Source organism: Gossypium raimondii, chromosome 2, assembly GCF_025698545.1.
Source record: "Gossypium raimondii isolate GPD5lz chromosome 2, ASM2569854v1, whole genome shotgun sequence".
Taxonomy (NCBI): domain Eukaryota; kingdom Viridiplantae; phylum Streptophyta; class Magnoliopsida; order Malvales; family Malvaceae; genus Gossypium; species Gossypium raimondii.
In genome coordinates this window covers 41,269,000-41,341,088 of record NC_068566.1, presented here as the reverse complement: position 1 = coordinate 41,341,088, position 72,089 = coordinate 41,269,000, and the positions used below count along the sequence as shown (strand labels likewise).

Below are 72,089 nucleotides of genomic sequence, written 5' to 3'. Positions count from 1 at the left end.
ACTAAAACCCTTCCTTGATCATCATCATCTACATTGAAAATAATTAATAATTCCCAAGAAACTTCTATCATGAATAATGACTAATTCATTAAATCTGCATTTTTTATGAAAACTTTAAACAGTTCCAGAAGAAATATAGTGGCCTGATTCATTGATTCATCAAGCTGGAGATTACACAAATATATTATTTTTATATATGTGTAGTTTGGGGTGCCTAAAATTTTGACTTTTAAGTATATATAATTAATAAATTAGGGTATTAAGAAGGAAGCATCATTTCATTTTTAGTCTTTAATTTAATTCAATTCAATCTCGTATTGGAGCTTTGTCATGAGTGGGTCTTTCTTTTATTACCATCGTGGACTTTGTTTTAAAACACTCATCATTTTATATAAGTAAACACGAAACAACAATCATGATTTACTTAAATATCTTTGACACAATAATATAAGTTTGATCTCTATTAACTCAATTAACACATTGCTATTTTATTTTTTTAAATTATAGGTTTTATAGTAGAATTGATCATGGGTAGAGTCGGGTCAGGCCGATACTAAAATTTAGGCTCGTTTTGTAGATTTTAGGTTCAGTCCAACCCGAAAAATGAGCTTAAAATTTTGCACAAGTCCGACTTAAATAAAAAATGTTAAATTCGAACCTGACCCGGCCCGCTCGTATTAATTTTTATACCATTTTTATATAAAAATAAATTTTAAAATATCATACATTAAATACACTAAAAACATTCAAATAAATGTTTCCCAACAAATAGAGAATACATTAAAATATATATTTATACTTAAATAACACTAAGAATTGCAACTTCACAAACAAATGCCTCTAAAATAATAGCAAAATTAACAATAAAATAAAAGTTATACAATATCTAAAAAATAACAACAAAATAGTAATAATATAATAGTAAAATAACAGCAAAACAACAACAAAATTGTAGCAAAAAAGCATCAGGGGAAAAAATTTAATCAGATTTGGGCTAGGTTGGGCCCGAGCTAAAAATCGTACCCAAGGCCTAGGTCTAATATTTTTTTATCCAAACCCATTTTTTAAGCTTATATTTTTCTCAAACCCTCCTATTTTTCGGGCAGGTCTTTGGACTTAGACGGGTAGCCCGACCCATAATTAGGTCTAGTTTAAGTGATGTGGTATTTTTTTCTTCATTTAATTAAAAATTAGGGGTTATAAATACTTTAAGAAAAAAGTATATTATATATAGATAAATAGTAATATACAAATTGATAGATGCGTTGCTGACTCATACTACAACCGTCTATTTCATTGTCTTCTCTTCTTTCTATTTGGCATAATTTATCTAATCCACAATTTTATTTAGGGTTGGAGAGATTCATGTTGTTTATGTTTATCTAAACCCAAATTTTGAAATAATTTTTTAGGTATACTTATTGCATGGGCAATCAAGATATAGCACTATTAATAAAATTTAGAAGATTTTGTGTCTCTTATTATGCCAACTTCACGTGATTCATACATATATAGATATATATATATATATATATATATTTACAATTTAATTTACGTAAATCAAAGTAATAGCTAAACAGTTAATTAAAATATTTTAAAAATTGAAACAGATGTAATTAACCCATTTTTAGGAAGAAAAAGCACTTAATATTGAGGAATAAACATTCTATAAATCACAATTCTTGGAACAAAGGAATATATGCACTCTTTGGGTGTTAGATACCTAACACCAACATCTGAAAATACCTAATTTAACCTGTCTTATCTGAATCCTGTGTTTTTTTTTTTAATCTTATCAATGCTTTCACAACCAAATTAAAAACCCATTTTTTGTTCTTTGCATAGTTTACAGTGGAAATATGGAATCATCAGATGAAGTTGGTAAAATTTGTTTATAAAAAAGAATGTTACCCTCCCTTTTTGACTTCTAAAAATTCTAGCTTTCTGCTTGTGGTTTCAAACTGGACAAGCAAAAAGGGAATTCAAACACGTTCATGATAACTTAGTTCAAACTTTATATGAAGGTAAGGTTTTTCCAATATTTTTCATTTAAAATATTAAGTTTTTTTTCATCATCCTAACTCCACGTAAGAGTTGTAGCTTAATTTGCAAGGACTTGGTGAAGGTTTTAAGAAATAAAAAAAGAGAATGCTAGCCATTGAGTGAACACACTATCTAGAGAGAGTTTGACTGGAAATTAAAATCTATTAATGACAAATTGGGGGGAGGCATGAGCCACCATGGTCATTGTCGTCAGCCATCAAGATCACCACCATCAATCCCCACTAATTAACATATTCTCACTATCTTTCACATATTACTAATATTTCAGATTAAATTGAAATTTGATCTAATTTATTCCATGAATCTAGATATGATTTTAAAGCGATAAATTCAAAATCGAAACTTTCTCAATATCCCCTCTCTTTCCATCTCTTTGTCTAAACCTATTTACAATATATAATGATAAGAATTTCAATTAAAAAATTCATTAAGATACTCGAATATATTTGATTCAAATTGTCCAAATGAGCACTTCACTTATAGTGAACGACAAAATAAAAAAAGATTGAGATTGATTATAAATATTGAGATTTGAATATCAAACTGAAATGAAAGAATAGAATTAAACTCTAAGTTTGATTTTGTTTTATCCAATTTTTATGTGATATATATATTGGGTTGGTTAAATTCCTCTAATCGGATACATGTTGAATTGCAATTGACTTAACAATTAAAAAAAGTAAAATTAAAGATGGTAGCAAGTTTTGCATGGCAATGGCTTGTAATGAAACATAGGTAGGCTCAACCTCCGAAGTTTTAAAATCTTGTCCACCAGGCCAACTGGATCAGACTTTATATGTAAGTTGGGAAGCCAGATGATCATGATCTGCAATAAACTTATCATCATCTCATCTTCACCATTCTTGTCTATAATGGAATATCAAAGATGGAATAGAATTCTTCACATAAGTTTTGGCATAGGATTCAGAAAGCATGAGATCGTTTTGCTCCAGAAAATGTGAATACCATTCTCTATAAACCCATCTTTTTGGATATTTCTTTCATTGATAAAACTTTTCTCATCCATAATCTTCATCTCTCTTTTTTTTTTTTTTGCACATGAGTGTGAGTAAGAAATTGAGGTGTCCTCTATTTAAGATTAGGCTTAGTAACTTCAATAGCTTCTTTCAAAATTATTTTGGATGAGCGGTGCGTTTATCTATGTATATCTTGACTGTTTTGCTACGAATTGGCTAATGACATATTACCCTCATCATTAAGATCTTCAATGACAAGGTTTTTTTTCTTCACAATGAATAAATAAATACTTTCACTCCCATATAAATAATAAAATAAACAAGCATTCGTTAAATATTGCCGTTAATGTGAACTTCAATCTTTTTCACAAAAAATCAAATATGAAAAATTGTACGTGAACATACTTCTTTCGGAAAAAAGTCTTCAAAAGATTCTTAATTTAATTTGCTTTCTTCGTAATCCAAAACTGTTAAATTGTTGAAAATTATTGTGAAAGAATGTGAAACATATATGGCAAAGTAGACGGCAACCTAAGTGAAAAGGGAATCACAACAAACGTTGCATCCAAAACGTGCCATTGACACAACCAATATCCTTTATATTTCTTAAAGCCAACAAAACAAAATTCAAATTCAGATTAAAAAATCTTTACAAAAAGTAAAAAAGAAAGGGTACAATTTTTTAAAGGGAAGCACGCGACCACTCAAGTGACATCTTGTCCCTGTCTGCCTAATCTAATCTTAGCCTTAGCTCTCTCAAACTCCAACCACATGCGCCCATGGGGTAGCATCTTGTCTTATGTTATGTGTCTCACCACTATTATTCTTATTATTATTAAACTTTCCATATTCCACACATTGATTAAACTTTCAATAAATTCGAAATTAAATTACATCGAATCTTGTCAATATTATTCTTTTCTTTCTAAATGTAGGTTAAAGTTAAAAAATCGACATTAAATTATATATTTAATAACTTATACATTTATAATTTTTAAAAGATTAAATTAATTTTTACCATTTTAAGAAGCCAAAGTACAATTTTATATTTACTAATTTAAAATTTTAAAAATCAAAATTGAAATAATAAAAAAAGACAATTAAACTGATTTCATAATTTTTATTAAAAAATAATTGACTATCAAAATGAATTTATAATTTAACCACTTGGATCACCTAGTCAATCTTTAAAATATGACTTGCCATTCAATCCAAAAGCCATATATAGGTCTTGACTTACTATTTTGAAATCAAATGGAGAAAGTTTATTTTTGCAATGAGTGTAATGTTATGGGTGTTTTGAAGTTGTCAACATTGCTGAATTTCAACAATAACTCAATTGCTTTGACATCTTGGTTATCTCTAATGTTTCACTTTGATTCAACTTTCTTCTGTTCTATTCTAGAAAACAGTATATATGCCATACTCGTTAAATACCATCATCTTGGAATTTTTTTTTATAAAAAATTTGACCCAAAATTTTGTTCTTTCCTTATGACCAATTCATTTCACTCATAAATTCAAATTGAATTGACCATGGGAACAAGTTATCTCCTTGTTTTAGGGTTTTCTTGGTGACCTATGATTATATTTCTTGAAGGGATAAAGTATGGTATTGACTTGAAATGAATGTTCAAAGTTGACACAACCCAAATGAAGGCCCATTGAGTTGTAATTGTATTAAAATGGGTAATCATAATTGGACCATCGAAAGAGAACAAAAGATTTGAGTTGTAATTCTAATATGGGTAATCATTGTTGGACCATCAAAAAGGAATCCATCAATACAGATTCTACAGAGGTAATGAGAGAATCCATGTTTCTTAAGATCAATTAAAAATATTGACTGCAAAATATAAATCTCAAAATTAAATTTCAGCTTTCATTTAATGTAAAATGTAATATGTGATTGTGGATTGAGTCTTAATGGGCATTGTTGTTAATGTATGAGGGCGTGGGTTCGAAAGCGCTGAAGTATATTATTCTCTTATTTATGGGTTGAGGAGGAACTATGAGTAATTCTAGGCATTAGGATAAAAAGAGTAGATATAATCAGAATCTATAATGAAATTATTCAAAAAAATTGTAATATGTGATTTTAATAAAATTATTTTAGTAGTTCAAAAGCACTTTTGACTAGTTAAAACAATTTTAATCACAATGATGCTTTTATAATTAAAAAACTTAATTTTAATGGGAATAATGGTAAAAGAAAAAAACTTATTTATTAAAATTAATATTTGTTATACTAACAGTGTATCTTTTTATTCCACAAGCAATGTTAAAAAATTGTTATGTATCTCTTTTTAAAACATTTATTTTCTTTAATATTTTACTATACTCTATAAGACCCCTCACTTTACTTGTGGAATCTTAAAACTCCACTAACATTGTACCAAATATTATTTCTATTTATTAATCTATTTTTATATACATTAATGTATTTATTTAAAATTATAAATATCAAATATTTATTTTTGTAATATTTATGTTGGATGTACAATTCTTTTTCTTTTTGAAATTTATTTTAAATATATAGCATTATATATTCGAAGTTGTAAGATTTATAATTTGTATGTATTTTTTTTACAATGAAGATTCAAATCTAGGTTATTCTTGAGGAAGGTGAACATCCGACTAATGGGCCACAACTTAAGCTTCAATTTGTATGTGATTTTAATATCTAAAATATGGTATGTATATTCAAATTAAAATTTTAAAAAATTTTATTTTAATTACTTTTTCTATACAATGTCTAGAACTACCCATAACTCTTTCCCAAAACTTCAATATGAGGATACAACATACTTAAACACGCTCAAACTTGCATCCTCCTACATTGGCAATAATATCAATGTCAACCAAGCTAAAACTTATTGAATATTAATTAAATTTACTTATTATTTACTATATAACATCATGTCTAAAATAAATTTTAAACTTTTAAAAGTAATTTTAACATTAGCTCGACATTTGAAATAAAAAAGTAAAAACTACACTTTTCACAACAATTTAAAAAAATCATTTTTTCTAAACTAAATTTTACAAAAGCATTTTTCAACAACAACAACGATAATACTAAACTAGTCCACATTTAATTATTACATATACAAACAATTTCACTGATCAAACATAAAAATAATTAAATTTATTTATTTTTAAATGTGTGATTAAATCAAAATTAAACTTTATTTTATCAAATGTTTCTTTTCATAAATACAGAGGGTATTACATCAAACAATAACCAACATCTAATACAAACAAAGACCACTAAAGTTGCATATCCAACTACATAGCACGAGAAAAGTAGTTGAGGACCTCGAACCCATACAAATCAAAGCCCCAAAAAGGCACATAAAACCTCTATCATTTTTTGAAGGACAATGGGCCTCCATTGCTCAAATCAAGTCTCCTACTGATGATTTGGAGCAAAGAAGGACTTTGGCACACTTAACCATTATTAAATGAACAACAAATCAAGATAAAATGCTTAAATATGAAAGAGTTTAAAAAAGAAGAAAATAAAGAAATTGTAAAAATGATGAAACTACATAATTGATAAGCATTGCTAGCCTCTATGTCTACCATGTTGAGTTACATCAACAACGTTGATGAAATCCACCATTGAACATCAAAAAATAAATAAAAATATAGGCTCTGATACCATATAACATGAATTACAAAACAAAATTAAAGGTTGAAATATGAAAGTGTTTAAAGAAAAAAAAACAAAGGAAAAAAATGAATGAACAATAAAAATGATGAAACTGCAAAATTGATACATTGATCTGAAATAATGAGTACAAAGTCAACTAACTAACCACCTTTGGCAACAGACTGAAAACGATTCGTGACTAATTTCATGTAACACCCATAACCCATAACCGTTGCCGGAACAGGGCTACGGAGCATTACCGAAGTTTACAGATCAAGTACAAACATTTCATATCATTTCTCATTCATATCAGAAATCAATCATATTGTCCCTTACATGGGCCCTTAAGGCCCAAAATATGCAAAAGAAATAAATTAGGACTAATCCGGGTACTCAGAGAATTTTTCGTAAAATTTTAAAATTTATTTTCTAGGTGCAGGGGACACACGCCTGTGTGGCCATGCCGTGTGTCACACACGATCAAGAGACACACCCGTGTTTCATGTAACACCCCTTACCCGTATTCGACACCAAAATAGGGTACGAGGCATTACCGGAGTTTACTAATTAACTTTCAGACATTTCATTTTTATCTAGCATTCATATTTATAACCAATCAAAATCAATACATTAATGAGCTAACGTTAACCAATTTAACTTATACATGCCATTATAACCAGAATCAAATCATCCAAAATTACCGATAGAACCAATGGATACTGTGATATATCTCCAACAAGCTTCCAACTCAATTTAGCTTCTGATAATCAGCTAAATGTATCAAATAATTATACATATTACCAATAATAATTTAATTCCAATAATAATACACACATACATATATAATTTTCATTACCAAATAGCATTCACTTCAATTAAAATTATTACGAATATAGCTCATTCGAGCTTACCCGACTAAATTGCATAAATACCAAAATTGTGGATATTTTGGAAGTTTTCTATTTTCTCAAATTTTCACCCAATCTTGATCTAAATTAATATTTCATTCCATTTACTAATTTAAATAATAAAACAATTCATTTCATGCAATTTGGTCACTTTTTGACATTTTACAAATTTACCCTTAAAGTTTTACTTTTATTCAATTTAGTCCCTGAGTCTAAAACGTGCAAGTTATCCATGCTAACTGAATATTAATAAATATATATATTTCATCCTCCTCCTCTTCATTCCACATCCTTAATTTATAATACATGCTTATAAGTAACATTATCTATGATTTCACAATTTACTTGTAAATTTATTCAAAGCTGTCCATTTGAGTCATAGCCACTAAATTATTTTTATCTTGAGATACAGAACTCCAAATTAGGATCCGCTAATTTTACCTGAAACTAGACTCACATACCTTCTTGCCATAAAATTTTCAGAATTTTTGGTTCAGCCAATAAGTACAGTTTATTCTTTAAAGTCACCTTTGTTCTGTTGTCTGACAATTCCGACCCTTCTTCACTAAAAATTAATTATCTCTTTGTTCAGAATTTGGATGATGTCCCCATTTGTTTATATTAAAAATAGACCCATTGAGGATTTTAAACATATAAATTTTAACCCATAACTTTTTTTTTTACAATTTTTAATGATTTTTCCAAGTCAGAACAGGGGAACCCGAATCCATTCTGACCTTGTCTCACAAAATTTATTATATCTCATAATTTACAATTCCATTACTTACACCGTTTCTTTTATGAGAAACTAGACTCAATAAGATTTAATTCCATATTAATTCATACTCTAATTCGATTTTCATAATTTATGGTGATTTTTCAAAGTGAGCCCACTGTTACTGTCCAAAATGTTTATTACCATGTTTATAACACCCTTATTTTCTTTCTCTACACTATTTCTCATCACTTTCTCTTATTTTCTCTTCACTAACATATCAAGAACATAGGACCATATATACAAAAACTTTACATTAACGTCATTTCCATGCTTTTTCAATAATATCAAACTTAAAAATATATTAAAATCTTGATGTACTTACCTTGTCATATTGATTTCAATCTTTAACTTGATTTTCTCTCTCCTCCAGCTTCTATTTCTTGAATCTAACTTGATATTCTAGCTCCCCATAGTCTCCTTGTTATCTTTCTCTCTTGATGGATATGGAAATTCTTTTGATTTCTAGATAAAAATGATGAATTTTTGGTGGAAGGACTAAATTGTAAAGAAAGTAAAACTTTCTTTCTTCTCTTCTCTTCTAATGTGAATTGCATGGAAAAGATGGTGGGTTGGATCCTTCTCATCTTTCTTTCCACACACACATATATATATATACTAAATATTAAAATAATAAAATAATAACATATCATTTAAAAATCAAATCAAAATATTAATAAACTAATATTTATTTATTTAATTAATCTAAAATATCTCCAACATCATCATTATCTTCTAGATTTCTCTCTCTTCTAATTGACCATTTTGCCCTTCATGATCTTTTAAAATTCTATCTTGAGTCATCACTTAATTTGGTAAAATTGTGATTTAGTCCCTCAAACTTCTTCACCTTTTTCAATTTGGTCCTAATCCATCCATTTTTCTTAGTTTCTAGATCATTCCACCCTTAAAATATTTACACCATTGGTCCTTCAACTTTTCATATTTACACTTTAACCCCTTAATTTTTGAGTATTTATTCTTTGGCAACAAAACTTTTCTCACTTTTACGATTTAATCCTTTCTTGAACTAATATGTCATAATATACGACCCAATGTCGACATAACTCCAAAATTTCCCCTTTTTGACGCTTTATTTTCTTATTTTATTATATAAAAATAATATCTTACTGTAAAGATTTTCGGGGTATTACATCTCAGGCCGTATGGGTATTAGAAATAAGGACACAGCCGTGTTCCAATCCGTGTTTATACCCATGTAACTCTCTGATTTGGGTCACACGGCCAAGTCACACACCCATGTGCTAGGCTGTGTGGATAATTTTGAGCATTCTGTTTCTCAATTTTAAGATGCAGGGGACACATGGCCAGATCACACACCTATGTGCTAGGCCGTGTGTCACACACGACTGAGACACACGCCCGTGTCTCTGCCCGTCTGGACGAAAATGAACCATTTTTCAAGTCCCATTTCTCACCCATTTTGCTTTCAACCTACATCAAGACTTTTACACATTCACAAGCCAATACAAAACATTAAAATCAAGCTAAAACCAAGTCTTATACATGTATAATCACTTCATAAATCCAAGCAACCAACTTACTTATAAAATTACTATCAATTAACTATACCAAACACCAACATCAAGCATGATATAACTTCTTATATACACATCAAAACCATGCTCACCACAAGCCATTCCAATGGCTAGTTACAACCAAAACATTACATGCCAACATTTGGTTAATTAACTTATACATGCCATTATAACCAAAATTAGTTATCTATATATACCGAAATGGGCCAATGGATAGTGTGATGTAGCTCCGACTAGCTTCCAACCTTTACGAGCTTCAGAGTAAACGGGAATAACCAATTCATATACATGAATTCTCATGCAAACATGTAAACAGAAAGCTCTTTCGAACCATATTACGGGAAGCTCATGTGAGCCATGCAACGGGAAGTTCAAGCGAGCAATATCGGGAAGCTCCTAAGAGCCATTAATCAGGATGTTCATGAAGAGCCTTTAAACGAGAAGCTCCGAAGAGCCATATATTAGGACGCTCATAAGAGCTGCGGTGTGTCCACAACATATGCAGGATCATAACCGATCGGGATGCTCCGAAGAGCTATTAACGGGAAGCTCGCTGAACCATATAACGGGAAGCTTGTGAGAGCCTAATATTGGATGCTCATGAGAGCTAATAATGGGACGCTTTTTTGAGCTATGGTGTGTCCGCAACACATGCAGAACCACAACCAATTTGGGAACACTGTATCTATCAAATTTTCATTTGTACAATCGAGACTTTATACTTGTCGAACATTGTTAGATATGTGATTAATTTTCATACATGGCAATTTACAAAATTCACATACACAACATTCAATTCAAACATATAAATATACAATTTAGTTACACGAACTTACATCGACAAGTGTTCGTGGATTTGTAATCTACTAATCCGATACTTTTTCTTTTCCTCGTTCTAACTCTGTATTTGGAATATCTAGATCTAATCAAGCCAAAATAGTTTGCTTGAACTCTCCACCCATAACTAGGGTTTCCATGTCTTTAATTTTAGGAAAGATGATAAAATGATGATATTTTTAATTATTTTATTATTTATCATCTTTTATCTTTTCTCTTTCCAATTTAGTCGTTTTCTTTATTTAATTTTCCATAGATGACTAAGCATACTTATCTACTAGGGTTTTTTACAAAAATATTATAAAAAAATAAAAAATAACTAAAATGTTATAACTTTTTTTTATTTACCAAAAAATATATATTTTTTATTTACCAAAATATATCAAAAAAAAAACAAACAAAAAAAAACCTGACACCAGCCTGATCAGGCCAATTAAATTGGCGGCACCAAAGGTGCCAAATAAATTGGTGGCACCAATGGTGCCAAAGTCATTGGCGGCACCATGGTGCCAAAGGAAAAAAAAGTGTGTAATTGCTTTCTAAGTCCTCCTTATTTATTATTTTCTTTTTATTTCCCTTCAACTCATTTTTTTATTTAATAACTCTATTTTAATTTAATAATCTATTCTCATTTAATAACTCTATTTTAATTTAATAAACTATTAAGTAATACTTAATTTTTTAAATTAAAATAGAGTTATTAAATGAGAGAATTCTAATTAAGTGACCATCTGCAGTTTCAAGGACCTGACATGAAAATTTACCATTTTTAATTTTGAAAGTGAATTGATGCTGCTTGCGCACTAAAATTGAAATGTGACTAATTGCCTTCTAAGCCCTCCTTATTTATTATTTTCTTTTTATTCCCCTTCAACTCAATTTTTTTATTTAATAACTCTATTTTAATTTAATAAACTATTCTCATTTAATAAATCTATTTTAATTTAATAAAATATTAAGTAATACTTAATTTTTAAATTAAAATAGAGTTATTAAATAAAATTGAGTTGAAGGGAATAAAAGAAAATAAAATAAGGAGGGCTTAGAAAGCAATTAGCCACATTTCAATTTTAGTGCAAGCAGCAGCAATTCACTTTCAAAATTCAAATGGTAAATTTGCATGTCAAGTCCTTGAAACTGCAGATAGTCACTTAATTAGAATTCTTTATTTATTAACTCTATTTTAATTTAAAAAGTAAGTATTACTTAATATTTTATTAAATTAAAATAGAGTTATTAAATGAGAATAGTTTATTAAATTAAAATAGAGTTATTAAATAAAAAATGAGTTGAAGAGGAATAAAAAGAAAATAATAAATAAGAAGGACTTAGAAAGCAATTACACATTTTTTTTTCCTTTGGCACCATGGTGCTGCTTAATGACTTTGGCACCATTGGTGCTAATTAATTTATTTGGCACCTTTGGTGCCGCTAATTTAATTGGCCTCGATCAAATGGTGTCAGTTTTTTTGTTTGTTTGTTTTTTTATATATTTTTGTAAATAATATATATATATATATTATTTTGGTAAATAAAAAAATTATAACATTTTAGTTATTTTTTATTCTTTATAATATTTTTGTAAAAAAACCTTATCTACTAACTCCTATAAATGGTCTATTTGTCATATAAGGACCTCCAATTTTGAATTCTATAGCTATTTGATCCATTTAGCTATTAGAATCAAACTTTTGCACTTTATGCAATTTGATCCTTTTCATTAAATTAAACATGAAATTGGTAAAATTTTCTTAACAAAATTTCCATACGACATTTCTATCATTATGCAGACCATGTAATAATATTAAAATAATTTTTCTTCCAGACTCGAATTTGTAGTCTCGAAATCATTGTTCTGATTTCACTGAAAACAGGCTATTACATTTTCAGACTTATAGTTAGACTCTAATAATCATCAAGGTAAACAGAACCCAAATGTAAAAAGTCTTTATTCAAATCATTATCGTCGTGATAGTGAAAAAGGAGTACCCGAGAACTCAAGCAACATCACAAAGGACGGAAAGATGGAGTTGCCATGGGTTGAAAAGAGCACGTGTCATCATCATGTGAGGCCAAATAAAGGCCAAAAAACTTATTATTTCAAAAGATCGTGTCTTGTCTTGCCAAAAACAATAGCCAATTGCTAGCAAAAGAAAAGCTCTAGAGCATAACCAACGATATGGGCGACGTGGCTACCATTAACAATCTAAAAGAGCTCTAGAGCTTTTGCTTAACTCCTACCATTCAAGATCATGTTAAAACTTATATTTCGAGATTTATTTTAAAAAATATTAAATGAATGATAAATTAATCAAATCAATCCTCCTCTACTGCCTATATGAATGTAATTGATATCATAATGTAGTGATTTTAGCATCACCCTGCTAGTATAGTATTAGCTTTATGAAGGAAGAAAACGTACAGTGCAATCTTTTTAATTTCCATTATTTTGTTTGGTGTCGTTTTAGGAATACCTTTTCTCTCTTCATCAAACTCTAGACTTTGGATGATTAAAGGTAATGGCTTTATTAAGCTTTCCAAATTAAAAATGAATTTCTAAACTGGCGGGCTTCCATTGTTACAACATTTTGTACAACCCCACGATGAGCAGGCAACTCCATGATTATGGACCTGATCATGTCAGAGCCACGAAAAGTAGAAAGATGGAGTGGGTTAAGCTTTAAGTAGGACTCAACTTCAATAAATTGTTTTGCTGTCATTTTATTATTATTATTTAAATATTATATAGTTTTTATTTTATTATTAATTTTACTATTATTTTAGAGATATTTATTTACTAAGTTATAATTATTTTAGTGTTATTTAAGTATAAAGACTTTTTAATAAATTTTAATTTGTTAAGAAATATTTATTTTAATGCTTTTAGTGTATTTTATATATTATTTTTTAAATTTATTTTATATAAAAAATAATCTAAAATTTTTTAATACGAGTGGACCAGATTTGACTCAGGTTTAATATTTTTAATCTGAGTTTATTCAAAATAAAATTTTAAGTTTATTTAACTCAAATTTAAAAAATAGAGACCCGACTTATGATGATGATTCCCTTCTACAGTGTCTCAAACATGGCTTTTATCATAAACTCAAACTGGCATCTCAACCGTTGAAAAAGATGGGACCAAAGCAGAAGAGACCAGAATCATGCCTGCCTTCAGTCACCCACTATCTCTCTTAGCTTTTCTTCACAATTGCCCTTACACCTATGCAATTGCTTAAATTAATTAAAATATCTACCAACAGCCCACTCTCTCTTTCAGTGTTATTTAAATTAAATAATATTGAATTAGATTATATGATATAATTACTGTTTATTTATATGTAACTATGTATCCTATTTTAAATTTAACACGTGTTTATGTGGTCTCATGTACGATCTCACATGTAATCTAATCAGATTTAAAATATAATATTCCAATTTAAGCTGAAAAATTATATTTTTAGTTCATTTGAAATATTATCTAGGCTCTAATTGCATATCCAATATATAATTGAATGATTGGGCAGAAGAGTATTTTAAATATATAAAATATACAATATTTTAAGTTAAAAGTTTTTCAAAAAGAATTCCATATGATTTTCTCTTTGGAAGTAAAATTTAAAAGTGTGCTAATTAAGAAAACCAATTAATTAAAAATTAAAGTATTGAAGTTTAGAGACAAAACCATGCAGCATAAGCTGGAGGAATGTTCTTCAAAATTCCATTAATTATCCAATTAATGAAAAGAAAAAGCTTTACATTTTTATACAACTACAAGATGGAAAGCAAAATGATGATTTTTTAATATAAATTACTATTATTATTATTATTATTATTATGACATACACTGATTAAAAATATAGCAACTTTCCCTCTCAATTTTGCATAAAATAAATTAAAAAATGGCTTCTTTTGTAGCCAATAATTCAATTCATTGTGAAAAATAAACACAAAAAATAAGTAATTTGCAGTAAAAAAAAATAAACTTCAAGGTTCAAGCTCATACCAGTAGATACAATCCTATACAACATAGAGCAACAATGCAGCTTTGCAATCGGAATCTCTCACCGTTAGATTTCATATCTTCGTGAAAACCAGACGGGGATGAAGCTGGACCGCTTAACCAAGGTGAATTCTCCGGGGACGGGGATGTTTCCGGCGGCTGAACGTTCGTCCCCACCACAGGATTCCCCGGCTTCGCCATTGCCCCGGCTGAATCTTTCCCGAAAACCTCTCTAGGCAATAAAACCTTGGAAACCCCAAAAATGGCGACGGGGTTTTGGTCGAAAACTGTTTGGGTAACCGACGCTTGAACAATCCCCGTATCGATCGCAACGGATCCGTTGACTCGAGAAATGTTGAGAGTGAAGCTGCCGGCGCCGTTATCCTCCGTCGCCAGCGTGGGTTGAACCGGGTTCACGATCGACTCGAGCGAACCCAAAGGATAATATGAATGAAGCACGTGGAATTTTAGAACCACCGATTTCTTATCCGCCGGAAGAGACTTTAATCTAACGTTTCCCGGCAGATCGCCGAAAGCGCCGTCGGTGGGGACGAAGAGTGTGATCCCGGCGCCGCCTTCGTCGGCTTCGAATTCATCGACGACACCGGAGGCGGATAACATTGCGGCGGCAACGTTGAAATTGTGGCCGTCGATTAAGGCTTTGGTAATGTTGAGGCCCAGGGGAGGGCGGGTTTCTGAAGTCATTAAATTGAAGTCATACGGAACGAGGAGGGAATCAACGGCGAGGATCGTGATGTTGTACGGCAGCGTCTTGATCACGGACAAAACGGTGGCGTTTGAAGGGGAGAAAGTGACCGGTGATTGGATCGTAATGGAGTTAGTTAACGGGTTGCGCGTGATGTTGACGGCGCCGAAGTTGGCAGGGGCGCGGCTAGTTGTTTGGAGGAGGGTGGTTACGAGGACGCCGGACGGCGGGATCTGGAGGAGGTCGGTCCAGGAGAAATAATGTAGGAGGACGTGGTAACGGAGGATGTCGCCGAGTGAGGACGGTGGGAGGCGGCGCGTGAGGTCGGAAGCAGGAGGAATGGAGAGGTAAGAGTTGGGGACGGCGAGTACAGTGATGGGGTCTTGGCGACGCGTGAGGTCAGAGGCGACTGATGAGGAGGTGAGGAGGGAGGAGAAGGAGGTTAGATTTTGGAAGGAGGAGAGGATGGAGGTTATGTTGAGATCAGCGGCGGCGGAGGAGGATAGGAGGAGGAAACAAAAGAATGTGAGAGGGGTAATATGGGAAATAAAGAATGAAACTGTCATGCCTTTAAGCTTGGTCTCTCTCTCTGTCTTTTGCAGAGTTTGAGAGTGAAGGAATGGATGGAGTGTGGAGAGAGGCTTTTGATTGTTTGAATGAGCGAGTGAGTGCGCGAGTACGAGTGGATGGTGTGAAAATGGATGATCCGAATGATTAAACAAAATTTATTCTTCATTAACCTAAACTATACTTAATTTTATGTTTTCCTCTTTTTTCGTCAAACCATATGAGAGTTCAAATGCATCTTTATTATTTTTATTTTTTATATTTTTAATGATTAAATAAAATTTTATTGTTCTAATTTAAAATTTTATAAAATTTAAAGATCCCTTAATGAAATTTCTGACTTTATAGCATGTCAAAATAAAAAATTTAAAAATAATATTTTGTCACATTGTCGTTTTGTTAAGAGAGTGTCTAAAACTAACGGATGAATTATCCGAAATGTGACTAATATAATGTTTAATACTTGGATGACCAAAATCTTACTTTTAACCCTTATTTAATGGCTTAGTTTACCCTTAATTGTAATATAATATCTTAAATGTAAGTGAAATTATAATTCTATTCCTATTAAAATTTAATTTGATGCAATTTGATCTTCTATTTTATAATATTATTAGTTAGTACATAAATATTTTAATTAAAATATTAACATGAATCTATTCTTAAAATCCTCCTTCCAACAATGAAAGAAATTCATGTCAATACGCCAGAGTTAGCCAAATAGTGAAATTTTAGTATTTAATATTTTTAGAAATTGCAAAGTTATTAGTTAATACAATAATAAAATAACATATTCACATTTCAAGATTTTATAATTTATTTTAATCTTTAAAATAATAATTTTATTTAGTTCCTCTAGATATTATAAAATTATAAATTAATTCAATAGTAAAATTACATTTTGAATGACATTAACATTTTAACTGAGATAATTAATGATAGTTAGAGTAGTTACTGATATAATGAAAATATAAAAAATAAATTATATAAAATTAAAATATAGAGAATAAACTTTAAATTTTAACATAGTAGATGGACCAAATTATAAGTTGGCCTTGAATTTATTATAAATTGTATTTTTCTTTAGTGGTAATACTTAAATGGTTAAAATATGCCTATAGTTCTTGTACTTTTGAAAATTATAAATTTAGCCCATGTACTTGTATTTTCAGGAATCTAGTTCCTCTACTTTTCAGATTTTAAATTTCAAGTCTAACGGTTAATACTTTTAATTTTTATTAAATTTAGGTTAATTACAACATCTTCTTTTAATTACATGATTACTAAATGAGTAGTTTTTTTAGTAAAAATATTTAACAGTGTTAACAATTTGATTTAAAATTTAAAATATAAGAAGTAAAAATAATAAATTCCTAAAAGTATAAATATAGGGACTAAATTCTCAAAATTTAAAAAGCACGGAGACCATAGTCAAATTTTAACCTACTTAAATATATTCCCCTTAACTTTGATTTTAGTTTGCTTTTTCCTCACTCGCGGCATGATGTGAGTGCATAAACTTGCCGTTACCAAAAGAACAAAGTTTAGTTAAACTAATAAATGCAAATTAAAAGAAAGACTGAACAAGTTTAATGTCCTAATCAAAGGTTAATCTTTGTAATAACTTAAGACACAACGTCACGTGTAGTTCCAATATTTTTCTTTTTAATTTTCAAATTATTTTATGTTGCTATATTTTCTAACTCAATTCTAGAGTAAATATTTAATCATTTTCAATTTACCTTCTCTTATTTTTAGGAATTTAATCGCTTTATTTTTAATTTAAAATTTAAGTTTAATTGTTAATATTGTTAATTTTTAAAATTTTCTAAGTCTTGAAATTAATTTTAGTTAAAAATTCAATATTCCATCTTGTAAATCTATTTATATTACACTGTTTTTAAAAATTAAATAAAAATATTATAAATTAAAAAAACATTGAAAATTGGAATGATATATATAATAATGGCCTAAACTATTGAGAGAGTTGGTATTTGAAGAAATATGGGTCCTCCCAACATATCCACATGCAAATATCACATAAAATATAACCCTAAATCTTATTTTTATTTTTTTTTAAAACGTAGGAGCTATTATCTTATAATAATGCCAATCATCTCCGTCACTGCCAGCTGAAAAGTTAGGGTTCTTTTAGTGAATGAAGAAGTAATTTATTGATGTTAATTATTTAAGCATAATATAATATATATTTTATGATTGTTTAAATTTGATTTGGTTTAGAATATGAATTTAAAATTTGTTTAAATTCGTTGATATTTATAAATGATTAACTTTAATAAATTTTAAGATTTGTCATATTATTTTTTATTTTAAAAATATTTATATTAATTTAATATTTAATAATTTTATATATTTCTCTATAACTAAAAATTTTTATATAAATTTTTTAATGTTTAGATTATAATATTATATAATATATATTATTATATATTTCATTTTATGTGTTATAAAATATAAAAATATATATAATATATTACAAATTTAACACAGGCACAATGATTTTTTTTTTTTTGCTCTCTAACTTTACAATAAAAAGTTATTTTAATTTTTCACTTTTTTAGCCTTTGAACTTGTATTGTTTATCAAATCACCCCAAAATAGATAAAAAAATTAAGGTTTGTTAACTTAATTTGTTGATGTGGCATACACATTGATTACCACATGTATGCCACGTTAGCAATTACTTAATTTTAAAAAATATAATTTTTAAATAATTTTAATGATTTTTAATGTTTAAAATAGTTTTATAATTTTATTTGAATTCTTCAAATTTTTAAAAATAATTAATTGTTAACATGGATGGCATACACATGGCAATCCACATGTATGTCACTTTAGCAAAGTTAACAAACAATAATTTTTTTCATCTATTTTAAGGTGATTTGACAAAAATATAAGTTCAAAGGTTGAAAGAGGCGAAAAAATAAATAGAAGACTAAAATGACTTTTTATTTGTAAAGTAGGAGGGCAAGAAAAATCATTATATCTTTAGAAGATAGGCAAAGTCGAGCTCTAATCTTAATTGTTCAAGTTCGAGCTCAATCCAATAATCCATATTTTAAATAAACTTAATTTTTTAAAATTTATTTTTCAACATTATTATTTTTACCCAAACCATTTTAATAGTTGAATTAAGCTGTTTTGTAAAGGGAATGGTACAATGGGAAACAAGATAAACATAATTTGATTGGGCTTTATATTATCCAACATAACTTTTAAGATCGGCCCATTTTGCTAATATATAATCAAAGTTAGACCCATCAATTTTACCTGCTTTTTTTTAATTTCACTAATACAAAACAATATAATTACAAGTATAAGATAAAGTATAAATAGCAAGTACAAATATAAATACATATTTAGTATATAAAATTAACCAATACAATCCACAACGTGTAAAGAACCGGATAAAGCCCGACAAAATCTTTATAAGATAGAGTACAAATTGCAAGTATAAGTATAAATATATGTTTGGCTAACTACAATGATATGTAAAATCAATTAATACAACACACAATGGACAAAGAACCAGACAAAACCCAAAAAGACTTAGAATGACTTGACAGGATCGTAGTGACAACTTGTAACACCCCTAACCCAAATTCGTCGCCGGAACAGGTTACGGAGCATTACCGAAGTTTACAAATTAATTATCAGACATTTCATTTCATCTAGAATTCATATTTGAAACCAATCAAAATTAAAACATTAATGAGCCAATGTTGACCAAATTAACTTATACATGCTGTCGAAACCGTTTTTTTGAAAACAAAAATTTTAGTTGTCGACTTTTAAAAACAAAAACTGGAGTCGCCACCGATCCTTTATTAAGGTGTGATCGGCCCACCTTAAAAATAAATTTGGTCTGCGAAATTTGAGAAAACAGGTTCGGGAGTCAGTTACGCACGAGGAAGGATTAGCACCCTCATAACGCCCAAAATTGGTACCAAATTGATTTTTGTTAATGTCTTGGTGTCGAAAATTTGAAAAGATTTTAAAAGAAAACTCTTTATTTCATGAATAAAAAAAATAAGACATTCACATTTCAAAGAAATAAAACATCACACCTAGTGAGTTAGGGCACAATGTTTTTAAATCTTCAAAATACCCGAATATTTCTTTTTGCTTTTGAAAATTCTTATTTCGAGAAGAAAATGTCATGACCAGTAAGTTAGGACCCAACATTTTGAATTCCCGAGAATAAGTTTTTTATTTAAAATTTACGAATTTATTGCAAAACAAATACTTGGCTTTCTAAATTCACCGAAAAAAAATCGCAATCCAGTAAGTTAGGACACAATCTTTCCCGAGAATCATGAATGCCAAATATTTTGGAAATTTGTAAAAGTATAATGATTTTAATGCTTCGATAAAACCAAAATATATTTCCCGAAAGGTATGTTAAAAGTTAATGTATAATGTGAAACACAACTTTAATTTCAAACATATATGAATAAATATTTATAAATATATATACAAGTACAATTTACAAGTAAATTAAAATGTGAGTGTGCATGTATCTTTTCCAACATATATTAGTATACATCTAAAAGGAATGAAACATGTAAAGCAAAAGCCCTGTAATAATTTCTAAAAAACATGTACACACATATTATAGAAAATATATATATATATATATATATATATATATATATATATATATGTACATGTAAGAATTATGAAAATAAAATAAAAACATAAAAGTATGTACATGTGTATATATTTACAAAATAAAAGAAATATATAAGTATATATATATAATATAAAGTATATAAAGGTTAAAAAAGATAAAATAAAAAAATATAAAACGTATGTAAAATGCATGTATAAATATAGAAATAGTAATAAATGATAATAAATAATATAGTAATAATTTTAAAAATAAAAAATTAAAAAAAACGAATTGCAAAAAAAACAAAATAACCAAAAAATGAAATTAAAATAGAACGGGGGCCAATTTGTAACGCATACATTATATGAGGGGCCAAAATGGAAATAATTCCTTTCCCCAAACAGTGCGTTTAAATGAGGATCAAAATGAAACAAAAGCAAAGTGTGCGGCCACATTTAAAAAGAAAAAAAACTGATTTAAAAACGATTTTAAAAATTGAAGGACCAAATGCGCAAATGGACCATTTAAAGGAATAGGCGCGGATCTTGGAACTGGGTCGGGTCGACGCGCGGACCCCCCCTCCCATACGGCGCCGTTTTGCTTTAATAATAAAACCAACATTTTCCTTCCAAAAAAAAACTGTTTCTGCTTCATTTCATTTTTTCTTTTTTTAAAAAACATAAACAGAGGGGAAAAGGGAGAAGTTTGTCTGCTAGGTTTTCCAAACCTAGCCTTCATGGCGCCATTGACTGCCATGGAACCACCGCGAACGGTGCTCGGATCCGGTTCTCAAAACCAGGTAAGCACCCTTTTATATTTTTTATTATTCTTTTGTAAAAAATGGAAATAAAAAAAATGGAGAAAATCACCTAAAAAAATTTGCTTGTGTATTCCTCTTTTTATTTTTTTCTCCTCTTTCTCTGTATTCTCTCCGTTTTCGAATATATTTTACACCCCCCAAAAATCCCCCCATTTTATAGAATGAAAATGGCTTTATATAACCCCAAAAATTGATTTTATTTTATGTTTTACACTGTATTTTCTCTAATGGACTCTCTGAGTCCGTGTTTGCAGGTGATCGTGGGAGCACGTGCGAGGAAAGGCGCAAGGGCCGGCGATGAGCATGGCTGCTGTTGAGGGTGGCTGCTGCTGGTTTTTCTGCTTAGGTTTTCTCTTATTTTTTGTTTTTTTTCGGGCTAGGTTTAGTTTATTGGGTTTGGGTCTCTATTTTGGGTTGTATTGTAATTGGGTTTTAAAAAATGTAGATGGTTTATTTATTTTGGGTTTTAGATTGGGCCTGGGGCAAAATTGGTTACTACACATGCCATTACAACTAGAATCAAATCTTCCAAAATTACCGATAGAACCAATGGATAGTGTGATATATCTCCGACAAGCTTCTAACCCAATCGAGCTTCCGATAATCTGTAGGGTAAATAAAAACAAATACATAAGCAATAAATACTTAGTAAGCTCATGTAGTCTTTAATCATATTAGTTCATTTAAAATATGAAATCTATACATATCAAGGATAACCCAATATTTATACCACAATACTCATGAAGCTATATTCATTGTTGACACCATTTTTTGATGAAAAACGGGGTCGACTTGGGTTTTGGAAAATGAAAACGAAAATGGGAGTCGCCACCGATCTTTTTTGACGAGGTGTGATCGGATCACCTTGAAAAATGGTTGTTTTTAATAAATAATTTAATTTTATTAAAACAACGAGTTTGGTCCACAAAATTCAGAAAAACGGGTTCGGGAGTCGGTTACGCACGAGGAAGGATTAGCACACTCGATACGCCTAAAATTGGTACCTAGTTGATTACTTAATATCTTAGTGTCGAAAAACTGAAAACTTTAAAGAAATTTAAAATACGATCCTTAAAAAAAAACTCGGATGACATGGATTGAAATTCAAAAGGATATTTGGCTATTTGGTTAAACGAGAAATCGAAACCCAGCACATTAGGGCACGTTCCTCGAATTTCCAAACGCAAAACATTGCCTTATTTGAGAATTTTTAAAAGGATATTTAGCAATTTGCTTGAATGAGAAAAATCGACACCCAACACCTTAGGGCATGTTTTCTCGAATTTCCAAACGCAAAACATTGCCTTATTTTAAAATTTTTTAAAAGGATATTAAGCTATTTGGTTGAACGAGAAAAATCGACACCCAGCACCTTAGGGCATGTTTTCTCGAATTTCCCAAACGCTAAATATTGCCTCAATTAGAAATATTTTCCTTTTTTTGAAATATGATATTTATATGCATAATGGAATAATAAACATGATAATGTGAATAAAAAATGAACAAAAACGAATAATAAAATAAATCAATCATGCATATACCATAGCAAATAAATAAATAAATAAATAAACTAAAGCATAAACATGGACATATAAATAAATACATAAATGAACATAAAAAATAAAGGAAAATATATGAAAATTATAAAATATGAAAAATATGTATGTTTATATAAGGAAATATACATGTATGTATATACATAAAAATAAAAAGTATGAAAATATATATATATATGATTTAAAGTTATTAAATATAAAAGTTTGTGTAAGCATATATATATATACACGAATATGTATATAAAATTTATATAAAACATATAAGTATGTATGTATATTCAGGAAAATGTAATTAGATATATATATATATATATATATATATATATAGATATATATATATATAATATAAAATATATAAAATATAAGTATGTAAGTATATATTAAATAAGTTATAAAAAAATATACGTGTACATATATAAATATTATGAAAATGTAAGTATATATATATATATATAGATATAAATATAAAAGAATTGATAATAAATGAAAAATGTATTAAAATGAAATCAAATTAAAAAAACGCAAAAGGGACTAAGTTGAAATAAAAAAAATTAAAGATCCAAATTTAAAAAGAGAAAAAACGAATCGGGGCCCAAATGTGACACACGTAAAAATGAAGGGACCAAAATGGAAATATTCCCGCCCTCCAAAATACTGCGTTTCAAAGTGGACTAGATTGTAAATAAAAATAAATTATAGGGCGAAATTAAAAAATGAAAAGAACTTGATCACAAAATTATTTAAAATCGGAAGGGCTAAATGCGAAATTATCCCTTCCTCTCGAAAACACGCGGATCTTGGCCTGGAGCGGGTCGGGCGGATCGGGTCAAATCCAAAACGACGCCGTTTTGGTGCCTGGGCTTGGGGCTCAAAACGGCGTCGTTTTGAACCGCTATAAAAGCTAATTTTTTTGTTAAAAAAAAAATTCTGTCCATTCTTTTTTTAAAAGTTTGTGAGAGCTTTCTCTGCTCTCTCTCACTCTCTGATCTCCGGTGGAATTCCGACCGGTCGCCACCGCGCAGTCCGCCGTGTACGGTGGCCGGAAAATTCGAAAGGTAATTTTTATTTAATATTTTTATTTTTATAATTTCATTGATTAAGTTGATGTATGTTTAACTCACGATATCAAATTGATCATTATAACAAATTATTTCAATATTATTTTAAATTACAATATTTTAAATAAATAAATTTAGAGTTATTCAAATTGTTACAATAATAAAATAAAATAAAAAGAAATAAAATTCACTTAGATAAATATACATATCATTAAAGATATATGCTATTATACATAAAAGGAAGTCCTAAGACCTTCCTTCTTTTAACACATGTGAATGGTCTTTCTTTTTAATATAACAGTTAATTTTCAATTTTAATCTTTCTATTATTTTAAATTATATAAAATATTAAATTTTAATTTCGATCCGTATATTACTTTATGACTTCACATGGTCTTTTTTTTAAATAATAGTTAATTTTCAATTCTAATCCTTCTATTATATTAGATTATATAAAATGGTCAAATTTTAATTTATTGCATTTAAATTTAACGTTCAATCTTTGTACTCTCTTTTTGACAGAATTTAATACATCAATATTTATTATATTATTAGTTAATCTAAATACTTTGCTGTAATTAAAATATTTACGTAAATTTTAAAAATTATTAAAACCATTGAAATTCTCTAAGCCTTCTTTGACACGAGTCATAAAATTTTTTCTTTTCTTTTTACCTTATTAACATAATTATTAAATTTCAATCCTGATTCCTTTATTGTTTTAGATTATATACAAAATGTTGAATTTCAATTTCGATCTCTAAACTACACGCAATTTTAAACTTTTATATTTGACATAAATTGACACCTCAACACGTATAATGTCGTTAGATAATCTATGTACTTTATTTAGATTAAAATGTTTACATGAATTTTATGAATTTTTATCACTATTGAAATTTTTATTAAATTAAATTGATTCATTGCAATGTTATTTTCTTATTACATGGTTATCAAGTGAATTATATATATATATTTTAAAATAAAATATCACTATAACGAATTTAACAAAAAATTTAACCATAACAATTGGACCTAAATTTTCAATTTTGATTAAAGATATTTGTTTCATTATGATTAAGTTTTTTCTTTAATACATTATTAAATTCTTCGTTTGGTTGTTCAATAAATCTTTTTTGTTATTTTTAAATTCTTTTAAATATTTATAATTATTCTATGCGGCACATATAACTGAGCATTTATTCTAAGTAATTCAATTATTTTTCAAAATATATTTATAATTTAATTGATAGGAGTATAAAACATTTAAGGCTAATTTTTGAGTATATGCTAAAAAGAAAAAAGAAAATTTGAGAAATTGTGCTAATTTAATCCTTGTTTTTAGAGAGAGAAAGGAAAATGCACCTTATAAAGTGCATTTTTATTGTGGTGTCAGTGAAAACGCATCCTAAAGGGCGCACTTTTAGTCACGTTAGTTGAAAACGCGTCTTACTAGACACGTTTTCACTAAAATTTAACAAATCAACTCTTTTAGTCATATAGTTAAATGTTAGTGGTATTGTCCTTAAGTCTCGGGTTCAATTCCCTCCTACTCACATTTATATTTTTTATTTTATGTTGTTTTTAAGCTTTTTTTTAATTTTTAATTAATATTTTTAACACATTAGCTCTAGATGGTTAAATAATTGTGATTTCATTCTTGAGTCTTAAGTTTGATTCCTTTTATAAGCATTTTAATATGTATTTTTATTTCATGTTGTTTAAAGTTTTATTATTATTTTTAATTAATGTTTATAGTTAATAAATATATTATTTTCAAGTTTTTATTTTTAATTCATCTCTCTTTTATTTATAAAATCAAGTAGTAAATATATAATTATTTTTTCAAAATTAACTAATTCTTTAGATATATTTTTATTTATATATAATATTTATTTTCTCCACCTATATTGTGGGTTATGTTGATTTCTAATATTATAAAATCAAATAATTATTTCAAATACACTTACAAAAACATATAATATGTCAATTTACTACACTCATGATATAGATTGGAAGATAAATATTACACATATAAAATGATATTTACTAAAAGAAATTATATTTGAAATATTTATTTTATTTTATAAATAAAAAGTTTTAATTAAAATATGAATTAAAATTAAAAGCTTGAAAATAATATATTTATTAATTATAAACTTGAAACAGCATGAAATAGAAATACATATTATAAAATGCTTATAAAAGAATTGAACTTAAGACTTAAGAATGAAATTATAATTATCTAACCGTCCGACCAAAAAAGCTAATGTGTGAAAAACATTAATTTAAAAAAAACTTAAAACAACATGAAATAAAAATACAAATGTGAGTAGATGAAGAATCGAACCTAAAACTCAAGAACAAAATCACTAACGTTTAATCAACTAATCAAAAATCTAATTTACCAATTTTCAATAAAACACATATTATAGAAGGTGCTTTTAATTGATGTGACTAAAAGTGCGTATTGAAAGACACGTTTTCCTTCCTCTATCCAAAAACAACATAAATTGATAAATTTTAAATAAATAAAAACAACACAGTTTCTCAAATTTTCCTTTTTTTGTCAACATATGCAGATAAATTAGCCAAACATTTAATTATAAAACAATAAATCATGAACTTGAAGGGAGGAAGGATATCTTACTAGTTTATATAATTAGAATACTTCTTTTGCCATTTGTAGACGTGTCATGCATACAATATAGGACTTCTACAGTATCAAATTTATCCTGATTTTAATTATGTTATAGATTATAAATTTGGTTAAATTCCATTTTGGTCCTTCTGTTATACCTAAACTTGAAATTTATTTTTATATTTTAATTTCTAATATAATTTGATTCTTTGCTTTTTATTAGTTACTTCATAATTAATATAGTTAAATTTTCGAATAAAATGTTACTTGACTTCTAATTTCTTTTGGGTTTGTTTTGCCTTTTTTTAATTATAAAATAATGGTCAAATTTCAGTTTTGGCCCATCTACTATGGGTTTTTTAAAAAATCCACTTTGACATTTTCAATATTATTTTTTGTTACATGATTATTAAGTGATTTTTTTTAATTTTAAAATGACATACCGTGAATTTATAAAAAAAATTTAATGATGATAACAATCAAATCTGAAAGACTAAATTCCTAAAAGTAAAAATAGAGGAATTAAATTCTAAAGGTATAAAATGTATAGAAAAACTTTTAAATTTTTACTCTATCTCCCAATGTTGCACACAAATAAATTAAGATTTTAATAATTTGTAGTAGAATTGGATTGGATCAATTTATTTAAAAAATTGATAATTGGATTCGTGAATAACTCTTTCAATGTTTGCAAAGAAAGTGATGAAATATAGTCCTAGAAACCACCCTAACCCAAATGAAGTGTTAGATTAGATTTCCATTTTTAATTCAAACTGTTTCTAAGAAAAAGGAAGAATTGTATTAAATATCCTCCATTGACATGACTCACTACTGACCCTACCCTCTCATCTTTTCATACTATCAACCACTAAATACATCATGCATGCATAAAACAAAAATTAAGTAAACAAAACACATCATGCCTGTATGTTTTGTAACTAAAATTAAGCGAATCATTTTGAGTGGTAAAAGAGTGGGTAATCTGCAGAAAGTGGGAACTTAACATTATCTACTCTTGATTTTAATATTATTGTTATAATGGTTGGTCAGCTAATGTTATCCCATTGCTTACTTCATGCACGTTTGACCCTTTTATATTAACTTTGGACTAATCTTTGCCTAAAACCAAAAACAGTGGACCAATCTTGTCCTGCCTGCTAAACTGTGTGCCTTCACATACTATTTCTTCTTCTCTTCTTTGTTCATATGTTTATTGATTCTTTAAGCTTTTTGATGCTTTAATGCGTTTTATTTTACATCTGGTATTTATGTTATTGCTGTTTTGATGCATAAATTCATTGAAAGAACAGTTGTTTTTAATAAATTTTTATCTGATGTTTCAACTTTGTTTAACAGGTATAAATATGGAAAACAATTTCCATACCCTTCCATCTCTTGTTTCATGGTAGTAATTGAATTATTATATATCAGGTTTTAAAAGAGGATTGAAGGCATTTTAAGGGATCCATTTGCTGTCGTGTTTCAATATGGGAAGGGAAATTGATAATGATGATGATGTTGAATTTGGGAGTTATCATCACCACCATCCTGGTTGCATGGGGGCCATATTTGATTATCATCATTGGTATAATGTCAAAAAGATGTTCCCATACAGAAAGTACAACAGGGGAAGACATGTCAGATGTAAGCAAAATATCAGGCTTGTCTCATCTTTTGATACTACATCAATATTTTCCTTTTGCAATTTCATCTTAGCATGTTAACACATAAATCAATTTCTTACCATCAAAATCACATATAATTCATACTTAAATTATGTAGTCAAAGATTTATAGGGACTGCCATACGACCCTTTTGGCTTTTTATATTGGCTCATAAGCAAGAAGACTTCATGCGAAGCACTCATGTTTAGTGCATACCTCATATTCGATACTGTCACTTGAGTCCGAGCGAAAATTCTCTTCTGAAGCTGCAAAATGATTGGTTTCTATGGTTTAATTTAGGCTATTTCGATTGCAGGCTGTGCAAATCCACGAACTATTTCCATGGAACGTGAAGTCATTGAAACCCAAGGATTGTTACATGCTGAGGTTGACCACTTCCAAGTAAGTTTACATTATAGTTTTTGTTTTATCATGCAATGAAACATCAATGGAGTTACCTGATTTTACAGGTTCCACAGCAAACAAGAAAAACAAGTCTATCCATCAACAAAGGCTCAAATAAAACCTCCACAAAGGCGTTTTCAGCAAGACCAGAGTTACTGCAAATGTATTCAACCCATCATTTGGAACATTCAGGTTTCGGTTTTGGTTGGATTAATCCAATTATTCTCATCAATATGAGAACTGACACCTCTGGTATGAGCTCGACTTCGTCTCCAGCAGAAGGGAAAACGTCTGATTCACCACGAACTCGATATCTGCAGTTTAGTACACTCGAGCATAAGCAGAAGGAAGTTTGGTCATTCAGAAAAGGAGAAAAAAAACAAGTTGCTGGTACTCAATCATCCCAGGGATCTGATTCTCAAAAGCGGAACCGTTTCATTATGAATCGACTCAAGGATTTTAAGCAGAGAATTAAGCAGGCCATCAAGGAAAGCAAAAAGGGTACTAACCACACCATTCAAGCTTCTATAAATGAAGATGGTACTGATCTTGATATCAACAATGGTGGACTCAATAGGATGAGCAGAACGAAGTTGATAAACGAGTCATTAGATCGATACACGGAATCTTTCAAGCATGGTGCACATAATAGACCAAAATCAATCAGTATTGGTGAAGGTATAGATAAGTTTGAACTAGTGGAAGTTGTTATAGAAGCTGAATTGCAGGAGAACATGAGAGAAATAAATAACCATGATAATTTTAGTTCAACTTGTTTATCAATGGAAACAAATGATGAAAACATTGCTAAACCATGTGACTTAGCAATGGAGGAAACCAGTCCTCACCAAGAACAAGAGCGTGTTTGTGAAGACAATCCAAGCAGAGAACAAGAGGTTGATTTATGTTACAATTACGTTAGAGATATTCTGGAGCTATCAGGTTTGCTACAAAACCAATGCCTCCATCCATGGTACTCACCACACCAACCATTGAACCCTTTGCTGTTCAAGCAACTGGAGACATTGCTGCACCCTGAACTTAAACATTGCTCCATTGATGATCACCAGCTTGTTTTTGATCTAGTTAATGAGGCACTCGTGGGGATGAGTGAAAAAGCATGTGTTCATAAATTCCCCAAGCCCTTTAACCGTGGCATTGGTTTAATGTTTAAAGGAAACGCTGTTCTTCTTCAAGAGGTGTGGAGATACGTCAGTGGGAACATGGGGTTTCAACAGGAACATGATGGGTCGTTGGATGATATTGTGGGTCGAGATATGGAGAAAGATGCTTGGATGTTCCTTCAAGGTGAAGATGACTTTGTGGCACTTGAGCTTCAAGAGTTGGTTTTCGATGGGCTTTTAGATGAACTTCTTTGTGACTGATTGAGGAGAATATGAATTCGAGCTCCTCTTAGCTTCTAATATATATATAAGCTTTGTTTATAGATATTTTCTTACACTTTTCTTTCTCTGTTATATATAAGTGTGGCTTGTTGACGAAATCCATGTTCATGAGTAGGACAGAGTGAAAATCGAATATGGACTATAATACGGGGACGTATGTTGCAATTAACAAAAGAAAATACTAGAAAAAGGAGAAGGAAAAAGACGAGGAAGAGGGGGAAATAAAAAAAATTGTTAGGTATATTATGATTTTTAAAACCATGTAAGTTAAAAATAATTAATATTAACAATTTACGTTATTTATGTTATTCATATTTATAGCTTCCTTTTCATTTCAGGGTGCCATCATTATCTAGCAAACTATGTAATTTATATATCACATAATAAATTTTTGGTCCTCCAACTTAAAAAAAAAAAAGTCATTTCAGTCCTCCATTTAAATTTTCACCTCTTTAGTCGTTAACATTGCATTTTTTGTCAAATCACCCTAAAATAGATGAAAAAGTTAAATTTTGTTAACTTTGCTACATGGCATACACATGGATTACCACGTATATGACATATTAATATTTAATTTTTTGAAATTTTAAAATAAATTTTATAATTTTTGAATTTTTAAAATTTTTAAAATTTTTAAAATTTAAAATAAAAAACTAGTTAAATGCTGACATAAGTTAACGTGTATGCCACATAATCAAAATTAAAAAAACGTTAACTTTTCCGTCTATTTTGAGGTGATTAGTTTAGGAGCTAAAAAGATAAAAGATTTAAATGAATGACTAAAATAATTTTTTGTAAAATTAAAGGGACAAATAAATCGTTATGCCTTTATATATTAATAAATTGTAATTTATGTTTACATAAGAAAAAATGTATGGTAAAATGAGTAATAGTAAACATGCAATATATTTTCACAAAATAAAACTTAATTTTAAGAAAGAATTGATTAAACAATTCTTTTCAGAATGGGTAAGCTTAAATAAATCTTTAATAATTTTGGGTTGATTATGTGTAATTATTTTATCAAGAAAATGTTTTTTTTAAAAAAAGGACTCAAGAAATGAGAAAAACAAATAAATATAACATTTATACCATTTATATTTTCAATCAATTTGTATAATGGATGTATCTGCCTTTTAATTTACACCATTAGTCCTCTGTATTTCACATATCTCACAATTTAATTTAATTAATTATTACTATTTCTAAATTTCATCTAATTTTTACATTTATTTTAAAACTAATACGAAATGTTATAATATTTGAATTAAAAGTGTATGAGAATAATTGTGAAATTTAAATATATTAAAAATGTATTAAATATTAATATTAAAAAGTTTTATTAAATCTTAGTATTTTAACATATAATTATTTAAAAATAAAATATCATTTTACATTCAATTGATTTTAATTTCAACAAGTTTAGACCTTAAATGCATTAAACTAATGTAAAATGTACATTTTCCTAAAAATATGTATACACATTTGTCCAATTTATTTCCCAATTATAAATGAATAATATTGTCCATAATTTTAAATTTTTATAGAGTGTCATATTTAATTATTTTATTAAATATAACTTTATATTACATAATGTTATTAATGATAAAAATCCTCTTTTTTATTTTTATATCAAAATAATATTCTTAAAATGTTGTTAAATTATTATAGGATGTTTATTTGATTTTATATGAAAATAAATACGATTTTGTAAAACTATAATAATATAATACACTAAATACCTTCATATTATAATTAATTTAAAATTTAAATTATATACACTATCAATATGTGCACCAGAGGGAATGCAAACTAGTTTCTCAATTATTTTATGCCTTTATTTTTTTTAAGTAAAAAGATATTTATCGAATGAATTGTTGAGATTCTATTTCTACAATAGCAGAAAGTGAAATCTTATTGATAAAAAAGTCAAGATAAATTGTAGTTTTAGATTTTTCACTTAATTTAAAAATTATTAATTTTGTAATTACATAAAAATAATTTCACAATTTTATTTTTATAATAAAAATATTATTATTTTCCATAAATCTATTTTATAATTTTAATAAATATTTAAATAAATAATTTATTATTTAAGATAAAAAAACACTTATATGTAAAAAAAATAAGAAAATGCAAAAAAATCAATTAAGCCCAAATATTAAATTCACACCCAATTAAGTCCCTGTCATTAACCAAAAAAAATCAATTAAGTTCCTGATTTTCATCATTGACCATGTTGACTGTTAAAATAAATTGACAGAATAATCAGATGGTGACACGTGGCAACTTGTGGTTTACTATAATATTTTCCCATAAAAATATTAAAATAAAAAATTATATAAACTTGAAAAATTATAAAATATAAAAACTTATCAATATTATTAAAATATATATTTTTATAAAATTAATAAAGTATATTTAAAATTTTATTAAAAACATATAAAAATCTTAAAATATTATAAAAAGTAAAAACCATAAATATTAAAATCTTATAAAAGTAGAAAAGTATACAAAATATTAAAATAAAAAATAATTATTAAAAATATTAAAATTGATATAAAAATATATAAAAAATCATGAAAACTTATAAATTTTATAAAATCATAAAATACATGATTCACACATATAGTTCTCACACATATTAAATCACATATTATATAACATGTGGGTTTGCATACTATGTCATTCAATAGAACGTGAGGGTTCGCATTCTATGTCATATTATATAACATGGGGTTCACATACTATGTCATACTATATAACATGAGGGTTGGGTTCGCATACTATATCATACTACATAACATGAGGGTTCGCCTAACAGTTCTTATAGGGTTTGCGGGTTTATTTATCATACTATAAATTTTTGTGGATGAAGAAATCGACAATCTATTGGGAGGAGAGGGACGAATTTGAAAACCTTGAAATCCTTGATTGAATAAAGTAGTTTTGACAATGAAAAATAAGAGAGAATTCTTGAGAGTTTTTCTTGATTTTTTTTCTAAATAAGAGATCTAGGTTTTGAAAAGATTGACTATTTATAAAACTTTCTTTCCCTATTTGAAATAGGTTTAAGTATTCATTTAGAATTAGGATTGATTTAAATTAAAAAAAAGTTTTTGGTGCAGGTTAGTTTGAAAATTCAATACTTATGAATAAATATTACATTTTAGGGGTCGATGACCTTGATACATAGTTTGTCCCTTATACTTATTCAATTGTACCTAATTGGTATCTGAATATTTTTAGGCTTTGTTAGTAACTAAACTTGTGGTTTAAGTATTCATTTAGAATTAGGATTGATTTAAATTAAAAAAATAATTTTTGGTCTAGGTTAGTTTGAAAATTCAATACTTATGAGGTAAAAATAAAAAAATAAAAAATTTTAACTTAAATGTGCACAAAAAAAATTGAATTTGAGACTTAAGGGAATGTTAAGTCTTAACTATTGAACCAAGACTCATTTTTATCATAAATCTTGAAGAAAATGTTTTTGAGAGTTATGGCCAAGCATCAAGGGAATTTAAAAAAATCAACAAAGGTGTGATTAAGAGAGTTTAAACCTAGAACCTTTAGCTTGCTTAACATCTTGCCAATAAGCCTACTGGGCTATTCTTATTAATTTTTTACCAACATAAATTTTTAAGGCAATTTAAGTTCACTTACCCTTTTTTTTATGCATTAAAAATCTAAATTTTACCCTTATTTCTTCTAGTCATAATTTTGGGATATGACATTATTAGATTCTTTTTATATATTTATAATATTATAATTTTTTATTGTCTAAAAGTACATAGTTAGTACTTAAACATTTTTTTTTGGACCTAGTTGGTATCTAAATTTATATTCTTTCACCTAAGTTGATACCTCTACACTCACATCGTTAGTTTGTGATGGCATCGCACTGATAGCCAATTTGATGGTGACATATCGTAGTTTCTCAGTATGCTAAATGACGAGCATAGATTAAAAACTAAAAAATCTTTTAAAAAGAACAAATTAATAAAAATATATTTTTTTCACATTAGAATGAACTTGGACAAATGGTTGTCTGGGTACATCTGAATTTAGACACCCATATGTCTAGATTCATTCTAGATTTATTTTCAGTAAATTTATATAATTTTAGTTTTTATACAATATCAATTTTAAGTTATTATTATTTTCAATATATAAAATAAAATTTATAAAAATATAAAATAAAAATAAATAAAAATTATAAAAGCGTTTAATATTACAATATATAAATTAATAAAAAAATTAAAAAATTTATAAACTTATAAAAGTATATATAAATATATAAAATAACTAAAAGCACTTCTACAATAAATCTTGTTAAATGGTTGTTTAGATGCATTTTAATCTAGACAATCATTTATCTAGGATTATTTTTATATAAATTTTTTATATTTTTATTAATTTATATATATATTAATTTCAAAATAATAATACAAATAACTTGATATTTTGTAAAAAATTAAAAATATATATATAAACTTACTGAAAATACATCTAGAATGAATATAGACAAATGGATGTCCAAATTCAAATATATTTGGACAATCACCAGACTATCCCGAGGATCTGAGGATCGGGTTTGGAATGAGGTAATCGTAATTTGAAATTTGTAATAAAAATTTTAAAAATTAAATTTTGAAAACTTAAAAAATTGGAGAAACTTTGAAACTTTGGAGAAACGAGTTTTGATTTCTGCAATGGGTATTTCGAGTCCTGTTTTCATTCTGAATCTGATAGCCTTTTATAGAGGGCTATTATCTCTTTACATCATTTGAACTGGGAAATTTTCCCTTTCATCATTACATTTGAGACTTTGATTAAAACTTTTCAGAGAATATATTCTCTGATTACAAAAATACAAATTACAGAGAATATTTACTATTCATGCATCTTTTCTTGCAGGGGAATATTTACTGTTTTCATTAGAGAATATTTCCTGTTCACTCATCTTTTCTTGCATCATTTTTTCTTGGTCCTGGTGCTGGTCACTGAAATGGTATCATCTGCAAGATCCACCGTCTTGATTGAGGATGCTGAAGATTTTTCATCTTCGGATTTAGAATCCAATGAGCTGAGCATTTCAACCATGAGTTTTTTGTATTCCTTTTTGGTCTTGGCTTGAACTAACATCGCACTAGCTGTCTACTTTGCTTGAAGGAATTTTGCTGTGGTTTGATCCGGGGCTGCGGACTTACATAATCTTGGATTCTTGTTGAAAAAATTATCCAAATATTTTGAATCATATTTTTCATTATTAAATTTGTCCCACCATTTAGTCCTATAGTTCCGAACTAGTAATGGATTTCCGATATATTGATCTTGCTCATAAGAATAATTCCATGAAACAATCCAAGAAATGCACAATCCCACCATTCTTGGAACCAGTTTGGGAATTTGAATTGGATGCCGTATTTGAAATATATGAGCCAAGAATGTCTCATGTGTTGGTTGTTCATTAAGAAGGCATTGTACCATGCCATTTGGTAATCCCAATATGTAAAATATGGGTACTGGTCTATTTTGGTGGTAAATTTGGCTGGGAATTTCTTTGGAGAATTTGGGTTTTCACTCCAATCTCTTGGTCGAAGAATTTTTAATATTTGGGCTGTTGAATGGGTAATAAAATTTGGATCTTTTGGGTCTATGTAATGTTTGAATAATACTGATCCAGTTTGAACCAGTATGTTTTCATAATACTGTTGGGGTTTTTGAGAATCCATTGGTTTGAAATGCCATCCATTGAAAAGTTTTTTTGCAAGTATATGTGGAGGTTTTTCTTGAAATTCTTCCTCCATAACAAGAATTTTTTCAAAATATTTGTTTGGAAAATATTGTGAAGATTTTTGTGTAGCAATCTGTGAAGACACTGCTATCTCTTTTGGAAAAACATCTTGGAGAGAAGCCTCTTTTAAAATATTTTTGAGAGATTTTGGTTTGTGTAAAACAATCTCTTTATTGAAATCTTTGCTGCTTCAGCAGCAATTTGTTTGAGAGGAGTTTCCTCTTTCATTTGTGAAAAGGCCAATGCTACTTCTGGGGATTGAGAAAGAGACTCAATCCATTTTTTGATTTGAGAGCCAATTTCATTTGGATCTTGTGCATCTTGAATTATTGTATTTTTGGATGATTTTGACGATGATGATGATTTCTCATTTTCTTCTTCATGGCAAATTTCATACCATGACTTAATTGGTTTTGAGGAAATTTGGGTTTTGGATGACTCTCCTATTTTCCCTTTTCCTTTGTCGCGGAGTTTGGGTGGCATTTTTGAAGAAACTCTCTGGTGAGAAAATCAGGCAAAAAATTAGTTTCTCCTTTGATGTATTCAATATCAAAATCAAATATGCTCAAAATTACCTGCCATCTTGCAAAAATCTGTTTTGAGGCAATATTTTGAACATCTTTTTTGTAAAACTTCTTTTGCTGATTTGCAATCGATTCGTAAAAGAAATTTTTGATTTAATAAATCACTTTGGAATTTTGTAATGTACAAAACAATTGATAAATTTTCTTTTTTAATAGTACTATAATTTTGCTGAGTAGGATTTCAGTGTTTGGAAGTAAACTGGACTATTTGCTCTTTTCCTCCTTTAACTTGTTTTAGGATCCCACCGTATCCTATTTCAGAAGCATTTGTTTCTACAATCTTTGGGGCATTTGGATCGACTAAATATAAACAAGGAAGCTTAGTGATTTGTTTTTTGATTTGGGTGATAATATCGGTGTGGTTATTTGTCCAAGGTTGTGGATACTTTTTGAGCCTATCATATAACGGTTTACATAATTTGCTAAGACCTGGATAAAAGTCTATGACATAATTGAGGCTTCCTAAGAATCTTTGTAATTGGACTTTATCAAGGATTTGGTCTGGGAATTTGCTAGCAAACTCTATAGACCGTTCTATTGGGGTAATGGTTCCTTGGGTAATGTAATGACCTAAAAACCTTACTTTGGTTTGGAACAAACTTATCTTGGATTTAGAAACTACTAAACCATTATTTTTTATGACTTTTATAAAGATCGATAAATGTTTAAACTGTTTTTCTAAATTTTCTGAAAACACTAATACATCATCGATGTATACTATTGTGGATTGAGAATATTGGTAAAAAATATCATATCATTCATTATTCTTTGAAACTCAGATGGAACATTTTTAACCCAAAAGGCATTACATTCCATTCATATTGTCCAAATGGTATAGTAAATGCCGTTTTATATCTTTCTTCTTCTTTTATTAGGATTTGCCAAAATCCAAATTTCATGTCAAATTTTGAGAAAATAATTGTATTACAAAGTTTCTGTAGCAAATCTTTCTTATTTGGTATTGGGTATCTAATCCATTTTAAGGCTTGATTTAGAGGTTTGTAATTAATTACTAATCTTGGCGTTCCTCTTTCGAGTTCTGCATTTTTTATTATATATAATGCTGAACAACTCCAAGGAGAACTGTTTTTCCTAATTAAATTTTTATTAAGAAGGTCTTGTATTTCTTTTTTACAAAATTCTTCCATTTATTTGTTCATTTGTATGGGTCTTGCTTTTGTAGGTATTTGTCTTTCATCAAAATTATTTTCATATGGTAATGTTACTTCGTGTTTTTTCCTATTCCAAAAGGCATTAGGAATGTCAGAACAAATTGTTGATTCTATTTCTTCTTTGATTTGATTTATCCTTTTAGTACTTTTCTTTTCCTAATTGTTCAGTCAATTTTTAAAACATATTTCTCCATTTAGAAAAGAGATTTGCTTCATTTATGATTAATTAAATTATTAATTTGCCCATTATGGATGGATAAAGATTTTAATAAGTTGAGATTTCTTATTTTGGTTTTTCTACAAAAGGAAATTTTATTTTAGTATTTAAAACTTTGGTGGAGATAGAATTATTTGTTACTTTATAAGGTTTGAGTAAGAATATGAATGGAGTTCCTAATATGACATCTTGGGTAATATCTTTTACCATTAAAAAACATGTTTGATAGTTTATACCTTTGTTAGATATTTCTGCATTGGGAATTTTGTAAGTAATTTTTAGTTTTTTCCCATTTGCAGCTTTAAGATAGTCTGATGTTTTGTTATAATATTTTGTTGGAATTATCCCTTCTCTAATGCAGTTTTGGTCCGCTCCTGTATCAAAAAGGGCTATTGTTTTTAATTGAAATTCATTGTTTATGACAATATTTATTTTTATTAAATATATTTGAATAGATACTTCAGTTAGAACCATCATATATTCCTGTGTGTTTTTTTCAGGTTCAGGTTCAGTTTTTGACGAACTTTTTTTTGAGGTTTCGTGTTTTAAGGTCTGCATTTGTTCTTTCATTTCTTGCTGTTCTATTTTAAGTTGAGAAAGTTCTAGTTTAATTTGTTTTATTTCCAACTGTAATTCAGAATTTGTAATTTGTCTTGGTTTTATTTTTTCATATTTATTAAATATTATATCTTGTATATTATACATTTGTGATTGACTAGAAATATTTTCTTTTTCTTTTTCTGGTTTATCTTTTAATGAGGAATTTAATTTCAAAAGGCATTCTCTTTTAAGTTCTGGGTCTTGAATTTTATCAATAACTTCAATAATAAATTTTTGATCTTTGCTTAACATATTAATTGAGGGTTCATTTTCATCACCAGAAGACTGGATGTTGTATGTAATTCGTCTATTTGTAATTCATCTGTTTCGGTAGATGTATCATTTTCAGAAGAAGTTGTTTCTAATAGAATCTCATTTAATTTTTGTTCTATTTCTTCATCTAGATTTAAATTATTGGTTTTTCTTTTAATTTTACAATATTTTCAGATATATCCTGGTTTTCCACATCTATAACATTTTATTGTTTTATCAATTTTGTTTTCTATTTTTGTTGTTTTTTCCTTTTCGTATTTTCTATATTTGGATTTTTATAATATTCGAAATATTCTTTTCATATTTTTCGACTTTACAAGGCAACATGTTTTTGAAAAAAGGTTCATTCCTAATATCAAATTGATGGCAAAATGATCCTAATTACTTTCTACATCGATATCTTTCTTTCTTAAGTTGTTTTGTAATTTTAAATCTTGACAAATTTTAATCATTCTTTTGGGTGAAACTAATTAGTTCACCATATATAAGCTTTTCATATGGAATAATACCTGTAATTTTCTCTTATTTGATTTCTAACTTTTTCTCCTAATAAAGTGGGAAGTCCTGCTAGAAACTTTTCTTTCCAAAATGGTTGTTGGTTATCAGATCTTTGCATAACTCTAGTCATAAAGACATCTTTATACCATTTAAAATCGGTTAATTTTTTGCATTTTAAATTTGATAATAATTCTGAATTTCTATCTTTAAGATGAGAAGGATCTCCTATAAAGTGTTTAAAGATTGAGAAAATTAAAGTTGCTACTACATCTTGGATTTCTCTTTCTTGTTCATCTAAAATAATTCTTCCTTGGTCATCCTTTTTTATTGCTTTTAAAATTTCTTCCTGTTGGGTTTTAGTGAGTGCATGATCCCACCATCCTTTTAATTGACCAGGAAATCCTACAGCTAAAAGATTAGCTATAGCATGATCACTGATTAATCCATTTTGATTTTGGGTTTTATAAACATTTGGAACCATTGTCATTTGTTGTAATAAACTAAGAATATTGTATTCAAACATTCCATCTATATTCCATTCATAAATTGTATTAGCATTTTATTTATTTTGGAAAACAGGTTATTCTTCTATGTTAAGATTAGGTGCAGTGGTTTTTGGATAATATAATCTTTTTGGTTCTTTTCAAGCCATCTTGTTAATTTATTGTTCATCTGACTGGTTAGAGTCAGATTGGGAGGATTGGTGTAATTTATTTACTAAATGTTGGGCTTGTATTGGGGTATCAGGGGCAATTAATTCAGACTTGTAACTTTCTAAAGCATTAAGTCTATTTTGGATTTCTGTTAAGAAATCATTTTGGGATTTTTAGGAAGGTTTTGGAATCTCATAAGGTGTGAATATTGGTTATTTAGAACTTTTTTTGGTTATCTCTTTTACTGGTTCTTTCCTGATCGGTTGGCTTTCCACCAAATTCTCAATATAATCTAATTGTTTTCCTATTGTATGAAGATTGATATTTGTATAATTGTTTTGTTCTACTATCATTTTAATATATTTTGATGAGATTTGTTCTCCTGCATCAGGAGCTCTCATTCTTAAAGAATTTGCTTTTATTCCAGTATTTTTGTGAAGATATTGAACCTCCATTAAAGGGGGATGTCGAGATTCAACTTCTTCTTTATTAGTCTGCCATCTAGTATTATGTTTTACTGTATTAACAAATTCTGAATAATATTCTTCAAACCTTTCAAAGAATTTTATATGGATTTTATGGGTATTCATAAATTCATAATATTCTTGAACAATGCTTTCTTTTTTATCATTATAATTTTTAAAGTAATCTTCTCTTTTTTGCTTATTTTTGTTGGAATGGAAGTGTTTTCTACACCATTCTTTGTTTATCTCAAAAGTTTTTTTCTAAAACAAATATTTCTGAATTTTCTCATTGTCTTGCATTATTAGTCATTGATGAATATGTTGGTGACATATTAGGTGAATTTTGGGGACTCTCTTCCTGTCTGGCATAGATAGGTTGAACTATATTTGAGGAATTATCTATTCCTTGTAAATTGGTTCTAAATGTTGTTGGGATAGAAGAGACAGTGGCTCTGGCTGTCTTAAAATCTACTGTTTGTGTTTCTGGATTTGACTCTTCTTTTAAATTTAATCTTCTAAAAGCTGTGCTGGCACTTCCTACTTCGAAGGAATATCTTAGAGGCATTCTTTGTGGCCTGTTGAATTTTGATTCAACTGTGCCATCTTGGTGCTGAGAGATTTCACTTAATGAAGTGTTTCTTATGAGAGTTGGTGCCACAGGGTCTGTAGCACCCTCAAGTTTCCACTTATCAAGAAGGTTTATCTCATGCCATTGTATTGTTCTTGGGATTGTGATATGAGATATTGTGGTATCTGTCTCTATTAAGAGGGTTTCTCTTTTTGGGCTTTGGAGTAAAGCCTTGGTATTAACAACAGAATACATAGCTTTGAAATGGAGTCTATAGACTAATGTTAATACTTCCGTACCAGGAAGCATTTTGTAGTTATGGGTATGTATTTGGAGGGTCAAAGATTGTAAAATATTTTTGTCAGTCAAAGAAACTATAAAATTTGGATAACAATTAAAATGTATCGGGCCTGTACATAGGCTTGTTTCTATAGTTCCTAATAATGAGTCATTAAACATGATGTGTCTTTAGTCTCTTAAGACAACTAAAATTGAGGTATTTTTAGTGGCTTCAACACTAAGAGGTTTGACACCAACCTGGACTAGTCCAAAATGGACATATTTGTATCTTTGTTATTTGAGTTTATTAATGACGACTCTATCTAATAATTGGATTATTTCATATTCTTTTTGAATAGGTAAACTCATTTCTTTTGTTTTTATAACGTAACTGCAAAAAACATTTAAATTTTCAAAAGTTGTTTTCTTGTAGACTTGGTTTGTTGGAACTCTTGAAAGAGTCCAATTATCAAATCTTTGGGGAATATTTTCATAATGTTCTTCTTGTTCATTAACAGTGTTGTTTGAGGTTTGGTCGAATTCTTGGGATTGATTGGAAACAAAGCTTGCAGAAGAATTGATTCTTCTAAGGAAAATAAACATTCTTTGTTTTCTTATTTCCTACAAGGGGGTTATACTATCTGGATTTTCGGATTATTAAAGTTGCCTACAGGGATACTTTGTCCTTGACACGCCTAACCCATGACTAACTGGACAGTGTATCAATTCTCAACAAAATAATAATACATTAATGAAGACAGTTAAACCAGAACTCGGAAATATTGAAAACAAATTAAATATTTTCAAAACTTAAAAATATCTACTCCTCCTTGGCCCTGATACCAGACTATCCTGAGGATATTCAATTTGGATAATCATTTGTTTAGATTCATTCTTGATTTGAAAAAAAAATATATTTATTAATTTATTATTTTTAAAGTTTTTTTAAAAAAATTTAAATCTACCATGGAATGTACTAAGAGATTGCCACTTGTCATTGTAGAAGCCCAAATTTGCCCGGCCCACCAGAGAAAATAAAACAAATAAGCCCAAATCAAAATAACCCAAAATCAGCCCAATAACAGAAACCCTAGCCCAAATGGAAAACAAATTTCAGCAGCAGAAAACCCTAGCCGCTGCACCTAACCTCTGCCGCCTGTCACGTCGACCACCCACCGTCACCTGCTCTACTAGGACTTGCAAACACGCAACAAGAGAAGCAGAAACAAAAGCAGACAAGACTAGAATAGCAAATTTAATTTTTATTTTAGGCTATAAAGCCGATTTGTAAAAAAACGAAAAGGGGGACTTTTTTTTTTAGATCTTGTACAAATGTTCTGAGAAGTATAAAAGCAAAAAGAAAAAAAAACAGATTCAACCCAAGATTGCAAGCAGTGAACGAAAAAGAAAAGCATTAAGGTCTTTTTTTTTCTTCCTTTCGAAGCAGTTCATATACCCATTTTTTTTAAAATTGTTCGTATAAATATAAAAAAAATTACCTTTTAAAATTTTCCGACCACCTTGCACGATGGCCGGCGCGGCGACGGTGCGGCGAGGCCTCACCGAAAACTGGACCTGGTCCAGAGAGAAAATTCCCCCTCCCTCTTCTTTTTTTTTTCTTTCTCAATGCCCAAATGATTTTTTTCTCAAAATATTGGTTTATATACCCTTGTAAAACGACGCAGTTTTGGCCGGCGTCCTTAAGCCCCAAAACGACGTCGTGTTGACTTGGGGCGGACCGACCCGACTCGAACCTCCTAGGATCCGCGTGTTTTTGGAACAGAGGGGTTATTTTCGCTATTAGTCCTTCCACTTTTGAGGCTGTTTACAATTGGGTCCTATCCCCTTTTATTATTTGTTTTAATTTTGCCCCAGATTTCCATTTTTATTTCGATTTGGTCCATAGACCCTGTGTACAAATTTGGCTGGAACGGCACAGTTTAGCCAACGTGGGAATATTTCCCTTTTGGTCCTTTTCCTTTTCACGCGCATTACAATTTAATCATTTTTGTTGTTTTTATTTCTATTTCCAGTCCCGAAATTAATTTAGTTTCTGATTTAATCCTATTTTCATGTAACACCCCCTAACCCCAAACCGTCGCCAGAATAGAGTTAAGACGCATTACCGGACGTATCAGGTAATTTACGATAATTCTTAATTAAATATTCAACACATTAAGATAAAATCATAAAATCATATAATATTTTAGTAATTGACTTCATTCTTTTTTTTAAAAAAAATTTCGGCAGCATTTCTACTTGTTTTTACATAAAACCCCCTGCAATTAAAACCATTTCATTTTCAAATCACAACCAATTCAACCAATTCAACCAATTCATTTCACATTCTCAATTTCTATTCCAAATACTTTCTAATCAACTTAATCAACATAATATCAATTTAAATTTAACAATATACTAAATTAAATAAATATAGATAAACTTCTTTCATTATAATTCATAAACTTATAATACTAACATTTTCAACAATTTATATTAAAAACATAGTAACCTTTATACATGTCCTATGTACATGCCACATTACCAAGGAAAATTATACATCACCAAAAGTTTGTCAAGTCAGTCCGGCTTTGGATGTTGGTTCGGATTTGACTTCTACAACTGCATGACGGAAACAACCAGACTGTTGAGTATGCATATACTCAGTGGTATCACTATAATTCAATTTATAATTAAATACATTAAATCACATACATACTTTTTATTCAATTATCACTACTAATAAACAATTCAACCTTTTTATATTATCAATTAATTAAATATATAATTATCATTCTTATTTCTTTATTTCAAATTTCACTCTTCACATATACTATGTTACTCAATTTAATTTTATCAGTCAATTTATTTCATTTGCCCCTATTAACTCGACTCGGCCTCGGCGGATACACGGATTCCAACCAAACACACCAGTATATATGTCGAATCGATATGAATAAAGATTCAACACACAAAGTCTTGAGTAATAATGATAAGAATAATGATTCGACACACAAAGTGCCGAAGTTGATAATGATAAGATAAATGATTCGACACACAAAGTGCCGAATCGATATGATAAGATGAGTCGGCACATAAGTGCCCGATCGAAGAAGTAAGCAAATACTCCGTACACTTCCATATCCTATGGCATGCCAACTATATCCGCTCTAGCCCGACTAGTTAATAGGGTATTTAATTCACTTTTCAAGATAAATTTCCATCTCAATTCAAGATCAATTATAATTCCTTATTTCAATCGGTTTCACAAGATTACAGTAATTCTTTACTTGATAATTTCACAATTCAATGCATTATGCATAACAATATTCAGATTTTCACAATTCACTCAAGAATCAAAACAATATCCAAGATTCCATAATTCGGTTCAGTATCAGTTTCAATTTCATTACTACATTATAAATTTATTATTTATTAAACATTTACCTTAAAATACTTACCACACATAATTAGCAAATTAAACACTTAATAATAATAAAGTTTGAATTATAGTGATACAAACCGTAATTCCCGTGTCTATTCCTCGTCCACTTTTTCTTTTCCTTTCCTCGTGGATGCCTCGGGTGCGATATTAGCTACGAAAAGAAATTAAGATAATTTTCATAATCATTAGCACAACACAATTTACTTGCTGAAATTTTATCTAACTTTTACTTTAATTTCAATTTAATCCTAACTAAATCTATATATTTTCTTTCTCAATTCATACCTTCTTGCTACTCAATTTCTTGCCAAACTTATATGTAACTATTTAATTTTTATCATATTTTCATAATTTCGAATTTATTTCAATTTAATCCATAAAATTAAAACATATAGTTTAGTTTACAATTCAATCCTTTATTCAATTCCAATCAAATTTTTATCAAATAAACCCTCAATTCCATCATTATTCAACATAAACCCTACTAAAAAAATCTATTAACTTCCAAAACCTCAACTTATTTTCAACAAAACTAACTTCTAAAACATCTAAATTAAAAGAAAAGGACTTGATTGACTTACCAAGTTAAATTCCAAGCTTTAAAACCCTATTTTCCTTTTTTCTTTCTTTTCTTCTTTCTCCCTGTTTCTCCTCTGTTTCGTCTCTTTCTCTGTTTCTTTGTTCTTTCTATTCTGTTTCTTTTCTTTTGCTTTGTTTTTATTTCCTTTTATTTTATTTACTTTATACTATAATAATATATTTATTCTAAATATCTATTAAATATTCAATCATATATTCACATTTGTACACCATCAACACCATACAATTGTCACTATTTAATTTGTTTACCAAATAAAAATCTCATAATATAATTAATTAATTAATTAATATCTTTTACTTAAATTTTAAGTAATTAATAATTATAATACAAGTGTATATTTATACATTATTACACTTGTACCATCTTATCACCACACATTTGTCTTAATTTTAATTTATTCCATAATAAAATAATACAATTAATATAAATTGCAATTTAAATAAATAATAATTATTATTATTATTGTATACATATAATATTTATATATAACTTAAATAAGTCTTGAATTTAACGCATATATGCCGCCTCTTTCCATGTAAGTGGCTTAATTGCCACTTTAGCCCTTTTTACTTTCTTTTAATTTATAAATAGACTTTCACTCTTTATTCGATTTGATCCTTTTCTCCTAATTATTCTTAATTAGACTAAATTCACCTAATTAAGCACTCAACTAAACTCATAATTACTTCTAATAATTATTTATGACTCAGTTTACTAAGACGGAAGCCCGATAATATACTTTTCCGGTGCCCACGGATTTTGGGTCGTTACATTTCATTATTTAGGTTATTTTCTTAGAAAATTAATCATTTTAATGACATTAATATTATTATATAATATTATTCCTATAGTATTATTGTTATAATAAGATATTTACGCAATACACATACTTTTATATTTGGTGCTTTGTAATCTATATACATATTTATGTATTTTACATACATATTTTAAAACATATACATATATATATACATACATATATTTTATAATCTATATATATATACATGCATTTTGATGTATAATTATAAAGTATGTACATGCCTACATTTTCTTAATATATATACATATATTACAATATATATATAAATATACATTTATCCTTTTATTATTATTTTATAACTTATGTACATATTTACGTATTTATATACCTTTTAATATATATATTATATTTTTATACCTTATATCATTTATATATCTTTATATACACACTTTTAATTTTCATATATATATATATATATATACATGTTTGCATATTTCTTATTATATCTTATACTTTATATACATATACATATATCCTATCGCATCTTTATAATTATAATTCATTTATTATCTATTCATTCACGCTTTCATTATTATTTTAAAAATGTTTCACTTTTATTTTGTTTATACACTCGTTATTCGGCCTGCTATTGATTCGTCATTTTTTTTATCTTATTTTTGTCACTATCGTTCGTATTACGTTACACTATCGTATTTATTATTGTTTCGCATGCGTATCCAATGTAATTTGTTTTCGCATTTTTCACGACATCATATTTTACTTTATTCAATATATCAAAACTCGTTTTTTTTTGTATTTCGATATTCGAAAAATCGTACCTTAACTTACGGGGTTTCAATTTTCTCGACAAATCTAGATATGCGAATCATTTCAAACAAAAGTTTTATATGCTCTCAGGAATTAATGAAATATCGTGTTCTAACTCACGGGACATGATCTCTTTCCTAAACCCGAGATGATCAAATATCTTTCAAGATAAGTAAATTCTTTTTCGGTATTCATTTTCGCATCGGGAAATCGAGACATTGTGTCCTAACTTACGGGATATAATTTTTTTTCTCGATTAACGTGAAATATACCCCCTTTTTCTTGAAATTTTTAGCATTTCAACAAATGATCATGTTTTGAATCTTTTTCAAATTTTCGATTTTCGACACTAAGACACTAATTAATTAACTAGGTACCAATTTTGGGCGATACGAGGGTGCTAATCCTTCCTCGTACGTAACCGACTCCCGAACCCGTTTTCTGATTTTCGTGGACCAAAATCGTTGTTTTGATAAAATCAAATTGTTTATTAAAACAACCATTTTTCGAGGTGGCCCGATCACACCTCATCAAAAAAGATTGGTGGCGACTCCCATTTTCGTTTTCATTTTTCAAAACCCAAGTCGACCCGTTTTTATCAAAAGAGTGGTGTCAACAGTCATCATCAAATTGACTATCAGTGCCGCGTATATATAAACTAACCATGTTAATGCAAAGATACCAACTTGAGTGATAGAATACAAGTTTAGGTACTAACTAAGCCTAAAAAATATTCAGATACTAATTAGGTACAATTGAATAAGTATAAGGGACAAACTACGTATCAAGGTCATCGACCCCCTAAAATGGAATATTTCCTTTTAGGCCTCTTTATCATTTATAGAATTTTAAATTGTTAGTAATAAAATTATGCTTTGACCTCTAAAAATAATAAAAAAAGTAATTTTATTTTTAAAAATTATAAAAATATAAATTATTAATTAAATTACATTTTTATTAGCTTAAAAATATACGACTTAATTTCGATCCACAATCATACATCAACAATTTTCTATGTTATTTGGTTTCGCATTTTATATATCCAAAGCCCCCTTAAGAGTTTCAACGACGCCGTTCTAATGTCACGAATCCTAGGGTTTCTCTTAAAGAATGGAACAACTAAAGCCCTTACTGTAAAGTAAAATATAAACCCTAAGCAAAATCCTAAAAGGAAATTACATTCGGATCCAGTATGGACAAGAACATGTTAGCAGGTCTCGAGGGTCTCCCTGAAGAAGATAAGGCCCGAATGTCTTCCATGATCGACCATCTTCAGCTTCGTGATAGGTGTGTTTCACGCTCTTTTTTCCCCTCAAACTTCCCATTTTTCCCTCTGCAAATTCGCTTATTGACTTCCCTATTTGCTTCCTGAATTGGTTATGTAATGAAGTTTTAGGAAATGGGTTCTTATTTGGGGTGTAAAATTTTTGGGTTTTATTTTTAATTGTTATGTTTGGTTTGGTTTGGTTTGTGGTTAGCTTCTCAGATTGTAGATAATGCAGGGGTCCCAAATTTACATCCGGGTTTTGCTGCTTTGTTTATAATGAGAAGCTAAAGAGACGTTCTCCTTAAAACCAGTGCAGCTTTTTTCTGTGTTGCCTCTGGACGTTTTGGGAACTACATTTCTACAACATGAATTCTGATACCCTTTTTAATGATGATTTAGCTAGTATTGCGCCAAGCCACATTAGACTTGAGATTAAGCCCATCGGGTCTGGAGCTCTTTAGATAAAATCCTCGCAACTAGTGCATATCACGGGATTCATACTTGTAATCTCACCTTACCGAACGAGGCCGCTACTGTCTCAACCAACAGTTTGTTGGTAGCATTTTGTTGTATTTGTTTTCATAGAATGGAGTTAAGTTTGGTGGTTGACACATCTTCACTTGGACTATAGCTATCCCAAAATTGATCTTTCCTGTTTTTGTTTAGAACTGGCCTTTCATCTTCTGTGTGTTAAGTTGCCTTGTCATTCACTGGTTGCTGAATTTTTAGATCCTTAAATCAATGTCAGCTTTTTCATGCATCAAATGTAGTGTTACAATTATGTTTATGTTGATTTTCCTGATACTGCTTATAATGCCACACTGGACTTTTTTTGTTTATAATGCCTACCTGGGATTGGGGAATGATTGATGCTTACGATATTGTTATTTGCATAGACGTATTGGCATTATTGCCCTAAGGCAAAAGCCTCCTTTAAGACAAAAAGGGGGTTGGCAGGGTTTATGCGATGTCCGTATTTCAATAAACAATCTTCTCCATAGCTTTGAAGGCTTTGTAAACTTCTATATGTACTTATTAAAGTGCCAATTCCACTTAACCAACAAAAATGGACCTGTGTCTGGTTAATTGCTTGTGCTTTTGAATCTAAGCACCTCCTTACTGCTATGGAGGTGTCTGTATTGATCTAATTATCTGTTCTTTGATGTGCAGTCTAAGAATGTATAATTCTCTTGTGGAGAGATGCTTCAATGACTGCGTGGACAACTTCACTCGCAAGGCTCTGCAGAAGCAAGAGGAGACCTGCGTCATGCGATGCGCGGAGAAGTTCTTGAAGCACTCAATGCGTGTAGGACTGAGGTTTGCAGAGCTTAACTCGCAGGCCGCAACACAAGATTAAAGCTAATAAGCGACCATGAGTTGGAGCTCAAAATGTTTTTGCATATCATGTAGAATTTTCTTCTTTTGGGATAAATTGGGTTCTTCCTCAGATGAAAAGCATTACGTTGCTGGGGTTGAGAATTGATGTTAAATCATAGAATTTGTTATTGTTGATTTCCTCATAAGAAATTCAATACAATTGAATAGATATTCGTTATGCAAGATAGTTCATTCACAGATGGTGAAATCCCTTTATTTCCTTTTTGTTCTCAAGACATGACCCTATGCAAAACGGTGGTGGCATATTATGGGGTTGCTTATGATTATCAACATTTCTTTGGAACTTAAGATGAAAAGAAAACCTACAGGCACAAAATCGGATGCTTTGTTTGAGATTTAATCTGGTTGATTTTGGATCATGTTAATCCAGCTTGAATCTATTTGGATTTTCAAATTTTTTGGTTGGTTAATTTTGGATTTTGATTGTTTGAGTTTTTCCTTAGAATCAAATTTTTATTTGAATTAATCGAGTTCGAGGCTTTTTTTCAAAATAAGACATTTTTTAAATTATTTCGAGATGTTTTTATTGTTGTTTATGAGTTGTCTCGAGCTTAAATCGTTTCAAATCCAAGTTAATATAAATTAAATGAATTTAGATTGCTAACTTATTATGATAACATAAGTTGGATCAAATTTGAGTTTAGATTTATCTATGGGTGAAAATCAAAACTCGCTGCAAGTTGAGCTTAGATTACCAGAAAAGAAGGGAAAAACATCAGCAAAAGACACGAGAATAGCCATTCCTCGTACCAACTAACAAGTATTTTGCACATAACAACCTTATTATATATTTCCCTGTTTATCCCAAACAATCCAAAAGCTAAACCACGATGCTTCAATCTCTGACTCTCATTCCCAAATTGGCGAAGAACCCACCTCTCAAAGCTCTCTCCCTCTTCAACTCTTCAATCCTCCAAGGTCTTCAACACACCCCTGAATCCATATCCTTCACTCTACACATTCTTCTTTCTTCCAACTTGCGCTTTCATTCTCAGTCCCTTCTCCTCCAAATCATCTCTGGTAGAATCTCCTCCCCTTTCTTCACTCCTTCGTCTCTATTCCACTATTTAACTCAACACTGTTTTAGTCCCAACTCGATGAATCAAATCCGTCTGTATGAATCCATTATCAACGCCCATGTTCAATCCCAGTTACCTGATCAAGCCATTTATTATTTCAATCAAATGGTAGACAAAAACTTTGTGGTTGGACCCAATACTTTCAATGGCATAATGGATTTCCTTATAAAATTTTATTGTTTTGAGAAAGCTTGGACCCTATTTCAAGAATCCAAGGGGAGGGTTAAGTTGGATGTTTATAGTTTTGGGATACTGATCAAAGGGTGTTGCGAGGCAGGGGATTTAGGCAAAAGTTTTGAGCTTTTAGATCAGATTGAAGAGTTGGGTTTGGCTCCAAATGTTGTTATATATACTACTTTGATTGATGGGTGCTGTAAAAATGGTGACTTGGAGCAGGCAAAGCTGTTGTTTGCCAAAATGGAGGAGCTTGGTTTGGTTCCTAATGAATATACATACACGGTTTTAATCAATGGGTTGTTTAAAAGGGGACTTGAAAATGATGGGTTAGAGCTATATGAGAAGATGCAGCGTAAAGGGGTAATTCCTAGTTTATATACTTACAATTCAGTGATGAAAGTGTACTGCAGTGAAGGAAAAGTAGGTAAAGCTTTCGAAATGTTCGATGAAATGCGTGAAAGAGGAGTAGCATGTAATGTTGTTACGTACAATATATTGATTGGTGGGTTGTGTAGAGAGAAAAGGTTAAGGGAGGCTGAAAAATTAGTGGATCAAATGAAGAGGACTGGTTTAAGTCCGAATTTGATTACATATAATTCGCTCATAGATGGTTTTTGTAATGTTGGAAAGTTGGAGAAGGCTAGGTATTTATTTGGTCAATTGAAAACCAAGGGTCAATCTCCATCTTTGGTGACTTACAACATTCTTATTTCGGCGTTCTCTAGAGCGAAAGACTCGACAACAATCGCTAAGTTGGTCAAGGAAATGGAGGAGAGAGGGATAAGACCTTCTAAAGTAACGTATACAATTGTAATTGATGCATTCATTAGATCAAAAAACACAGAGAAAGCATTTGAGTTATATTTGTTCATGCAGAAGGCCGGTTTGGGTCCGGATGTTTACACGTACGGTGTCTTGATCCACGGGTTGTGCATAAAGGGAAACATGAAGGATGCATGGAAACTATTTACATCAATGGATGAAATGCAGTTGAAGCCTAATGATGTGATATACAACACGATGGTTCACGGGTATTGCAAACAAGGTAGCTCCTATAGAGCCCTGAGGCTGCTTCAAGAAATGAAAGAGAAAAGGCTGGTTCCTAATGTAGCTAGCTACAACTCTACTATTGGAGTTCTTTGCAAGGATGGGAAATGGCAAGAGGCTGAGGCTTTAGTGACTGAGATGGTTGAATCAGGTTTTAAACCTACAGTCTCCATATATAATCTAATCTCTGAAATAAAAAACAATACATAGTTGAAGGTTTCGAGCACACAATTAAGTTAAATGTGGATGCCTGATGGCTTAAATTGATAAAACTGAGCTTTCATTGTGTGAAGGAAGATAATAGAAACTCCTGGATGAGATATATTTTGAAGGAAAAGGAAATGCAGGATGCTGTGAATAAAATGAGACCAAAAATGATAGCTCAATGGCTACGAGTTCTGAAGGAGGAGAGATGAGATATACAAGCAGTTCATTCAGGGGTATTTGCTCCATTTCTTTGTAAGCTTCAACCACTTTCTCTATTAACTGTTCATTCACTCCATTGTTGTCGAAAAGATCCTCTAGATTGATTGGTTGATGATATGATTACAGCCCTTTACTTCCCATATTGCAAATTCAAGGCCAACAGCTAATTTAGAGTCTGATTGAATGGTGCAAATGAAAGTAATATAGAACCTCTAGATTGAACTTCTGAATTATAATTTGCCACTATACATCTCTAAGCAAGTAGTTGAAGATTTGTGTTGGGAGATGAAGAAGACAGTGATGAAGAAAGGGTTTGAGGATTTTTATTTAAAATTCATGATTTTTTTATATTTTTTAATTTCAGGTCTTTAATTTATGCAATTTTATGTTACTTTAGGATAAAGAAAAGTTTATTTATTTTCTAAAATATTTTTGATCCGACAATTTTTATGGAAGTCTCTAGCTTTTTTTTCTCTGACACAGTGGCACATGGCAGCCCATGATTGGGCCACGCATCGGTATTTAACACCATTAGGGTCAGATACCAAATTGATAGACGGAATAAAAGTGCAGGTAACACATTGGATAAATTGAAAATGCAGGTGCACATTGACAATTTTGTCAAAGCAAAGGGGACTTTTTGGTCTTTATACAAACAAAAAATGAATAAAATGGCATTTTAGTAATTACGGGGAAAGTGCTCGCCAGTCCACTCTTCGCACAGATTCGCACACATGGGCGATAACCCCACAGTTTAATTTCAACCCCTCTTAAATTACTGTGAGCTTTTTCAGCTTTGAGGTTTCTTATTTCTATGAAATCAGCTAGTTCGCACGTTTCTTCTCCTCCACTGTGATTTTATTCTCCTGTAAATACCAATGCCCCTCAACAGTCAAACTCCTAAGTAGTTAATGAAGGTGGTTTTCATCTCATCTACTTCACCCACTATATTTTTTTCATTTATAGATAATCAATCCTTCCCTTTTTCTCTTTTTGATTCCCATCTGTTTCCGCCTAACCGAACTGCTAAAAAGATTCCCCTTTTCGTTATCGAGCGCTCTACTTATATCCCCTTACATCTCTTTCTTTGGTATTCACACAAGTTTCAAGTTTCTCCTCTACGTAATCCATGGAAGCCTGCTTCTTCGATACTCTCAAGGCTCAACCTTTCTGGGTTATTGTCCTTTTCACTTTGGGTTCTTTATCACTCTTGAAGTTCTCATTTGTTTTTCTGAAATGGGTCTGGATCAATTTTCTTAGACCTGGTAAGAATCTCAAAAAATATGGCTCCTGGGGTCTTGTTACTGGACCAACTGATGGTATCGGCAAAGGATTTGCCTTTCAGCTGGCTAGGAAAGGGCTAAATCTTGTCTTGGTGGGCCGTAATCCTGATAAACTCAAAGACGTTTCCGATTCAATCTTGGCCAAGTATGCCAAGATTCAGATCAAGACAGTTGTTGTGGACTTCACTGGCGATCTTGATGAAGGCGTGAAGAAGATAAAAGAAACTATTGAAGGACTGGATGTGGGGGTTTTGATTAACAATGTTGGGATTTCATATCCTTATGCCAGGTACTTCCACGAGGTTGATGAGGAGCTGTTGATGAATTTGATTAAGGTGAATGTTGAAGGTACCACAAAGGTAACTCAAGCTGTTTTGCCTGGGATGGTGAAGAGAAAGAAAGGCGCAATTGTGAACATTGGGTCTGGTGCTGCCATTGTCATCCCTTCTGATCCACTCTATGCTGTTTATGCTGCTACTAAGGCGTAAGTGTTTTTGACACTTGCAAAGTTAATTGGGGTTTAATTTCTAGCTTTTAGCATCTAAGGTTCATCTTTCTCTCGGATTGTTTCAGGTATATTGATCAATTCTCTAGGTGCCTTTATGTTGAATACAAGAACATTGGGATTGATGTTCAGTGTCAGGTAATGTTTCCTAATATATGCCTATGATTTACTGCTTTGATTCCAGGAGTTCTAAATGCTAGAGTAAGGCTTTTTTTCATGGAACTTGAACATCTTTTATCCTTATGCCATTGCTGGATTTGTCTAAATAGCTTGGTTATGCTTCTTCTTTTTTTACTATTTCGAAATCTGATTACTGGAAGTGTTCCACCACCTTATTTGTTAAACTGAGTAACCAATAATTGAACGATGACTCTATAGAAATACCGTTATATGTAAATTACAGTTCAATATTCTACCTACAAACAACCTGATTTGCTAACATAGTGATTCTGGAACAAAGTTTTCTACAAGGAATCTGTATAGGCCGTTTAAGTAGTCCATTTGTCCTGCTAAGTTGTCAGAAACTAGCTACATATAATTATCTTGTTTTCTTGTTTCAAAAGGCGTCTTGTTTTATCTACTTCACCTGAAATGTTGACAATTTTGATATGCTTATTGAACTTACTATGGTCAATAAATTATGCTATTTAAGAACCCTGGGATATTAAATTGTTTATATTAGCTAATTTCTTTTGGGGGAAAAGAAACAGTTACTGTTTTGGGCCCTGTAACTCTTTCAGTCACTTTCACTCTCTTAGTATAACATGTTATTACGAGTATATTAAGCAAGTTTGCTGCTGTATAAGATGGTGAACAAGAAAGCTGATTCAACAACGTTTTATTCTCTTTCTCTCTCTCTTTTTAATGACATTAGTTTAATTCCAGGAATGACACTTAGCTCATGCTACTGAATCACATAAAACATTGTATCTACAGGTCATCAATTTGCACATTAGTTTTAAGACATTTCATGCCCCCGAATCATATTGTTTTCTATAGCTTAGGATTTTTTTTGAATAGTACTTTCGATATGAGTGGTTCTCAAGTCGCTTTTTTTTTTTATCCACTCAAATTTCCCTGATTTCCTACCTCTTGTTTTGCCCTAATCTCTACTGATTATACTTTTAGATGAGTTGCAAGAGTGGAACATGCCACCAGAACTCTGTGCATTTTCGATGATTCTTACGACTTAGCTTTGGGAAACTTTGATGTATTTACCCTTAGTATCGGCAACTAAGGTTACACCGTGTTATATTGACAAAAATAAGGAGGGAGGGTTATTGTTTAATGGGGTAGGAAGTCAAGCCATTCGTATAATCACATGATAAAAGTTGAACCTCTATGAATTTGATGTATTTAGGTTGGTTGACAAAAGCTATAGCTTACAGAAGGTTGTACCTTAATGGCCAATGATCTGGGTAACTTAATATTGAGAGCAACTAGACTCTATTCATTAACATTGTCTGATCGATCTATGGGTTTCTTAATGCAGGTTCCATTATATGTGGCAACAAAAATGGCATCAATCAAAAGATCGTCTTTCTTTGTTCCATCAACAGACGGATATGCTCGTGCAGCAATGCGGTGGATAGGCTATGAACCTCGTTGCACGCCCTATTGGCCCCATTCCATCCTTTGGGGCTTGGCTTATTCACTGCCAGAGAGTGTGGTTGATGCATGGCGTTTGCGCTTTTGTCTTGGCATTCGAAAGAGGGGGCAACTCAAAGATTCTAGGAAGAAGGAATGAAAACAGATTGTTGAGTCTGTTGTATTTTACGTTCATGGAGTTGAGTGTTTTGGTTGGATGTGTTAGGATCGTCCCGATTAAGCAACGAACAAGTAAAAATAGTAGAAGAAATTGAGAAGTTAAACACACAAATTTAACGTGGAAAAACCCCTCCAAAGAGGATAAAAAACCACGGGCAAAGATAATTTTACTATAATGACAAAAGAATGAAGAGTACAAAAGATGGAGATAAAAACTAAATCTCGAAAACTCGAAAAATAAAGAATTCTCAAAACGTAAACATAAAATTCTCTAAATGTGTTATGAGTTCTAATCAAATGGATGTGTTTTTCGAAGATTGTAAAGTAGCCTATTTATAGGCTAAATTAGTAAGTCAAATAAACTATGCTAATAAATGCTAAATATATTATACTAATAAATACTAAATTTTCTAGAAAGAAAATATATTTTTGTTTAACTTGACTTGCAAGTAATCTCTTAGAAATTGGGTCACACAACTTTAATAATCTCCACCTTGATACGAATTCTTTCAACGCCATCTTTGCCAAAACTCGCCACGGGCTTATCTTACAGGGAATTAACTGAGTCGAATCTATGCTTAGAAGCTGAAAGACTTCTAGCCTTCGACTTGTGCACTGCTAAATTAAAACTAACTCGGGTCTGATTTTCACGAACACAGTGCTCTAACTTTTCAAAACCTGCATCCAAAAGAGAACCTCTCTTCAACGAAACGATCATACATTTTTCCCTCCTATGACCAAGTTGCCTCCACTCCAAACAAGTTGACTTTGACTCCGTAATAGACGAGAGACGTTCGATTTCACCGGTCATTATAGAACCTTTTAGAATATAAAGACTGTCAGTTGTTTTACCTTTTAACAAAACGAGAGCTCTACGAGATACTTTAATGTCGCTTGACTCGATATTGATTCTGCATCCTTTCAAGTCTAAAATACTTAAGGAGATAAGATTCTTTTGTAAATCAGGTACATACCTAACATCTGAGAGTGTCCTAATCGCCCCATCGTGTATCCTAATTTTAACAGTACCAATACCGATTATCTTACTAGATGAATCGTTTCTCATGTGCACAACTCCACCTTCAACTGAACTGTATGTGGAGAATCATTCTCTATTGGGACACATGTGGAAAGAACATCCTGAATCTAGGATCTACTCAGACGTAAGCTTGGAGTTATCGCTCGTTGACACTAACAAGAAATCATCACCGCCTTCATCGACCAAATTAGCACCAGCTACATCTTTCTCGTTACTCTCAATAGCTCTTTTATTTCGCAGTTTATAACAATCTGTTTTGATGTGACCTAACTTTTTACAATAGCGACACATTTTGTCTCAATTCTTTGATGCTACCAAAACGGAAGTTTGCCTATCTGCTTTGCTATTCAAACTAAACTCATTATCGAGTTCGTCTCTACTCAACAAATGACCTTTCACATCTTCGAACGAGAGTTTGTCTCTGCCATAAATCAGAGTATCCCTGAAAGACTTGTATGGAGAGGGTAAAGAGCACAATAATAGTATAACTTGATCTTCATCGTCAATATGAACCTCAACGTTTTTTAAATCATTTAAAAGAGTAATGAATTGACTAATGTGATATCTAAGAAGCTCACCTTCGTTCATGCAAAACGTAAATAGACGTTGTTTCAACACTAAACAGTTAGCTAGAGACTTTTCATCAATAACTCCTACAACATTGTATTCGCGAGGCACAACTGGATTGCAGACAATGTCTTTTCATCAAGCTCTTCCCATTCTGTTTGATTTAGATTCTCAGGCTTTTTTCCTGTAACAACCTTTTTGAAGCCGTTTTGAACTAGAATTGCCATCATCCGAACTTGTCACAGATTGAAATTTGTCTCACCATCGAACTTCTCAATTTCAAACCTTGTTGCTGGCATCTCTGAACGGGATGACCTATGAAAGTTGAACTAACTTTGATACCACTTGTTAGAATCGTCCAAATTAAGCAACGAACAAGTAAAAATAGTAGAAGAAATTGAAAAGTTAACAAGTAAAAATAGTAGAAGAAATTGAAAAGTTAAACACACAAATTTAACGTGGAAAAACTCCTCCAAAGAGGATAAAAAATCACGGGCAAAGATAATTTTACTATAATGACAAAAGAACGAAGAGTACAAAAGATGGACACAAAAACTAAACCCCGAAAACTCGAAAAACAAGGAACCCTCAAAACGTAAACACAAAATTCTCTAAATGTGTTATGAGTTCTAATCAAATGGGTGTGTTTTTCTAATATTGTAAAAGAGCTTATTTATAGGCTAAATTAGTAAGTCAAATAAACTATACTAATAAATGCTAAATATATTATACTAATAAATACTAAATCTTCTAGAAAGAAAATATATTTTTGTTTAACTTGACTTGCAAGCGATCTCTTAGAATTTGGGTCACACAACTCTAACAGGATGAAAGAACTCCAAAACTGCCCAACCCCCCAAATATTGTAGTCTCTTCATAAATTTGTTTTCAAGCATTGCAATTGCATTGTGACACTTCCATTATGTAGGGAAGGATAAGGATGAAAGTATGCAAATGTATGAACCCTTTTCCTGCAGGATTTGCTTTTACGAGTTTAAAGTATACAAAAAATTGTAATGCAATACTAGTATTTCTAGCTAAGCAAAAATGTTCAAATGATTAAAGTTTGATCTAGCTAAGCAAAAATTGCTCACCGAGTATTCATGTTTGGAGTATAATGGAAAGGTACATTATATTTTCAAAGAATGAATATAGATTCAAATTTTGAAGATGATATTATTAGAATAAGTTATATTTTCAAAAATTTGAATCTAGATTCTAATAATATCATCTTTAAAATTTGAATCTATATTCATTCTTTGAAAATATAGCTTTTCACCGATATGGTGCTCTTTGACAAAGGTATATGGTGCTCTTTTTCATTGTAATAATCTATATTCAAATAACATCCTTTCTCATATAATGTTTTGAAGCAGTAGTACTAACATTATGATTTTGATTGTTTGACAGGTAAGGCGACACTTTAGATCAGAGTTGCTCAACGGGCTCAATGAGATCGTCGTTTTCGACCCTCTATCACATAACCAATTGAGGAAAGTTGCTAGATTGCGAATGAAGGATGTTGCAAGCCGCCTTGCTGAAAGGGATATTGCATTGACTGTAGAAGATTCAACATTGGACTATATCCTTGCTGAGAGTTATGATCCAGTAAGTATTAACATTTAGATCTTATGCATATTCAGAGATCATTGAGGGTATGGTTGAATAGTAACAATGTCTCTTTTTTTTAACTTTTGATATAGGTTTATGGTGCAAGACCTATTAGGAGATTGCTTGAGAAGAAAGTTGTGACCAAGCTATCAAGGATGCTTGTGAAGGAAGAAATTGATGTGAACTCGACAGTTTACATGGATGCTCCAAATGGAAGTGAGTTAGTGTATCAGATTGAGAAGAATGAAGGGTTAGTCAATGCAGAGACTGGGCAAAAAGCAGACGAATTGATCTGAATCCTGAATGGAACAAGAAGTGATGCTGCACAAGCAGTGAAGGAGATGAAGATTGAAGAGATAGGTGATGAAGATGATCAAATGGACTCGTGAACCAATTTATTTGCTTTTTAGTACGTTGAAAGTATTAGGATGCTATACAAAAGACATCAAAGTATGTCAGGTCTTGAACATGCAACCTCAGTCGGTAAAGTTGATTTCAATCTCAAAGGACAACAAAGAAAGTAATCATAAATGAAATAATAATATGATTACAATTCGACTGGAAATGTGAAGATCCTTAGTGATTGTGGTCATAGGAAAGCAATTACACCCTTTTTCCAAGTTAGCTCTCAAAGTGTAACAAACGCTTTGTAATCTCAAAATCAAAATACGGCATTGCACATTCATTCCAACTTTAGAGTACATTAGCTTCATATAATAACTGTACAGCCACAAGGCACAATGCCCAAGTTCCGGAGACGATTCACCCACTATACTTGGTAGGTAAGCAACTTTGGTTCAGGGCCTTGATTCTGTTATCAGGCATAAAGAGGCGAAGCAGATGGCTGAGGGTATGCAGTCGTACTCCTTCCACCGGTAGCATCATCTGCACTTTGCCTACGTCTCCGAGGTACGCTGTTAGTATTGTTGTGATTAATTCTGGAGTCATTAGAATCCTGGAGCTGCTCTAATGCAGTTACAACCTCATTCATGCTTGGTCTGAACTTGGCAGCGATCGACAGGCATCGCAAAGCAAGGGTAGCAGCCTTAAAGGCTCCTTCGATTGTATACTGGCCTTCAAGGCGATTATCTAGGACATGAAATATTTTGCGTTTGTTGGCAAGGTAAGGTTTGGCCCATTCCACCAGTTTATGTTCTCCAGATGGTCGATTCTTGTCAACTACTCTCCGGCCAGATAATATCTCCAGCAGCACAACTCCAAAACTATACACATCACTCCTTGCAGACAAATGACCTACAGTTGGGGGGAAAAAAACGGAATCATTCATCGTTTACAAGAGTGGAAAATTACATATACTCGGTTAACTGAAACAGGTTGCTAAGTACCTGTGGCAAGATACTCCGGAGCAGCATATCCGTAAGTCCCCATAACTCGGGTAGAAACATGGCTCTTATCACCTGTTGGCCCATCTTTGGCCAACCCAAAATCAGAGAGCTTTGCATTGTAGTTCTGCAATTACAATAGAACAAAAAGGTTCATAGAGAACCGTGTAAAGGAATTGGAAAGAATGCTTTGGCTTAACAAATCACATACCGTATCGAGCAAGATGTTGGAAGTCTTGAAGTCTCGGTATATAACTCTTGTTTCCGCACTGTGAAGGAAGGCGAGTCCCTTCGCAGCACCGAGGGCAACTTTCAACCGTAGGCTCCAAGAAAGAGGCTGGAAATAAGAACCTCCTGGTACATATAATTCAAGTGTTAAAAATAAACAAAATGGCATCTAAAACAAAGTTTTGCTCGACCAAACCGACATACAGGCTGAAAGAACTTACTCCTGAATAGATGATTCTCCAAGCTGCCACGAGGCATGAATTCGTACACCAGCAGGCGGTGCTCGTCCTCCAAGCAATATCCAATCAGTTTCACAAGATTAGGATGATAAAGCTGTCCCAGATAATTCACTTCTGCCTACAAGATCAAGATCAAACACAAGTAAATCTAAGCACTTAAATCTCAAAACAACAGAAAGTGATAAGCTTCATAGATAAACATCTTAAGCAAGCAAACTCAACACATTAAAATCCTTTCCACCTAATAAATGGACTTACCAACCATTCCTTGTGACCTTGGAACCCATCCTGGTTAAGCCTTTTGACAGCAATAACAATGCCAGATCCAGGCTTGGTAGCAGTAAAGGAATTTTCATCGACCCACCCCTTAAACACGGAGCCGAAACCGCCTTCTCCAAGCACGCTATCGGGACGAAAATTCCTTGTGGCCATTTTGAGATCAGCAAAGCTGAAACTTTTCAAATTGGGGGACTGCAAAATCTCACCCTCACTCCGAGGTGTCAAAGGTGCTGAAAATGATGAAACTTTGCTGTTGCTGCTTTCACTGCTAACATCTTTCCCATCACCACTATCATACTTTGAACTGAGCCCTGTTTCAAACATGTATAACCCCTCATGCATTCATTGATTGAAATTAACCCATTTTTGGAAATACAATAAGGTCATCTCCCACAAATTGTTAGGATGTATGTTTAAGTTACTAATGAAGGTAAAGCTCTCAATAAACCAGAACTAGTAAGAAAAAGAATTATACTTGAAAACCCCAAATTTTCAAAGTACATAGCAATTAACAGATATATTATAGCATAATGTGGGATAATTGAAATACCTGTGTTGCTGTGGCTCTCAGCTTTAATACCGGCACTCAAGCAATTTCCAATTGCATCAAATACCTGAAAAATACAAGCCACCATCTTCAACTCTTCTTTCGTAGATCCTAAAACAAAGAAAAAAAATGAATCTTTGGTTTATATAACAAACCAGAATTCAACAATGAAATGAAGCAGATCTAAGTTTTATTTAAAAAAAAGAAAAGAAAAGAAAAAGCTTCCCAAAGCCATCATTTTTCATAAAAAAACAAAAGAAGATAAAAAGGTCATCTTTTTCTCTGTAAACCAAGCAGGGAAGGGCCAACAAAAAACAGCATCAAGAAAGAGAAGTTTACCAGTTTATTATAGCAAAAGCTTTAATTTTTCTGGTGCAGTACCTAGTGGCAACCTGCAAATAGTTAGCCAACGGCGATGATGGTTATAAATTTAAGAAAAAGAGAAAGAGATTTTTAAAGGAAGGTGAGATGAATTGCACTAATGTCGGGCTGGTCCCGCCTTTTAAGCGTACCGTGCTACAACTCTGTCTCTCTCTCTCTCTCTCTCTCTCAGTTTAGTCAAGTCAGAGAAGGTTAGCCCTTGCACTCCATCGCCATCTTTCCTGAGCCGTTGGATCCTTTCTATAAATGATGGTGGCTGAGCTTCAACAGCTGGCTTCGTCCTTGTATATAGCTTTCAAGTTTCAACTATGACATAAATAAACCGTTAAAAAGTGAAATTTTCTATCTGAATTAAAAGAAAAAATGGTTTTTTTAATGGATAATTGTAGTAATTGGAGAATAGAGGGACAATTGGCAAGCCAAGACCCTGCCTTTTATTCAAGTGGGAGCTTTTAGCTTCGAAACCGCCACATGGGCCCTCATTGAAGGGGGAGCAGCCAATTATCAATGGGGTAAGAAAGGGTACTCTTTTGTTTATCAATGGCATAGGTTAATTCCAAGAAAAACCTCTTTATTAATACAAGGAATTGACTAGACAGCTTCACTTGCATGGAAAGTTCGGAGCTTTTGGACACTTTTTAGTGTGACAAATCTGATAGGTTTTGTCTTAGGATTAATTCCATCAACCCTCCTCGAATTTTAACTCCAATTTAAATTAATCCCAAACTTAAACTATTTTTAAATTGAATCCTCAAAATATTATCATATCAATCGAATCTTTAGTTTGGATTTGAAATCTCAACATACACTACATCTATTTCACATGTTAATAAAAATAAATAACGAGCTAAATTTTATTGACACTATATTTTTTAACATGTCGATTTAAATTGTCTATGTAGTAAGTACACATGTGTTTATAATATGATTAACATGTTTTAAATATGCTTAAAGTTATATTTGAACTGACATTTAACGCTTAAATTGCCAGCTAGGACGATAAAAAGATCTTATTGATACAATATTGATATTAAGAGGGTGAATTAGAATGTTTAATTTAGAATTTAGGTAATAGTTTGATGGCATTTGAAGGAATTAAGCCTTGTTATAATGATCCAAAGTCTAGAAACAGGGATTAGGTTGAGAAAAGAAGTAATAATTATAGTATTAGTCAGTGTTTGAAAGGATGTTTCTGGTTAGATTCCAAAATAAAGAATTTGTTGCGTTATTGCAACTCTTTCCTTAAATAAATCTTAATTTTGTTGCATTATAGCTGTTCTTTCCTTGAATAAATCTTATCTTGTCTAATCTCAATTCATTTTTCTTTTGATCAATAATCTGAATCATTTTATCAACAAGAATCTTAATCATGTGGATTTGATGATTATACTCTAATCGTATACTTTCATTTAAAACAAAAACAAAAGTTGATTTAAGAACAATTTATAACAATTAAATAAGACTGGTTTTTTATTGGTTGATGATGGTACAATAGTAAAAAAGAGAGTATAATTGTCGAAAATACTCACAACGTTTATGGATTTTTGGTTTTGTACCCTTAACCTTTTTTTTTTGTTGATGTTCTTTAGGATTACGATTGTTTCAAAAATCAATCCAATTTTAACGGAAAACGTCAATTGATCGTCAATCAAGCGTCGGTTAACGAAATAGCCTATGTGACGTGCTAACATATCAAAAATAAAAAATTAAAGATTAAATTAAAAAGAAATAAATAATTTATAACAAATAATTTTAACCCTAAAATTAAAATTAAAATTAAAATTGATCATTCCCTTATTCTCAAATCTTGAAATCCTTAAAAACTATGAAATCGGTATATGTATTACAATTTTTGTTGTTTTTCAGAGCTTCAACAGACACCAATCAATTTATTCTTTCATCATTGCTCTCCATTGAAGGCAAACATTAAAAAGAGAGAGAGAGAGCGTAGAAAAGTAGTTATTTTGAATCCAGGTAACACAGAATCGATCTCCTTTCCACTTTGAACAAAAAGGCGAAAATGGATTTTACTCTTCCTGTGTTTCTAGTTGTTGGAAACTCATCGTTGATGATAGATTTTAGGGATTTCATGATTTGGGAATAAGGGATTATGGATTTTAATGATAGGTTTTAATTTTAGAGTTAAATTTTTTTTATAATTTTTTTTATAATTTCATATTTAAACTTTTTATTTTTTACATGTAAGCACTCCACATAGGTTACTTTGTTGACCGACGCTTGACTGATGGTCAACTGACTTTTTCGTAAAAATTGAGTTGATTTGTGGAAATTTTATAACATTGAGGGTGTCAATCAAAAAAAAAAATCAGTGGCACAAAACCAAAAACCCATAAATGTTGAGGATATTTTCGACAATTATGCCTTTAAAAAAAACTATTGATGAACTATAGGACTTCTACAACCTTCAATATTGCTTCTAAATTCTAAATCATTAATTGTTAATTCGAAGTATTATTATACTATTAATTAGGCAATTTTGATGGTTTTGGTGTTAAATACTAATTCATATTTGACATGAATTATATTAAAAGTACATGGACCAAAGTTTTAATATGTATGAATCTATCACATGGATAGTTTACAATTAGCATCTTAAAGAAAAAACAAATAACTTATGACAAATGATAGTAATACTCTTGGTTTCTTTGAAAAACCTTCAACCAAAAAAGTTAGATTCAAGGAATCAAGTACGGATGAGGGCTCTTATATGGCGGTTGATTCAGAACCTAAGTCTATGCTTTCTTGGAAAGATAGACTATTAGATGGTAGATAGGAAGCATCTAACGCGTCAGATGCCCGGTCTCGACTTGGTAAAGATGACGATTTTGAACTTTTGGATGGGAATATTACAAGATCCCTGATCAATGACATCCCTACGATTAGTTTCTCTGAAAGAATTCATCAGTTATTGATCAAAGTCATGGCAACAATGGTGATTATTAAGCTTTTGGGTCGGTCCATTGGATATAATGTTCTGCAAAGCAGAGTCAGCAATCTATGGAAGCCAATTTTGCCGTCCCACTTAATGGACATAGAGAACGATTATTTTTTTTGTGAAATTTCAGAACACAGAAGATTATGAAAAAGTACTTACCAAAGGGTTGTGGACCATCTTTGGGCAATATCTTACTGTGCAGCCTTGGACTATGGATTTCAATTCGATGCAGCCTTACCTCGAATGTTGTCAAGGATTGGATTAGACTTCCAAGACTCCCAGGGTTTTTATACAAATTGTAAATTCTTGAAGAAATTGGAGGGATAATTGGTAAAGTCTCAAAAATCAATTTTAACACAGATAGTAGAACGAGAGGAAAGTTCACGAGAATGGCGGTATATGTTAACCTTGATAAGCCACTGATTTCTCAGGTATTGATAAATGACACTCTTTAACGGGTTGAGTTTGAATCACTACCGGTGGTATGCTTTGGCTGTGGTCGTTATGGCCACTTGAAGGATTTGTGTCCAAATAAAGTCATAGATCTGGTTCAGAATGAGGGGAAGACATCGATGGAGGCTTCAACAAGGACTAACCAAGTTACAACAAAGGAGGTTGCGGCCTATGGGCCATGGATGATAGTTGAGAGAAAGAATTGGTGAAATCCCAGGGAAAACAATTTTACCAACGAAGAAGGTGGATTTTGGATTGGTTGGGACCAGATTTGATACTCTATTTTTAGCAGACAAGAATGCCACTATTTTAGGTGATAAAGATGGAATTATATTAGGTAAGAAACAAGGGGTTAGGGTTAACTCAAATAGTTTCTATAAAGTGAATTTTTCTAGATATATAGGAAAAAATAGGCCCGTTTAGAACAGGGCTTAAGCAACCAAACACGTTGGGATATGGAACGAGTTTCGAGCCATTTGAAAAGGGAGATTCGACTAGTAATGGCCTGATTTTGGTCCAATTGGAGCAGTGGGCTAGTGCTTTCGAAATTCAACCTAATGAAATCTTGGATTTAAATTCGGATAGCAACATGGTGATGTAACTTGACTTGGCCCAAATTGAGGATATACAGGTTGGAATTTCTATTGCAGCCATGAACCAAAATTCAAATTCAATTCGCAACGATAATATTTCTCTTGAGAAGGTTTTTTTATCAGGTATGGCTCCTTTAATTCGCAACGATAATATTTCTCTTGAGAAGGTTTTTTTTTATCAGGTATGGCTCCTAACTCTATAACCTTTTCTAATCCCTTTTTTATAGGTTCTGTTGGCATGAAGATCGTTGTGGAAAATGGAACACTTGATCAAGGTAAGCATACGGAATTTTTTTAAAAGAAAATACGACATCAACAAATGGAAAAATTTTCAAGAAAACCATTTCAGCAAATATAAGGAAGGGTATACATATAGACAAAGGACATGGATCCAGTGGTAAAATAGATTTAAGTAAGAGTGGTAAGGTCTTTAACAGAACTCTTAGGTGCCGTAATGATAAGTTTAAAGCATATGGTAATTCATGCATTCCTCTCTTGGAGTCCACGAATTCTATGGTGGAACTTATTAATTCCCAAATGGATACTGTTGACGATATAGAGGTCTCGGCAAGGAATGAAACAGGTTTGCAGAGTTCTTTTCTCTTTAATTTGTAATGTTTGAATGCACTTTTTTTTCATTGTGATTTTGTTATGAAACTGTCAGTTTTTTTTGTGTGGAATTGTCAAGGTTGTGATAGTGCAAAATTCTCGCGTATTTTTTGTGAGTATAATTTAGAATACAAATCGAATATTGTTAGTTTGATTGAAACAAGAGTTAGAGGCTTAAAAGTAGATAACATTATTGCCAAATTGGGTTTTCAATTTTCTCATCGAGTGGAAGTTGTTGGTTTTTCCGGAAGAATTTGGGTTGGTTGAAAGTGGATAACATTATTGCCAAATTGGGTTTTTAGTTTTCTCATCGAGTGGAAGTTGTTGGTTTTTCCAGAAGAATTTGGGTTGGTTGAGAATCATGCATAATCATCCACAATTTATTTTGACTCGAGTTTTTGGTCCTTCTCAGAATCAACCCAGTTTTATAGCTTTTGTTTATGATAGTTCTGATAGACAGAAGCAAAAATTAATTTATGATGTTTTAAATACTACTATTCTTTCCGAAAATGTCCATTGGCTCATTGTTGGGGACTTTAATGCTCTATTGGCTGATGGTGAGAAGAAATGTGGTCGGATCAGAGGTAGGAGATGTCCTTATTTTGAGGGGTTTTATGGATTTTGTAGCCTTACATGATTTGAGATTTAGAGGCCCATCCTACATTTGGTGCAAATGGAGAACTCTTAAGAGATTGGATAGAGCTATTGGTAATTATGCTTGGCTGAACTTTTTTTAACAGTTTAGTCACTCACCTTCCAAGGCTTAAGTCTAACTATTGACCGCTTTTCTTGTATATGAGGCTAGATCTTAGGGCTCCCAAAGAGCGCCCTTTTAGATTTTTTGCTGAATGGCTAGAGCATTTTAGGTTTCTAAATTTTATTAAGGATTAGTAAGGCCTTAACGGTAATTTGGTGAATTTCATTTCTAATCTTTCCGTTGAGCTTAAGAAGTGGAATCATACTATTTATCGTCACTTAAGTACTTATAGAAAACACATTGTGAATAAGCTTTCTAATATTCAAAGGAGAATGGAGTTCTCAAATCCTAATATGCTCTTTTAAACTGGGTTAGAAACCTAATAAGAGCTGGAAAGAGTTATCAATCATGATGAAGTTCTTTGGAAACAAAAATCCATATGTGAGCGGCTTAAATTGTGAGACATGAATACTAATTTCTTTCACTATCATACTTTACAAAGAAGAAAGTAAAACCGTATTACGACTTTAAAGAGTGATAATGGTTCGTGGATCTATGATGATGAATCCCTCCAATATGAAGCTATTAAGTTATTCCAAAAACTGTTTGAAGAAGAACCGAAACTTATAAATAATCTTTCTCATAGTTCTTTCCATATTCTTGCAAATTGCAATATCTAGTTTTTTGGAAAGGATGTGTCAATCGATGAAATTAAAATAACACTTTTTGATATGACCCCATTAAAAGCCCTAGGAAGTGATGAATTTTAAACACATTTCTTTCAAAAACACTGAGATTTAATTGGTTTGACGATCTGTGAGTGGGTTAAATGAGTTTTTGTTGGAATGGGTATTGAGCTTGAGCTAAATAAAATTTTGTTAGTCCTCATTCCTAAAGTCCTTAACCTTGAGGACTTTTCTCAATTTCATCCTATTAGTTTGTTTTTCGTGATGTATAAATTGGCGATGAAGGCCATTACTAATTGTTTTAAAATAGTGTTTCCTAATATTATTGGCTAGGAACAAGCATCTTTCATTGCAAGATGTAATATCACTAATAACATCCTGATTGCCAGAGTAAGCACAAGAACAGGAAGTGGATAGCTGTCAAAATTGATCTGGAAAAAACTTATGATAGAGTACGTTGGGATTTCATTAAGGCTTCACTTAAGGCTGTAGGTATTCCTAACATGTTTATAAATTTTATAATGTCTATTATTTCAAATTCTATTATGGAGGTGATATAAAATGGTGCTCCAACGCAAAAATTCAAGCCTGCGAAAGGTATTCGACAGGGATGTCCGCTTTCGCCATATCTGTTTATTCTATGCATAGAATAGCTTGGCCATAACTTTCATCAAGCCATAGATGGTGGTCTTTGACAACGTATTCAGTTATCAAGATCAAGTCCGTATCTCTCTAATCTTTTCTTTGTAAATAATCTTGTCATCTTTGGTTATGCAGATTTATAGCAAGCTCTGGTCCTCAAAGACGTTCTTGAGAGGTTTTGTCCATATTCCAGTCATCGGATCATCGGATCAATGCTCAGAAGACTGATATTTATTTTTCTAAGGGAACAGATGATGATATTGGCAGACAGTTGAACGAAATTCTTGGATTTCACAGGGTGCATAATCTTGGCACCTATTTGAGGGGTTCCTCTTCTTCATGAAAAGATTTTGAATAGTACTTTGTGTTTCATTATTGACAAGGTTTGAAATAAACTGAACAGATGGGATGCTAGGAAGTTATCTTTAGTCGGTAGAGCTACCCTAGCGTAGTCCGTCCTGTTATCTGTTCCTAATTACTTCATGTAGTCCATGTTGATTACTAAGGTATTATGTGATGAGATTGAACATATCGTCAGGTAGTTTATTTGGGGGTCATCTGATAGCAAACAAAAGATGTCTTTGGTCAAATGAGAGTCTGTTTGTCAACCTCAATCTTGTGGAGGGCTTGGCTTTAGACATTTGAGGAATAAGAACACCTCTTTTATGTTGAAAGTCTAATATGTCGCCTACCAAGTCTAATTGGGGACATGTCTTGTCTTGGGTATCAGAGCGTATAACTCACAAAAGATAGAGACATAGATGTGACTGACTGGACTAGCAATACATCAGACTGGACCTAAGAAGAATAGATCTTAAATTCGTTTATGGATTTATTCACTTATGTTATTCAAAGTGTGTCATACATTAATCCTGAGTGGATGGTGGACTATGTATGCGTGACTCGTATACTTTGATGTAAGTAAAAACCCGAGTTCAAATAGATAAGGAACCAAAAGTTAGTGTGTTGGGTATACGACTTCTGCAGTATGTAGTGTCATTCACAACAGTGAAATTCATAGCCTGAGATATAGGTAAATGATATCCTTTCATTGGCATTACATGGTTGATGAAAAGTAAATGTGACCACATGTCGTTCGTATTTGTGATGAATGACTTGATTACTATTTGATAGTAATTGACTTTTTATGAATGAAGATATAATGGTTACCATGAGATAAAATATGATCATATTAGGAGAACAGATTTATCCCAAAAAGATTATGGATATCCTATGAGGGTAACACACTTATGACAAGGTCATTGGACGAGCACTGATCGAGTTACTTTCGTAATAGTATGTCATTAGGGAGAGCTCAATCACGATACTATAATAAAATGACTTCGTGACTAAATGAGTTTTAATTAATAGGTGAAAAGCTAAAACTTAATTATAAATCATTTAAGCCTTAATCACATTTGTCCAACCGGTCCCTCCGCTAGCTCATTAAAACCATAAATGAATTGCATGTTGAATCAAATTAATAGAAATGGATAGAAATGGTAAAGTTAGAGAAATGAATGTGATTTCTTTAAATGGAAATGACTTGGATTAATTTATGATTTTTTGAATTATTATTTAATTGATTAATTGAATAATTAAAGTTCAAAATTAATACAAAAAATAAAAAAATACCAAAATAGTATAACTTTTTTTTATTTACCACATTGGTACAAAAAGAATAGTTTAAAAAAAACCTGAAAGAAGGGCCTACCACAGGCGGCACCTTTGGTGCCTGTGGCAGAGGCGGCACCAATTGTTCATATTTCGGTCCTTTGTTCGTATTTTTTCCCAGATTTTATTACTTTTAAAAAATATACTATTTTCTAATTTTATTATTTTACATTATTTTAGTACATTATGTTTGAAATGTATTAATTTAGTGTGTTTTTTAAATAAATTAAAAAAAAACTCTTATTTCGCCATTTGTTCGTATTTTTCTCGGATTTTATTACTTTCAATAAAAATATATTATTTTTAATTTTATTATTTTACATTATTTTAGTACATTATGTTTGAAATGTATTCATTTAGTGTGTGTTTTAAATAAATTAAAAAACCCTTATTTCGCCATTTATTCGTATTTTTCCTGATTTTATTACTTTCAATAAAAATATATTATTTTCGTATTTTATTATTTTAAATCATTTTAGTACATTATGTTTGAAATGTATTAATTAATTGTGTTTTTAAATAAATTTAGTAAAAATCCTTATTTCGCCCTTTGTTCGTATTTTTTCTTGGATTTTATTACTTTTAAAAATATACTATTTTCTAATTTTATTATTTTATATTATTTTAGTACATTATGTTTGAAATGTATTCATTTAGTGTGTTTTTAAATAAATTTAAAAAACCCTTATTTCGCCCTTTGTTCGTATTTTTTCAGATTTTATTACTTTTAATAAAAATATATTATTTTCATATTTTATTATTTTACATTATTTTAATACATTATGTTTGAAATTTATTAATTAATTGTTTTTTAAATAAATTTAGTAAAAACCCTTATTTCAACCCTTTATTCGTATTTTTCTCGAATTTTATTACTTTTAAAAATATACTATTTTCTAATTTTATTATTTTACATTATTTTAGTACAAGATGTTTGAAATGTATTCATTTAGTGTGTTTTGTAAATAAATTTAAAAAACCATTATTTTGGCCATTTGTTTGTATTTTTTTCCGGATTTTATTACTTTCAATAAAAACACACTAAATTAATACATTTCAAACATAATGTACTAAAATAATGTAAAATAATAAAATTAGAAAATAGTATATTTTTTAAAGTAATAAAATCTGGAAAAAAATACGAACAAATGGCTGAAATAAGAACATGTTGGTGCCGCCTAGAGGTGTTCATGGGCCGGGCGGCCCGGCTCGGCCCGACGACCCGCTCGAAATATGGGAGGGTACGGGTAAAAATATAAATCCAAAATATTTCGGGTCGGGCTGGGCTCGGGCCTAGGACGCGAGTCGAAATTTTTTCTGGGCCCGACCCATGGACACCTCTAGTGCCGCCTCTACCACAGGCACCTTTGGTGCCGCCTATGACATCCCATTTTCTACTGTTTTTTAATACCATTTTGGTAAATAAAAAAGAGTATACTATTTTGGTATTTTTTTTATTATTTTAGTAAAAGACCCTGAATCCGTTGAATATAGAAATATTAAATATATTTTTTATAGATTCTTTTACGATAAAGTTGTCATGATTCTAACAAAATTAGAATTTGGTTGAGAAAATTATTTAATTGAGATATTAATTAATTAATTTAAATTAATTTAAGA

At 30.6% G+C, this 72,089-nt stretch overlaps 6 protein-coding genes across 14 annotated transcripts; 4 read left to right on the top strand and 2 right to left on the bottom strand.

Moving 5' to 3' along the window:
- Nucleotides 1-14,670: 14,670 nt before the first annotated feature.
- Nucleotides 14,671-16,134, bottom strand: LOC105788829 (fasciclin-like arabinogalactan protein 4). The gene has a single exon (XM_012615889.2). The coding sequence runs from the start codon at nt 16,048-16,050 to the stop codon at nt 14,776-14,778; it is 1,275 nt and encodes a 424-aa protein (XP_012471343.1). The 5' UTR covers nt 16,051-16,134; the 3' UTR covers nt 14,671-14,775.
- A 7,965-nt stretch (nt 16,135-24,099) lies between these two features.
- Nucleotides 24,100-30,332, top strand: LOC105788828 (protein TRM32). 7 transcript variants are annotated; one of them, XM_052627536.1, is made up of 4 exons: nt 24,100-24,115; nt 28,191-28,403; nt 28,740-28,825; nt 28,894-30,332. In XM_052627536.1, the coding sequence occupies exons 2-4, from the start codon at nt 28,247-28,249 to the stop codon at nt 30,211-30,213; spliced, it is 1,563 nt and encodes a 520-aa protein (XP_052483496.1). In that variant the 5' UTR covers nt 24,100-24,115; nt 28,191-28,246; the 3' UTR covers nt 30,214-30,332. The 7 variants fall into 7 exon arrangements, with proteins under 7 accessions (XP_052483496.1, XP_012471339.1, XP_012471338.1 ...); XM_012615885.2 differs by lacking the exon at nt 24,100-24,115 and adding an exon at nt 27,862-27,923; XM_012615884.2 differs by lacking the exon at nt 24,100-24,115 and adding an exon at nt 27,903-28,021 and having other exon boundaries at nt 28,116-28,403.
- Nucleotides 30,333-48,059: 17,727 nt separating this feature from the next.
- LOC105788827 (mitochondrial import inner membrane translocase subunit TIM9) lies at nt 48,060-49,818 on the top strand. Its single transcript, XM_012615880.2, has 2 exons — nt 48,060-48,263; nt 49,414-49,818. The coding sequence occupies exons 1-2, from the start codon at nt 48,169-48,171 to the stop codon at nt 49,598-49,600; spliced, it is 282 nt and encodes a 93-aa protein (XP_012471334.1). The 5' UTR covers nt 48,060-48,168; the 3' UTR covers nt 49,601-49,818.
- Nucleotides 49,819-50,304: 486 nt separating this feature from the next.
- On the top strand, nt 50,305-52,845 carry LOC105788825 (pentatricopeptide repeat-containing protein At4g11690). The gene has a single exon (XM_012615878.2). It carries the CDS (start codon nt 50,472-50,474, stop codon nt 52,152-52,154), a length of 1,683 nt encoding a protein of 560 aa, XP_012471332.1. The 5' UTR covers nt 50,305-50,471; the 3' UTR covers nt 52,155-52,845.
- Nucleotides 52,846-52,978: 133 nt separating this feature from the next.
- Nucleotides 52,979-56,052, top strand: LOC105788826 (very-long-chain 3-oxoacyl-CoA reductase 1). The gene is made up of 3 exons (XM_012615879.2): nt 52,979-54,137; nt 54,227-54,296; nt 55,651-56,052. The coding sequence occupies exons 1-3, from the start codon at nt 53,500-53,502 to the stop codon at nt 55,903-55,905; spliced, it is 963 nt and encodes a 320-aa protein (XP_012471333.1). The 5' UTR covers nt 52,979-53,499; the 3' UTR covers nt 55,906-56,052.
- A 3,583-nt stretch (nt 56,053-59,635) lies between these two features.
- LOC105788823 (probable serine/threonine-protein kinase PBL10) lies at nt 59,636-62,377 on the bottom strand. Of its 3 annotated transcripts, XM_012615871.2 has the most exons (8): nt 62,291-62,377; nt 62,118-62,170; nt 61,782-61,889; nt 61,211-61,542; nt 60,935-61,070; nt 60,697-60,839; nt 60,489-60,612; nt 59,636-60,396 (listed from the first exon to the last, which is right to left on the bottom strand). In XM_012615871.2, exons 3-8 carry the CDS (start codon nt 61,864-61,866, stop codon nt 59,960-59,962), a joined length of 1,257 nt encoding a protein of 418 aa, XP_012471325.1. In that variant the 5' UTR covers nt 61,867-61,889; nt 62,118-62,170; nt 62,291-62,377; the 3' UTR covers nt 59,636-59,959. The 3 variants fall into 3 exon arrangements, with proteins under 3 accessions (XP_012471325.1, XP_012471323.1, XP_012471328.1); XM_012615869.2 differs by lacking the exon at nt 62,291-62,377 and having other exon boundaries at nt 62,118-62,280; XM_012615874.2 differs by lacking the exon at nt 62,291-62,377 and having other exon boundaries at nt 61,782-61,845; nt 62,118-62,241.
- Between the last annotated feature and the right edge of the window lie 9,712 nt (nt 62,378-72,089).

Excerpts from the sequence above, each read along its gene's own strand:
- LOC105788829 (XM_012615889.2), bottom strand. The coding sequence starts at position 16,050 with ATGACAGTTTCATTCTTTATTTCCCATATTACCCCTCTCACATTCTTT.
- LOC105788828 (XM_052627536.1), top strand. The coding sequence starts at position 28,247 with ATGGGAAGGGAAATTGATAATGATGATGATGTTGAATTTGGGAGTTAT. Across the intron at positions 28,404-28,739 it reads CAGGGGAAGACATGTCAGAT|GCTGTGCAAATCCACGAACT; the intron begins GTAAGCAAAATA and ends TTTCGATTGCAG. Across the intron at positions 28,826-28,893 it reads CTGAGGTTGACCACTTCCAA|GTTCCACAGCAAACAAGAAA; the intron begins GTAAGTTTACAT and ends CTGATTTTACAG.
- LOC105788827 (XM_012615880.2), top strand. The coding sequence starts at position 48,169 with ATGGACAAGAACATGTTAGCAGGTCTCGAGGGTCTCCCTGAAGAAGAT. Across the intron at positions 48,264-49,413 it reads CATCTTCAGCTTCGTGATAG|TCTAAGAATGTATAATTCTC; the intron begins GTGTGTTTCACG and ends TTTGATGTGCAG.
- LOC105788825 (XM_012615878.2), top strand. The coding sequence starts at position 50,472 with ATGCTTCAATCTCTGACTCTCATTCCCAAATTGGCGAAGAACCCACCT.
- LOC105788826 (XM_012615879.2), top strand. The coding sequence starts at position 53,500 with ATGGAAGCCTGCTTCTTCGATACTCTCAAGGCTCAACCTTTCTGGGTT. Across the intron at positions 54,138-54,226 it reads GTTTATGCTGCTACTAAGGC|GTATATTGATCAATTCTCTA; the intron begins GTAAGTGTTTTT and ends GGATTGTTTCAG. Across the intron at positions 54,297-55,650 it reads GGATTGATGTTCAGTGTCAG|GTTCCATTATATGTGGCAAC; the intron begins GTAATGTTTCCT and ends TTCTTAATGCAG.
- LOC105788823 (XM_012615871.2), bottom strand. The coding sequence starts at position 61,866 with ATGGTGGCTTGTATTTTTCAGGTATTTGATGCAATTGGAAATTGCTTG. Across the intron at positions 60,840-60,934 it reads GGAGAATCATCTATTCAGGA|GAGGTTCTTATTTCCAGCCT; the intron begins GTAAGTTCTTTC and ends TATATGTACCAG. Across the intron at positions 60,613-60,696 it reads CCAACATCTTGCTCGATACG|AACTACAATGCAAAGCTCTC; the intron begins GTATGTGATTTG and ends TTGTAATTGCAG.